This window comes from Drosophila tropicalis, unplaced genomic scaffold, assembly GCF_018151085.1.
Source record: "Drosophila tropicalis isolate 14030-0801.00 unplaced genomic scaffold, ASM1815108v1 contig_115, whole genome shotgun sequence".
Taxonomy (NCBI): Eukaryota; Metazoa; Arthropoda; class Insecta; order Diptera; family Drosophilidae; genus Drosophila; species Drosophila tropicalis.
Genome location: NW_027172519.1, coordinates 153,572 through 225,312, shown reverse-complemented (window position 1 = coordinate 225,312; position 71,741 = coordinate 153,572). Strand labels below are relative to the sequence as shown.

Here is a 71,741-nt window from a genome sequence, read left to right as displayed (position 1 = left end):
ACATTATTATATGTATATATTTCAAGGGGTACACTTTGAATGCCTTCGTTTTGATTGAGGAAATTCAGTGAAATTTGTGTTGTGTGAGTGTGTGTGTGTGTGTTTGTGTTTGTGTGTTAAAGGCCAATCGACACAACAACGGAAAAATGGTCATCATTTGTATGCGGCAAAGGTAGTGGCTTTTATGTGGCTATATGCTTTCCAGTTGGGCTTTACTTGAAATTGATTTTTGTGGATTTAAATGAAATCGAACGCCAATCGAGACTTAGTCAGACGTAAACTTGTTTCGATGTTTCAACTAAAAATATTTAGAGCAATCCGAATTGGATTGAGAAAAAGAAAAGAAAAGAAAAAAAAACAAAAGACTTAGGCAACGAACTTGTTTTCAAATATTGTTGATTGGCCTGTTTAGAGAGAGAGAGAGAGAGGAGATTTAGGGAAGGGGAGGGGAGCATGATGGGGGCCACTCTCAGTTGTAGCTTGATGATCCCGCCGAGATGTCTGTCAACATTGGGGCCATAAAAATTAGTTCCATTTTATGGCAGACTCTTCTTCTTCTTCTTCTTCTTGTTAGTATCCATGGATGGGTTGCGACTGCTGCGGCTGCTTCTTTTTCGTTTTTCTCTGTCGCTGACGTTGACTCTTTTGTGTAAGCGTTTCCTTGGACAATATTTTCAAATTAACAGCCAAGCGACCTTTTAATTAAGTTTCTCATCTCATGCGGGGCAGAGAGGTAGGTGCCGAGCAGTATGGACTTTATTGATTTGGAGACAAGCAGCATACATACATACATACATATGTACATATGTATGTACGTATGTGAAAGCTCTTTTTCTGTTACTAATCGACTAACATCCACCTGCCTAAATACACTTATATAGCTTTCGCTCGTTATCATTGTGTGACCTCTTCTTTTTCAGTTTTGTTGTTGTTGCTTTTTTCTTTATTTTTTGTATATTTTCGTTGATTGTTTTTACGTATATGTATGTGTGTGTGTGTGTGTTTTTTGTTTCTTGTTTTAATGGCCCAAAGTTGTTCCCATGATTGTCGCCAAAGTGTTTTCGTATCATACATCGAAACGAATGAACGCACCAACTACGTGCCTGCTTGTCGTCTAGTTTTATGTTGTCTCCCTTCCTCTCTCTCTCGCTCTCTCTCTTTCTTTTCGATGATACTCATCAAGTTATCCATCAAGTATAGCCCCCTCACTTATATATTGTATTATATAGGTATAGGTATAGGTAATATATATATATATATATATAGGAGATATCACTCTTTGTGGGTATGTGTGTCTTAGGCGCTTAAAGCTTTTTAAGGGTTTTTAAGATTTTTATCTAACAAACTCGCTGTGCATACTTAATTATATGTATTTTGAAATGTGAGACAGGTTCGCCAATGGTTTGAATGAATGGGGTTTGGGGTTTTGGGTTTTGGGTCTACAAAGCTACTGTCGTTGACAACTTTTGGGTTCAGTTTTCGTCTTTTTTTTTTTGTTTGTTTATTTTGTGGATAGCAGGTGCAGTACAGTTGTGAGATGGAGGCAAATTCGAATTTAGTTTTCGTTTGTTTTCTTGGGGAGATAAGAAGAAATACACGTGAAGTTGTTTTGAGATGACCTATAATGTTTTTTATCGACATGGCTATTTAAATCAATCTCAAATAATTTCAACATTTGACATTTTCAAAACAAAACCAAAGAAAAAACCACATTTAGAGAGAGCTGAAGCGTTAAAGACTATTTTATAATTGAATTATAACTAAATATATTTGCTTAAATATCATATTAATTGGTTGGTTCGTATTTCGTAGTCTAGTTTTGTGGGCTCGACATTAGCATATTCTTAATTAAGCGGACGCAAATCTTATATAAATTAATCGGACAGCATAAATTTTTGTTTTCACATTCGCACTATTCATATTTTTGAATAAACTGTTTTTATTATTCGTAGAAAATATCTTCGTCTTTTATATCAATGTGTATCGATATGATGTCACTTGTTATAATCTCATCAAAAAGCACTTTTAGCTTCAGAACTTTGAAATCCAATGATTGGAGATATCGAAGCATGAAGAGTACAGAAGAACATATTCTTCATAGCAATATTTCATATGCTATAAAATTACTTTCTTAACTATTGTATGATAGATTCTACGTTAGTGTCCTTAGGCAAGTAATGATGGCTGCCGAAGAGGAGCTTCCTTATTGTGGTGTACTTGGAACATTCTTTGAATATAATTCAAGTCAAATTCTTCTTTTAAATAGGATGTTATGAGTGAGAATATGTCATACAAGTCGGAGTCACTGTCTTTGTATTGACTTAACTTAATAGTCGATCTGATATTTTTGATTCTCACTTCACTTCTACATTATTTATTTGATCCTAATATTTTTTTGGGCTAAACAGTTTTTGAAAAAGATTTAGGTAGTTTACTGTTTATTCTATTCTTCATCGACATCCTATGGCTATTCATTCATTAAGATATAGACAAACTCAACTACCAAAAAATACAATTCTTTAAGCCATTCATCGAGTTGGCGAGACCAAAACCAAGTAAACCAAAAACAGTAAGGGAATTCAGAGGAAAACAAATATTTATATCCTACAAACAGTAACAGAAATTTTCAGCAAGGACGACAATTGAAATTTTTGAAATACCTCATCAACAAACCAAACAATGAACCAAAATGTGTGACAAAAAACTGGCTCAAATAATTCAATTTCATGTGGAATGAACTTGGAATCATTCCATCGAATTCAGAAGACAACTAAGAACAAGATTAGCTAGGAGAAGCTGAGAAATACCCTTTATCAACGAATTTAGACAAAAGCTGAGACGGAGATGTGCTACTCAGAGAACCCTATCTTTAAATCCTTGCAGGTTGGAGATATTATCTCCGATTATGTATATTCTTCATCAACATGATGCCAAAAGTGTTTGCTTCTATATGCTGCAAGCTCTTTATATCTTACAGCAGGATCGTACCACTATATCATACAGCTATCATAGGAACGATCGGCCAGAAATTGAATTTCAATTGAAATTAGTATTCCTCAATGTACCAAAATTTCGTCAAACTATTATAGATACGATAAGTAATTCCTAACTTAGTTTTGCTGGATCTACATCATCTTAAAAGAGTTCATTCCTTTATCAGTTGTAGTAAAGGGTTTGTTAAAAATGTTTTAATTTCTTCAGCCCAAAATTGGGCACAAATCAAAATCAATATCAAATTTTAATGAATCCATTAAAATTTATTTATTTTCATCGGAGAGTTTCACTTTGGATCACTCTTTCGAATATCCAATACAAAAAGTTTTCAGCTTCGGTTTTGATGAATGCATTCGAAACATATGCAAACCCATTCAACCCCTATTCATTTCGGTTGAATATTGTGTGACTGACTCATTAACTCATCCACTCAAAGTCGGTTTTCAAATTCATTCAATTTTTAAATTAACTTTTCTGCATATGTTTTCTCCAACATTTACAGTTGATTTTCTATTTCCATCTACATCACATTCAAAGACAGGATATTAAAGTTTTATTAAAGTTTATTATTTTATTCTTGATAGAGTTGTACTATTTTAAGAGACTTTTTAGAGAATAGAGTCAATAATTTACAATATCGATCAACCAATTCCTTATTTTATTTGATCTTTGAGAATTATAATTCTTTCGATAGGGAAATATGTCTAATTTCTTATTGAAAGCATTGAAATCTTTTGACATTTCCTATATCCAAAGAAAATAATGAAAATTGAATCATTGGCTTTGAAAATATGTCTAAATTTAGGGATTAGAGTCTTCATAATTTCCAGCAAACAGTTTCTCTTATTTTTAATTTCATTAAAGTCAAATGAATAGCTCCCTAAGAAACGATCGATCCAAATTTTGTTTGGAAAACTCTTTTGCCTCTTATGCGACTATTACCAAGTTAAGATTCTAACTTAGGGACATCAAAATTTAGAAATTCGAAGCGAAGTTGGGAAGTATGGGAAGTGAATGAAAAACTTAAAATTGTTGGAAATCAAAGAAGTTTTTGTAAATTTCTAAAATGTTATTTGCCCATATAATTGATTCATGACTTCCTTTTAGCGATAAACCATCTCCCTCCCTTCCAAGTTCAAAAAAAAAAAAATACCCACACATTCTGGCTCTAGCCATATAATTACTTTACGCCAGAGCCTTCCCATGTAGCCCTTTGCCATAGTTGCCATTTTATGAGGCATCATTAAAAAAACGAAACAAACGCAGAGAAAAGCATAAAGAAAAGAGGGGCTAAGACAGGCTCCCGACCAACCATTTTTTACGACACTTTATCAAGCTTACAGCATTTGATGCTGATTTCTTGATTAGGCCTAATTCAAACTGAGGCAGGAGCTGCAACAAATTAGGCCCCTTCGAGGGCCTAAACACAACTGGAAAGTGTTAATATAGAAAACAGACAATGTTAAAGGGGAATAATTGAATTTTTTGTAGACTCTTTTAGATTTTGAAGCGGAAGTGCCCTTGTCTTGCCCCGCCACCGCTAATCACTCTCTTTGTTTTACTTTCTTGGCGAATTTCAAACGTCCACGCCCTTGACAGACAACATTCCAGAGGCATAAATCAGAGACATTTGTTTCTTATGTTTTTTTTTCTACCACTAATAACAGCAATTGTTGTCAATTTGCCATAAAACAGGCGTGAAAAATGCACACACACACACACACAGATGACTGAACACACCCAGACAATGGCTGGAATTGAAATTGTTATATAAAAATAGAATTTGTCCCAAAACATGCCCAAGTTCGTGTCTTAAGTCTATTGTTGTGCTGCGTTTTGATGTTGAATCGAAAATAGCCATGAAAAGTAGTTGCAAACTGCAATTTGATCTCAAACCTTTGCCCCAAAAACACTCATTGAACAAGTTTCTTATCCACAAAAAGGATCGTTAATGACAAAGTCCTCATATAGACCAAATTCCGAGATGTTTCTTTTTAGTGGCAAAATGAAGACAACAGAAAGAAAAAAAAATGCATTTGCTTATATTTATTTTTTTGTTGTCTTTTTCTCAATTTATTTGTGTTGGCAATTATTTTCTTTTTTTTATTGTCGACAGAAATTTTTGGTGTTTTTTTTTTTTTTGCCATTTTGGCTTCTGTTTTGTTAATTTGCATGGTAATTTTGTAGTCAAAATATGTCCCTCAAAATATGATGTGACTTTGTTGCTACTCGTTGCGGTTTCGGTGTGGAGTGGAGTGCTACTGCAGGACGCTTTGGAGCAGGCACGTAGCTGGTTCAGGGCATAAAGTGGTCGCCCTGTTATGTAGTTTCTCTTGCCTCGAGCCAATGTTTATGGGTTTCTTTGCAATTCTGATCTAGCTGAGACATTTGCAACCATTGGAGACGCCTCCACAGCAGGCACGCCAAAGTGATCAGCCAAACAAATCGTGGCAACTGTCACCAAATAATGCCACACCACAAAGCCAAAAGCAACACCAACACCAACCACCAACAACCACCAACCATCACCAACAGCATTGCCTTCAACGTCAAAAAACAAAAAAAAGAAAAAAAAATAAAACAAAATAAACAAAACAAAAAAAAAATACTGACGAAAAAACGCATTTCAAATTCAAAACGCGACTTTTGCCGAGGTTAAACTATTTTATCATTGTCACAAACGGAATTTTTCACAAGCCCCAATCGCTTCAGCCGCCTACCGCCTCCTCCGATGCCACGCCTCCACGTGCGTGCGAAAACGCAGCAAAATTTTACGTTTTAGGGCGTTTTCTTTCGCTCTTTCTTTTTGACATTGTTTTTGTTTGCTGATTTCAAAGACAGTGGTGGGGAGCGGGAGGGGGAGGGCCAAACCAGGGACTTGGTCTTGGTTTATATCTCTTCATTTGACCAGACCATTGCCAGTTATTTATTGTATTTTATGTTGCTGCTGCTGTTGTTGTTGTTGCTGTTTTTTTTAATTGAAGGCCAAGAGCTGCCGCATTGCTGCATGCATGGCAAACATGTCCTGGTTGGATCCAAACGACAACTACAACAACAACAACAACAAAGACAACGTCATCGACGCACAGTTGACTTGGTCTTGATGGCCACTCTCTTGACCAGACATGCCCTTATTTGCGCTGCCAACCAGCCAAAACGGCCAAGTGCATAAATTATATATTGGATACAAAATGCAAAAATTTTTCATTGCTAAATACCCCTGAAAGTGAAAAATTATAATAATGACTAACTGCTTATGTTGGACATTTAATATACAAAATTCTTACAGCGAATTCTTTTAAGTTTAACATAACGAATTTCAAAAGAAAATCAACCTGTGGCTAAGAATTACATATATAAAACCAGAAGGCCAGGGCTAACTTCTTTTGTTACTCCTTCGTTTGTATGTTCGGACATGTTTCGTTCTATGCGTTGCACACTTCTGACCAAAATTAATATACCCTTTTTCTAGGGTTGAACTACCCCTAGCATTTAGAGGGATGAAAAATAAATAATGGCCGATTCTCATATATACCGGATAGGTACAAAAAATTTCATTAAAATCGGTCAAGCCGTTTCGGAGGAGTATGGCAACAAAAACTGTGACACGCGGATTTTTTATTTTAGAAATATAATTCAGAATACATATTCCTCGATTTTATAATTCAGAGTAATATATTTGGCTACCAGAGCGGTCAAACAACGCGCTAAACAAAACAGCAGACTGGCAACACCATAATTCATAAAAAATACCGTTTGCCAACACTGAAATCTAGCTTCAGCCCATTTTTCCGCTTTTGAACACTGTTAAGTAAATATTTACTTCAAAATCAATCAAGAGGTCGGCTTTTAATATTTCCTGAAAAGTTACTCATATTATCTTGGCTATAGAAGTAATAGATTTGGTGTCTGGATGTTCAGTGTTTCAGTTCCAACATTCAAATCGTTTCCCGTTGATTTCTACGTACTAGTTATCGATAGAAATGTCAATGTTGCACAGTACTGAATACTCCTATTACACAGCACTGTTTTCATTTTCATCAAGTAGGCATCGAGAAATTTCTATCGAAAACTGTATAAATACGGGGACGACTCACAGGTTTTCTCATTCAGTTACTTCCTTCTGCTTGGACAACAACTGAATCAGTTTTTCCTTATTCTTTAAAAGGTTTAAAATAAGCTTTTTTAAAATGAACTTTTCCTTATTTAAAAACTTCTCGCATAACATTTTACTTATTTTTAAAAAACTCAATTTGAATAGCATCATTTTCCTTATTCATAAATTATAATTACAATGTCGCCTTTCTTAAAGCGATTGTGTTTTATATTCCTTAATCTTAAATATCCCGCCCACCTGCAACTGCAATAGGAACTAACTAGCTATAATGGAAGTGTCTTCAATGAACGAAATGTGAAGAGTGGTTGATTTGGCCATTTCGCAGCCTTAAGATCGTCATCAGCGTTGTCTCATCGCCTTACAGGGTGGCTGCCTTGCCTCTTCTAATATAAAATAGCCACTGGCTAACTGGCTAATTGAGTCACTGTCCATATATGGTGGACATTTTGAAAAATCCGACTGCAGAGATCATTGTGCCACCCCTGCCACGCCCTGCCACTTCGACGTATTCTCACTCTTTTAGCTCCGCGTTTTATTGGGGCGGTCCAGAAAGTTAAATGTCATTTTCCTGGTGTTTTAAGCGAAAGCTTTGAAAAGTCTCACGCATTTACGATTGGGCACTTTAGCCTTCTCGGACAACTGTTTAAACTCATTTATGGACAAGACATACTAATGATAATAATGTTAACAAAATCTTTTAAAAGGATGAACATCTTTAAATTAAGTAGATTGAAAAGGGACAGACTCACAAATTTGTTTTTCCGATTCTCCTTTTCCCTAAACTGCTTGAAGGTAGTCGCTCAATTTACTATGATGAGTAGAAACATGGGACAAGTGCGGATACTCATAATGCTTATTGCTGACCCTTTCAACATGCCTTCCGTGAAGTAGTCTTTACTGTGGCTTTGACAAACAAAAGTCTGAGCAGGACAGTTGCCTCGGCCTTTTAGAGCAGTAATTTGTTGCATGTGCTGAGCTCAGATCTCCAGCCGAGATTTCCAAGTTTAACTGACAACGAGTTCTTACAATTTGTTGTTAGAGTGTATACATAGTTGACTCCCCAAACAAATTGTTGTCCCTTGCCATATTATTAGACTCTTGCTAAAAGATTAAGTTTTTCTGTCAGTAGACAATAATTTATTATAAATACAACAAATGTCACATAGAAATTTACATGAAAATGAAATCTATAAATCGCTATTGAAACACATTAAATTGTTAAATTGCACTGTGAAACTGAAACTCTGTTCAGAATACATACATATACAACACAACAGACTGGCAGCACCATAATTTATAAAAATACCCTTTGCCAACACTAAAATCTAGCTCCAGCTCATTTTCCCGCTTTTCAACACTGTTAAGTAAATATTTACTTCAAAATCAATTTTTTAAGAGGTCGGCTTTTAATATTTTCTGAAAAGTTACTCGTATTATTTGTTTATAAATGTCAGTGTTGCACAGTACTGAAAATTTGCATTTTCATAAAGTAGGCATCGAGAAATTTGTATCGAAAATGTTATAAATACGGGGACGACTCACAGGTTTTTCCATTCAGTCAGTTCCTTCTGCTTGGACAACAACTTAATCAATGCTCCAAGTTACATTGGAAATTTTATTTAAAGTATTTAAAGTGCAATTTCAGTTTTGCATTTCACAATGATAATTTATTTATTGATTAATTTAAGAAGTTAGATGTAATAGAATCTAACTCAAGATTAACTTAACATCATAAAAATATTTATAAAACCACCGAAAATTAGGCTTATCATTTTAATTGGGAAAATTGGCAGAATATTAACATTTTAGAATGCCTTTTTTGGTTTTTTTTTTTTTTTTTATTTCAAATTAAGCACTCAAGAGTAAAAAACTTTTGGTTTATCAAAAAAAAAAAAAAAAAAAAAAAAAACCAGCATACAGTAGTACCTTCCGTTAAAAGCCAAGTACTTTTTAAATGATTTATGAATTGTATAGTCCATTGGACACTTTATCCACCTTGAAGCTCATCCGAATCTCTTAGCCAATAATCCAGGCGTAGGCGAAAGCGTTTCAATTGAAGGACAGTTAATAGCTCTCATTATATTAATTTTAGTCGGGGAAAATGTGTTGTAGTTTGTGTAATTTGAAAATTAGCTTTGTTTGAAACGTACACAAAACCGCGTTGCAGAATTTGGCAAAGCTTTTCCTTGGAATGACCGATAAAGCCCACGCCAAAAGCACCTTCTCCCACATCACAATTTAAATTTAAACCAGACAAAAAAAAATACAAATGGAAATACTATCTGGGTATTTGACAATCCAGATGGAGAAAGTTACAAATAGGGAAGAGCGTTATGAAATCGCGTAGACTGCTGGGATGCATTGGCATTGGAAATGCCGCTTTTAATTAGGAAGGAGAGTTTTAATTAGAAGATCAATTGAGAAGTGTTTAGTTGTCATGTGACCATTGTAATGATGACTCAGATACACCCCAACAAAAGATATGTTCATATTGAACACCTTCAAAAGCCCAATTCCCACTGAGGACCATCCACTATCTCTTTGTGGGATAGTGCATGAGGTTTTACCGTGCCCAAATTTGACCATTTATTTCACCATCCTAACGAGACTTTCCTTTATGGACGGTTCGATTGACATTTGTCATTCACAGAAAAACATGTGCTATTCACAGCAAAAATGTAAACAATTAATAGCCAAAAAAAAAAGCAGAAAGAAACAAAATTGAAAAAATGTATGCAAAAGTTTACCTGCAGAGCTTAAATTTTGTCAAAGATTGCCTCTCAAAGCGCCTACCAACCTGCTGGAACCTGTACGTTTGTATGTCCAAGTAGACCACTCTGTACTGACAGTGGCCCTTCGAATTGTTAAACTTTATGCTGCGTTTTGAAAAATTTGATTTTAATTGATTGAAAGGTTAATTTGAAAGCTGATTGAGAAAACAAAACAAAAATATAGATAAATGATCAAAGAAATTAATAAATTTTTTTTTGCCAACGCGCAATTCTTTTCAAAGATTCGTAAAAAAAGATAGTAGTCGTTGATCCAAAGATTAATTTACATTTTTGTCAATTTTAATACAATTTCAAATGTAAGCAATGGGATTGTCAATTAAACAACTATATTCCGCGGGATATAATAATAAATAGTTTAGCGATTTCGCCAACTTTTTCTTGATCTTATGGAACATGCTTTATATATTTTTACTTACAAAAACGTAGAATCCAATAACGATTTATATATTTATGCATTGCGCAATCCTATTGTCTTTAGCAACCATCCAAATTGGTAATCATTTCTGCTAATTTGCCATTCGGTACCAGTGAGTCCAAAAAAGTTCCAAAAAAATCTGTGACACCACCATTTCGTTTGGAAATGAGAGGTTTCTGTGACACCCCAGCAGATAAATGAATGTATTATATAAGTTAGCACACGCGTTTCCATGCCCTGCACACCGACCAACTATGATGCAGCAAAACGAGACGCAATACCAGAAACTGTTGAAAGAGTTCCGGGTAGTGGTATACCCCTTTTCATTAAAAGTTATATTTAAGTCCCCGATCTCTGGAGTAGTTTTAGTCTTATTCTGGCCTCGGAACCAGAAGTACATTCAAGTGATCAATAAACAAATTATAACTTTAAATCGAAGCTCCTGTGTAATTAGTTTCATGGTATACTAGTGGTTAAAGAAAGAATCTCCCATGCGTATTTGAAGGATCATGGTAATGCCACACCACGACATAGAGACACGTATGATAGACTCGTAGCTGGCTCCCGAGTAGGGACCAGACTCGTATCCATGGACCAGACTCGTACTTAAGACGAAATTTTATTTTTGAAAAATAATGTTTTACGAGAAGTTTTTAAATGACGGGAAAAAATTTTACGTTGATTAAAAATTTTATAGGAATATTTTTCGGCTGTCGGAAAAGTAATGTGCAATTTCAGTTTTGCATTTCATAATGATAATTTATTTATTTATTTATTTAAGAAGTTAGATGTAATAGAATCTAACTCAATATTAACTTAACATCATAAAAATATTTATAAAACCAACGAAAATTAGGCTTATCATTTTAATTGGGAAAATTGTCAGAATATTAACATTTTAGAATGCGGTTTTTTTTTTTTTTTTTATTTCAAATTATGCACTAAAGAATAAAAAACTTTATATCTACCTTAGTCAAAGGATATTTAGCAAGAGAAGAAAATCGTTTTATATGGTGGGAGATGCTTCCTTCTATGCTTTGCACACTTCTGACCAAAATGAATATACTCTTTCATTATGAGAGAACCAACCCAATAGGATGTAGAGATAGCGGGACCTCGGCTAACGAACGCCCTACATTTGGATAACGAAAACCACAGGGAAAATCCCGAATATACCTTATAAAGCTGTCTAGTGTGACAGGCTGCTTCTTCCATCCCATACATACACTCCGCATCGCTTGAATAGGACAGCCTGCAAACTTTTTGTATTGTAAACGAAGTTATGATTAAGTTACAACATTAAAACAACTTTAAAATGTATTTTTGTTGAGCTGTCCTATTCAAGTGACATACAATTTGAGTTTCACAATTCGATGAACATATTTTGGTAAAAACAATTTTTTGTTATTAACTTATCAAACTTTTAATTAAAAAATAAAAAGTATATGGATCGCTAGCTTCATTTTTTGGGGAGCGCTGTAGAATGAAAAACATACGTTGGAAGTGTCCTAATCAAGTGATGAGATGTGTATTTGATTCCTTGAAAAGCATTATAAGTTTCATTTTACATGAACATGAACTGAAATTTGGAGTTCTTCAAAAGTTTTGATGCATTTTATGTTGTTTTCTTTCCTTCAACAAAAGTTCAAATTGAAACATGTAATAAATTTACTATTTTTTCGCATGGGAAAAGTCGTTTAAATGCTAAAACGAATTGTATTCGTTAATTCAGGAACCGACTGTATTTTTAATCAGCATCAATTGCCGATTAGAACCAGTCATGTCTCCCTCTCTCTCTCTCTCTCTCTCTCTCTAGGATTTGATGGAAGATGAAAGGATGAAAGAACTTCTTAAGTACATTGCAAACACGAAAGAAACGGAAAGGATATAAACTTAGTCAGAGACTTCTTTTTCTCTTCGATGTCGATAAAAGTTAACTTCGTCAAAATTCTTTACACAAAATTCTTGATTTCTTAAACAGTACAAATTTCAATTGTAAGCAATTTTATCTACATATTTTTTCCAGATTGAAATTTATTTAGCATTTTGTTAGATTTCAAGGGCACACCCCGTTGGGTTGCTGGCGACACCAAAGTAAGAAATACAATCAGTCATTCTCTCAATCCCAACCCCATCAGCACAACAATATGTGTGTGTGTGTATGTGTGTATACCCCACATGATTTTCATTTTGGCATTGGCAGTTTGATTTGAATTTGATTTGGGCCTGCTGATTGACGCATTTACTGTGGTTCCACTTACTCCCTCCTATCTATATATCTATATCATGTACATAGTTTGCGCAATGGCCGATCACTTAGAATATGTAGCAATGTGTGTAGTGAGTATTGTTGTTGCTGCTGGTGTTGTGTTGTGTTGTTGTTGTTGTTGTTGTTGTTGTTACTTTTGACATCCATAAAACATGGGTTCGATTGGCCTCTTTAGGCAAACGTAAGCTCTGCTCTAGTATATCAATGCAAAACTCATGCAAAAAAGCGAGAAAGATCAATTAAAATGCAACAGAAATAAAATAAGAAATGAGAAGAACAGAGAAACAACTTGGATTGCGGTTCCAAATAAAGTAACAGAATTGTTCCCCTCCCTTGGGATTGCTCGATAGAAGGCAGAGGTGAAGAGGCTACCTCGCTTGATAACAATCTCGGGTCTGGGTCTGAGTCTGAGTCTGAGTCTGAGTCTCAGTCTGACTGAAGAGACTGACTGACAGTTTATATAAGCAGTCAGTTCAGCATCCGTAGAATGCGATCAAAGTGACAGACATCGATCAACGAGAGGCGAGCGACCAACAAGCGACATTAACGCTGCATAAATTGTCATAAATTACATGGCACAAGATAGAAATACGAACTCTACGCATTGTGTGTATCCGTATCTGAGTATCTGTATCTTTTCTTCTTCGTCTATCCCCCTGAATATATGTATGTATGTGTGCGGGAGTGTATGTGTGTGTGTATGATTGAAGCAAAGATATAACCAAACAGCAGTTGTTGTTGTGGGTAAAACGATAAGCCAAAAAAAAAAAAAAAAAAGAAATTCAAGCGGCATTTAAACCATTGATGGAGACAGAAACACCCCAAAGACTGGCATCCACATCCACAAATTCATCCCAGACACACCGGGCATCCCAAAGCGCTGTTCCCAGTTGATACGCATCGTCGTTTGGCTAAATACTTGCCCACTTTAGTTGCCTCAACTCTCCCTCTCTCTCTCTCTCTCTGTGTCTCTCCATTTATCTATCCCTATCTTTCCCTCTTTATTTCGTTATTTCATTAGATCGATATGTTGAAAATTGCGATAAAATTGCGTTGGTGCGAACATTCCAACAAAAACTTTGATTGACGTGGTGGCCTTTCTTGAGGAAAATTAAACGAGAGTAACTAGAACCAAGGAAATAATTCTTTGGACATGCCGAGGCTACATTGACTGTCTGTCTGACAGGATCACTATATCAGTTTTCAGATAGGGAACACTGTACCCTTACCCTACCCTTAAAGTATGCAATAAGCAGCCCAGGAATGCGTCTTTTGAAGCATGCAAAGAACTTTTGGAATGCACTGTAACAAACATTGTTGATGGAGCGTCTTTGAATAGCAAAGCATACGAAAACAATGAATTTCATATTGCATATTGCATACTTAAAGGGGCAAATTTACTTCATTTTACAGCCCTAGATCCGCCTATGTATTTATGGAAGTTATCGCATGGGTTTTAGAGGAAGAAAAGGACCAAGAATATTATTCATAAGTCTTAGTGATTGTTTCTGTATTCTATATTATAATCTTAATCCAAGTTCTTAATCCAAGCCCTAAATGGATAAATCTAATCAAAATTTACATCCAAAATGATCGGGAATGAGCAGTTTCTACAGAATGTATATTAAGAACGAAGCTATGAAAATGAGAAGCAGATATGGTAAGAGGGAATACACTCAACATGCATAAAATTCGTGATACTAACAAATTTCATTAATGTACAACAGCGGCAACAAGTTGCAGCATCAGCAAAAATGTCGCTCGATGCCATCACCAGCATTCTCAACCTCATCTACATCCACAGCCACAGCCACAACCTCATCCTCATCCTCATCCTCATCCTCATCCTCATCCTCATCCTCATCCTCATCTTCATGCTGCTCAGTGCGATTCCATTCATAAAAGCAAAACGACGCGCACTCAGTAAGGCGCAGACTGAATTTGAACACTAAGCGCATTGCATGATTTTGCATAATTTTATGCAAATTTATCCTTCATTCCGTCTCTTTCTCTTGCTGGTAGCGTAGCGTTCGCTTGTCGTTGTCGGCGCGCAAGCGCACAAGGCGGGGGCGTTTAGTCTGGGCATCAGAGGCGTGGCAATTGTCTGTTGTTTTCATACTCGTTCTATGGTCTTAAGCTACGCCTCGTCGGACATGATATATGTCACATAATGACGACAACGTTGACCATGCGACAAACAGTAGCAATTGCTTTTGTTATACAAGGACACGATTATTATGCCCCAAAGGATTCAAGCATCGATTCGGGTTCCACCCGAATTTATGCAAAGTGCAAAACGTGAAAAACCAAAACAAAACCAAAATGCCACAAAGAGAGGCCCAAGCAAGTCCAGTGACTACTTTAAATAATTTTTGTTACTAACCAACAGACGAAGAAGAAGTAAACAAAAAAAAACAAACACAAAAACAGACAAACAAATGAATTCAAAATAAAGAAGGGAAACAACATATTATATGATGACAATGACTTGGAATTTATGTTCAGCAAAAATATTGATTCCTTTTTTTCATGATGTGGGGGGGTATAGAAGACAGTTTCCAAGTAAGAGATGTTGCCCATCCAAACCCAAAAACTCTACAATGAACAGTGTAATGGAATCAAGACACTTAAGACACCTAAGAGAGTTGATCAACCAGACCAAGGAATACACTACTTATGATTTCTGGTTAAGATACCTTAATGCCTTCCATACCTCGATTTCAGGCCTGATCAAAGAAAGTATTACCCAAATTTTCAAGAGACGATGCAAAAGATTGCCCAAAGGAAATACACATATGTAAGTATAGTAGGGGAACCTTTGCTCTAAGACCATTTGAGACCGTTAAAGTAACTTGAGATAAATTAAACCACGGTACAAGTGCTAACATGATAGGGATCGATCCACCCTAGTCTCTGACGATATTCTTGTGAATTGCATTGCTGTGGACTGTTGTGGATTGTTGTTGGAGGCTGTTGGAGGCTGTTGCACACACGTCAACGTCAAACCATGGACGACGAGTTGGCCCTCAAGAAGTTTTCTGTCTCCGGCTCCTAATCAGATTCAGATGTCGTCGAAAAATGCGCGACGCGCTGGCCATTTTAGCCTTGTTGGCGTAACACGGTAGTTGCTGCTACGTACCTGGCCAGCTTACCTTAGAGCTGAATGACGAAGTCATAGCCGCGATGCGTCAATTTTAGATTCAACAAAAATGATTGCAATGCCGAGCAGGCTGACTGGCTGACTGGCTGGCTGGCTGGCTGGCAGGCAACCAGAAGATGTGGCAGACAACTGGTTTGCTTCCTGCAGTTGCCTGTCTGTCAGAAGTAGCAGCAGCACCTTGTGAAATGCCAATTTATTCGTTAGCAAATATTGCATCTGATAGAACAACACAAGTTTCTCTCTGTGTGTGTGTGTGTGTGTGTGTGTGTGATGGAAGACTTGGAGCATTGATTTCAACATATGCAGAGACATAAGTTTCAGGACTTTTGCAACAGCTTCTTGCCACTGCTTGGGTGTCTCTGGGTCTGCTCTGTTCGGGTCTTCTCTGGTCTCTGGTCTGGTCTGCCCTGCTCTTTTGAATCATGTGTAAAAATCTTAAGTGCAAACAATTGTACGCGTTTATCGTCTCTCTAGGGCGACGACCACCACCATTGAAGACAGAGTTGCCAGGAGACAGGAAGACCCTGAGCGAGCGAGAGAGAAAGAGTGGCCAAGGAAAGGAATGGAAAGGAAAGGATTCCGTTTAATTAAGCTTCAGCGAGTTTTGAAATCTTTCAGTCTTTCGGTTAGCTGTTCTCTCAAATTGGTTTAAGCAGTTTTTGGAAAGCCCTTGAGGTAATGCTACATCCCATTTCATTTCATTCCATCCCCTATATATAAAAATCCATCAAATTCATTTTTGATCAATGCCTCATAAATCATCAAAATGCCAAAAAAAAAAAAAAAAAAAAAAAGTAAAAAAATGTTAAGCTCGCGCTCATTTTACTGGAAATTGCCCTCAAGAGGCCAGGCCAAGGCAAAGTATGTAGAGGCCTGTCTCAAATCGAACAGAAATTAGTTTCTGTCCGTTATGCAGACGAAGAAGATGACTTCCACATCGACCACGACGACGACGACGCACGCTGACCCAATAATTATGCCTTTTGCCTTATGCCAGAGATGCCTCCACCGCACACCTCCACCATCTTCTCCATCCGACTGCCAGAAATTGAGAGTGAAGGGATCAATCGAACCCAGCAGACTGAACGCTTTCAGAATCATTCTCTTTCTTTTTAGCCTTGGGCAAGAGACTTGGAAGTTTACCTTGGAAGTTTACCTTATCAGTTCAGAGTTTTCCAAGTCGAGGAAATGCTCTAACCAAAATCAAATCAGAAATAACAATATTATGCACTACGTCGAGCGATTTGTAAGCGACATTAAATAATTCTTAATTTAAATATTAAGTATAGCTGGATTTTTGTCTCCCAAGAGAGAAGTAAAGTAAATATTTTCGTATAGAATCCCAAGCTAATGTTAAAAGAGTTAGGCTATTAGTTTACAACTATGTAAATCCTGTACTAAATAATTATTATAATCTAAGTATTTGAAGTGAGATAACTTAAGTTTAAAAAAACGTTCCACTTACTTTAATCGAAGCTTATGTTAGGTTAATTTCCTATTTAGCTTTTAGTTAGTCAACCTTCTGCACAACTGGAAACAGCAAAAGGGACATCAGGGAAAACCCTTCTGAAAAATCGAAAGATAGAATCAAAAACTGAGAGATAATAATACCAACTACATACAGTGGCTGCAAAAAATTAAAGACATACTTTCTTTTTGACCTTAATGTTAGTGAAAAGTTTTTAAATGTTTGTTTTTAGCGTTGAGTTGGTCTACATATTGAGATGAGGTACCCTAAATTTTGTGGGCGGATCTCTAACTGTTAAGGGTTTTAAGCCCCAAAAGGACAAATTTTAAACGGACCCTTAGAAAAGGTCTACTAAAACTAAGATAAACTGTATAACTTTCAATTTGAATCCAAGTTGAAGCCAACTGAATGAGAATTAGTTAGAGATAATTCATTCTAAACTAAAGCTTGAATTTCCCGTCGAATCATCGAAAAGTCCGTTTTTGGAACTATCCAACACTAACATTCCAAAGTCCTATCGAAATGTGTATACTCTTCGTTAGGGTAATAGTTATTAGGTTTCTAAATTTCTTTATCGCCTTACGTTTTAACTAATATGTATACCAAAATCGTTGGGAGCTAAATAAACATAATTTTGTTTATTACCTTTGTTGTTCCTGTTGCTACTTCGCTGGTTGTTGTTGTTGTTGTTGTTGTTGCTGTTGTTGTTGTTTTTGTTTCGATAGCACGCGACACAGAGAAGAGATTGGTTGGCCCTGAGGGCAAATGTCACACCATATCATAGCGAAAGCCCAAGAGTCTAGACAACTTCTATTTACGTGTTGGAGGAGATTTGAAAAATTTTGGTTATTTTTATTTTCGTGTGTTCAAATTTTTGAGACTCGACTTGACCGGGCTAATCAATTTTAAATGTGTTTTTGCGTGTCAATAGCTTGTTTGCGTGTTGTGACGACTTTTATTGATATGTTTTGTTTTGGCCTCTTTGGAGAGGGAATCTTTCTTGATTTGTGTTTAGTTAATAATTGTTGTTGTTCGCCTTGAGTTTTCCGAATCGATTTGAGGTGAAATTCGTTTGATTTATTGCACAAATTATGGAGAGTTTCTCTGTCTCTGTCTCCGTTTCCGTCTCAGTCAGGCAAGGCATTATGCAACAGCAACTTAGATGGCTACTTTACACTTGTCACTGGCGCATTTACAAATTTGGCACGCTTGACCATATAAAATGGTTGCAAGCCATGGAAAAGTGTGAAACTGCAAATGGCGTCGCCTTGGTTGGACATGAGCCCAGCTCTCGGTGAGGGGTTCTTCTTGGCTCGGTTTGGTTTGGTTTCAGCATCGATTAGCATAGTTGTCACCCGACATGTTAGTGCATGCTTGTGCATGTTTGTGCATGTATGGACAAGGGCGTGTAACCTAATACTAATACTAATACTAATACTAATACTAATACTAATACTAATACTAATACTAATACTAATACTAATACTAATACTAATACTAATACTAATACTAATACTAATACTAATACTAATACTAATACTAATACTAATACTAATACTAATACTAATACTAATACTAATACTAATACTAATACTAATACTAATACTAATACTAATACTAATACTAATACTAATACTAATACTAATACTAATACTAATACTAATACTAATACTAATACTAATACTAATACTAATACTAATACTAATACTAATACTAATACTAATACTAATACTAATACTAATACTAATACTAATACTAATACTAATACTAATACTAATACTAATACTAATACTAATACTAATACTAATACTAATACTAATACTAATACTAATACTAATACTAATACTAATACTAATACTAATACTAATACTAATACTAATACTAATACTAATACTAATACTAATACTAATACTAATACTAATACTAATACTAATACTAATACTAATACTAATACTAATACTAATACTAATACTAATACTAATACTAATACTAATACTAATACTAATACTAATACTAATACTAATACTAATACTAATACTAATACTAATACTAATACTAATACTAATACTAATACTAATATTAATACTAATACTAATACTAATACTAATACTAATACTAATACTAATACTAATACTAATACTAATACTAATACTAATACTAATACTAATATTAACCCCCTTGACGCCCTAAGCCCTTTAGAAAGACACTTAATGTACATGTTTGAGTGTGTGTGTGTGTGTATGTATGTGTAGATATAACAACTGCATTAGTTAAAAAATAAAGGGGAGAGAGAACTCGGTGAGGGGCGTGGCATTGGCACACGTGCTACAGCGGAAGTTTAGCTCATTTGGCGAACAAAACGCTGGCTAACGGAAGGGATTTCTTTTTTTAAGAGCATCCTGTACGCACGTTCATCCCAAGCAGGACAACTTCATTGATATATACATATGTCTGTCTGTCTGTCTGTCTGTCTGTCTGTCTGTGAGTTTGCCCAGTCGAGAACAATAACAGCAACTATGTATGTTACTTTTCCTTGTTTTCCCCCCTTTTCTTTTTTGTTGTCTTTTATGGATCCCCTTCGACTTCCTGTGCGCAATGTGAAAATGTAATAAATTTCCCTTTATTTTTGTTGCTACATAATATACCATGAAGATTCAAAAAAAAAAAAAAAAAAAAAATAGATAAAAAGGGCTACCAGCTTTCATAACAAAAACCAAGCACAAAAAGACAATAAAACTGATATTTTCTTTTTTCAATAATTAAAAAATCATTGTCCATTAAATGTATCGAAAACCAGTCTGAAGAACCCCACGCAGCGCCACCCAATTTCAAATCCAAATCCAAGTCCAATACCAATCCCAAATCCAATCCAGCCATTGATTGGTTAATTTCTTTCATAGTTTTTTAGCATTTTTTATGGGGCCACAAAATGCTTGGGTTTTGGTTGTTTGTTGAATGGGAAATATGTTGACGACAATAAACTAATAACAACAAAAAAAGTCAAAAACTTTGCTCAACTGTTGAAAGCTTGATGAAGTAAGATTAACTATATTAGACGATGCGAGGGAACTATTAAATACAAATTTATAGACATCATAAAAATGTTTGTTTGAAAAAGAAAAGGCATGAAATCGTTCTATGTGTGTGTGTGTGTGATTTCATAATGATGATGATTTTGTTATGGAGAGACTTCCGCTAATTGGAAATGATTGTTATGAAGGAGTATCTCAAGAGATGGCATTCTCGCATCAAACATGGCTAACGGGAATCCGTCCCTATCACGACACGTTTGCTAGGTAACCCCTACGTGACAGCCCGGCCAAAAGTGCCACCCGTTTCGTCACTCGGTCACGTGCATCCTTACACCAATGTGAACCCTCTGTCCGATTCACACTTTGCCACATTTGCTTCCAGTGAAAACGGAAGTAAACTACCTGTCGATAACCAATTGCCACAATAGATAAATTACTTCACCTGTTCTACAGGCTTAGGTTCTTTTCAGGCTAATTGAGTTATGAGCCACAAACAAAGCCAAAGCCAAAGCCAAAACCAAACCCAAACCAAAAACACACAACTACCAAGGTCGAGGATTACGATCTACAATGGGAAATATTAATTTCCAAGAAAATTGCAAGTGCCAGTGTCAATGTCAGTGTCAGGAGTAAGCAGGAAAAATTCTCTAGAATTCTCTCCTACTGAAAACGTATGTTTTATTCCCGTAGAGAGAGGCAGAGAGAGAGTGAAAGTGTGACTGGGCTGGCTGATCCCTTATCCTAAGTGGCGCCTAACGGTACAAAAAGGCATAATATTCTCTGTTTTATTTATGGCGTGTAAAATGTGTTGCGATTAGATCGAAACCACAGTAAGGATATACAAATCCTTAACTCCCCTGCGAAACACTCGGTCCCAGGAAAATTCCCTATTTTAGGTGTTTTGTTTCTAACAAGTCAATTATATTGTTAACAACTGGAGGCGATTCTAGAGGTCATCCCATTTGGTAACCTGTTCCAACAAAGATGGAGAAAAGGATTCGAGGGGTTACTAAATTAACATCTAATAAGGCCATGTAAGAAAAACTTATTGCATTCGAGATAACTTAAGATCGATACTTGATCTATAATAAAGAAGAATGTGTCTCAGGCGCAATTCAGCTCTGCCCCTGTCCCTGTCCCAGTCCCTAATTTCATCCAAATTTAAGAATCAAAAACTAAAAAAATTTTAATCCCAATTCTTTCCCCGGTTTGGGATGGTAACTTCCATAGCGTGGGGACTCCGTGACAGAACGGGAGTTGTGCTTTCTCTTATTCGTTTTATCCGGTTGCAATTCTCAACTGGTTTTAACGATGAAGTAAATAGTTGTATGGCATCACAATGCTAAAGTCTGCTGATGAAAGAACTTGGTAGCAACTGAAATCGGGCTACATACATATATGTTTTTTCCAAAAAGAACCTCTAACCTGACTAGGTTTTAATGACTATTGAAATATGAAAATGAGTTTTCCTAATTATTTAGCGGACACTTTTTGAGCACACTACAGAGTTTTGTTGATGGCCAAAGAAAAGTGTTTGAAAATTGCTTGGAAAACATACGAAATGGTCATATTTCTATTAATGCCTCTAAAGTGTATGTAACAGGCAGAAGAAAGCTTTTTCGACACCATAAGATATATGTATATATATTCTTGATAAGCATCAACAATCGCGTCGATCAAGCTACTGCTAAATATCAGAGACTATTCCTAGCTCCTGCTAGGGTTATCAAGTTTATTAGAATCAAACTGCCACTCCCTAATCTCGCCAAAGTGGGCCGTTCCTTATGTGCTTAGGAGAGTGAGTGAGATGGCATATTCTTGTAAATGCAGCAAGAAAAGGCATCTAAATTTAAAGGATCACCTGGTGCATCGACAAGACGACTTACTAACATCATTTGAAACAAACATTCAATACTTTTAATAATAACTTGGAATATTGAAAATCGAAAATCTTTGCCCCATTAAACAAAACTCAAATAAATTGCAAAGTTAAGAAAATTGTATACAAGTAAAATTAATTGGCCAACAAACTTAAAAAACAACACACACACACAGACAGACCTGTACACGGATATACACAATATTCAATCAATAAGCTCGAAATGCTAGATAATCCATCATTGAAATTTATAGCCTTAAGGACTTTTGGAGTTTGGAGTTATCCAAAAGCCACGATGAGGTAATTTCACTTAGGGTCGCTTTCTCCCCCGCCAAAGAGCCAAAGAGCCAGAGCCAACCACCAAATAACAAGCCGAAGCGCACCCAAATTAAAATAAATATAACAATTTTTCTCTTAATGACAAGCCCCATACTACGTAAGTGTGTGTGTGTGTGTGTGTGTGTGTGTGTGTATAGTTTTAGATGTGTATTCCCACTCCATATAAGCAATGCAAAACACGCAAACATTCTTGTGTTTGGGTTTGCATGACTGAAATATGTATTTTATTATATTTCATTTTACTTTTTGGTGTTCTTCCTTTCGAGGAATATTATTGATAGCCAACATTCAGAGCATAAACGACTCTTTAACTCTCTGACAAATGGGCCCGGCAAATGAGGTAAGTGAAACCGTCAGACATTAGACATTGTAATGGCTCCTCCTCCTCCTCCTCTGACTCTGACTCTATGACTATATGATTTTGGGTTCTTCTACGTTTTCCTCTATGTGACACTCTCTAATTTGCATGGTGAGGTGAGTGTGGGGCGAGTGCTTAAAGTGTGTGTGTGTGTGGAGGTCATAGGGTCGGGATAACAGCAAATCGACCAGCTACACACACACACACACACAACATACCGTAGGCAAAGTGAATAACTTAAAGCAAATAGAAACTGAAATAAAAATAAAAACGCGATCGTCCGATCGTTGGACAACAACAATAACAACAATAACAACAACAACAACAACAATGGGAATGAGAATGAGAAATGAGTATGAACAATATAAAATGTCCGCCGCATCGGAATTGCTAATTTGCTATTGAGCTGTGCGGAGGGATGTATGATGTGTGTGTGTGTGTGTTGGTGTGTTGTAGGGCAACAATGCCAGGGGGTGGGGGTGGAATGAGGGAGGCTTTGCAGCTTTTGGATTTTGGTGCTGTGCGAGGCCCTCCACAACCAGCAAGAACCAAGTTCCTGGTACGTCTGACCCACAAGACTGCCCCTGCACCAGAGCCAGGCCTCAGACCTCAGACTACACGTTCCTTCCTTTCCCCCTACGACAACTTTTGAGTTGATTGGTTTTGATTTTTCGTACGACATTTTTGACATGCGAATGTTCTTTTTCTTTTCTTTTCTTTTCTGCTTTTTTTCATTCGATCCGATGTCAATGTTAACGAGAAGCTACAGACAACTAAGTACAGCTGCCACAACGAAACTGAGAGAATGAACAAAAAATAAATCCAAATTCGAATTCGAAACTTTATCGTATCCGTATCTTTATTTTTGGCATTTTACAATAAAATGAATTTGCCCAATGCTGTTGCGGTTTAGACCTGACCCCGTTCACCTCTCGCACCCCATTGCCCTGATGGTACTTACCCCTTGCTGGGCTTTTGCTGCCACTTGGAGCAATCAAAGTTGCAACCAAGCGAAATGCTTCAAAACCGCAGGAAATTCGTCGAATTTGCCATGCGGTAAGCTACCAAAAGGATTTTGGCCAGCATGTCCTTTGCTCTCACCCAAACTGGCAGGCATTGTCTCTAGTTGGCTTCCTGCCTGCTTCCCCCTTGCCTAGCTATTGTATTGGCCTCTTCTGCATTTCGGTTTTGCTGCCGAGTGCGTTGGCGTATGAATAATTGATGCGAATGTTTGCGGCAGTCCGCTGAGGACTTAGAAACCCCAACCCCTGAGTTCATAATTGAGTCCGAGAATCGAGTGAAAAAGTAGTTCTTGCCTCTGGCTACAGAAACTTAAACAAAATAGCCAGAAGGCTGTGGGCCAAGTTTCTAGACCCTTGCAAGTTGCTTATTACTCTTTCCTTACCCAAAGACGTAATCATCGATCCTAATGAAACTTGTCGGACAACTATTGATAAGAGAGAAGAAGCCCAGATCCCAAGAAGCCCAGATCCCAAATGGATCTCGTCTCGTCGAGCTGATCAAGAATATATGTATGTATATCGGAGATACTTCCAGTTGCACAGTTCTGATCCAAGTTTATATACTTCTTCAAATGATTAGATAGATGAAAATATCTCTTCATCTCATATATATATGATATGATAAACGTAAATTAAATCCCTTAAATAATGAAGTGTTAAATGATTTCCCTTAAAATTTGTAATTCAAATTGTTTTAAATACTTTCAGAATGAACTTAAGTACATGTCTAAAATAATAATAGGTTATTGTGCACTAAAGTAATATACTCTCTCCAGGGCAGTGACAGGAAAAGGTATTCTCTACTCTAACGAAAATGAAATGATTTTTTTTTGCTTTTGGTGAGGAAAATTAAATGCGGTCGAGTTGAGAGACCGCAATTCTTCAATTACATATTGAGAAAGTGCAGGGATTGCAAATACTTACTTAAGTACTTAAACTAGCATGTTAAAATTCAAATAAATTGCCTATTTCGTTTATTGTATAATTTTTATATTTTATTTCTTGATGGCGCCACAAAAATAAAACCAACTCATAAAAATGTATTTTATTGATTTTTTATGATCCCCTCCCTGAAGGAAAAGATCATTTAACTTTCCCTGCAATCTAGCAGCAACCGTAAATTCATCAATTTTCCGAGTTGTTATTTTCCCAAGAAAATTGCAGCTCACACCTACACACAAAACACACAAATCGAAAAGGAACGAAGAGGAAAAACGAAGGGCGAGAAAAATCTGTAAATGATTTGTTTGACACTAAGACAACATCACAACATGGGACAATCTTTCGCAGAAAGGTAGGCCAAATCGTAATCTGCACAAATGATCATCGAGGCAGGATTTGACCCACAGATTCTCAGATAATCGTCGCCAGCAACCGAAGACCTTCCAATGCATTTACGAAAGTGTTTTGGTGTGTGTGTGTGAATGTGTGTGTGTGGGCAGGGCGTCATTAACCTATAACAAATGCCAAATGGTTAGAGGAGAGAGACCTCTACAAATGTCAAATGTCATGGCACTTATTGATGTTTGACTTTTTGGCTAAGCCTACGCGTCGTTCCCTCTCTCCCGGACTGCAGCCGTGTGTGCGATCTTATTGGGATACAAAAGGGGTACAAAAGGGACACACACAATTATCACCCTGACTGGACGATAAAGGCAAATGTCATTGTTGACATGCCGAGTCATTGTCCAACTTAGCTATCCAGTTAATGAATAAGCAAAACAATAAAAGGGATGTCCATACTCGACATTGTCTCGCTGACCCTCCATGCTCTTCAACGAAAAACTTTGTTACGCATTCATTTCCGATCAGATTGAATTGACACTGAGATGGGGGAGAGAAAATTACATGCATTTGATAATGATATTGAAGGTAATTAAATGCCACGCTCCGTTTAAAGACAATACTTAAGGCGGTTCTGAAAACAAAATTGATATTTGGCATTCAATGAATAGGCTGGAATTTCCTTCGAAGAAGAACTCGCCAGTCATACTTTTAATCAAAGTCGAAGAAAAGAGAAATTTTATAGATTAAAGTCTCTAAAATCCAGAAAAACAATCAACACAATACAAAAAACCAGTACAAGAAGACGAAGACCAACTACATACTGTGGCGGACACGAATTTATGGCGTTTTATACCCTTGCAAAAAGGGTATTTAATACCTATTTATCTTCTCTTGTTAAATATCCTTTGACTAAGGTAGATATAGGAAAAGAAAAGGAAACCTATAGAGGCATAAAATAGATTAATGCAAATTGTCAATATTATACTTTTCAATGTATTTAATTGTTCCAACAGAATTAGGATTCAAACAGGATCTCTTTGGGTTCCATTCCATGCTTAAGCAAGGAGTTACGGTCGTCTGACGGTATTGAGATCTCTTCTGTGGCAAATTAGTAACCTTTTTTGGATTAAGGTTCAGACAGGTCCTCAAATCCAGTAGGAGCGCTTGCAGAGCACCTCGTCTGATGGACCCATGGTGGAGGCATGCTGGATAAGATGCTGTACCAGACCGCTCCCTGTGGAATCAAAATTTGAAATGGAACCCAATTAGGAAAATGGACTGCAGCCCACTTACGTAGACATTCCACCAGAGAACAGGCCGTTTGTGTTGGTAGTTTCGTCTTCAAAATGTGTGAAAGACTATCTTCCTGCAGGAAGATCTCTTTGGCAACTTTCAGGACCTTAGAAGAGTTGATTGCTTAAAATTTAATGAAGTGGCTCCGGTGGCCAAGTACAATTCGTTGCAGCCGCTAACGAGACCATGGAATGGGCAGAGATCCACATTTGTTCCACGAGACAATATGAGGCCATAACTCTTAATCAGTTCCTACGTTTAACAGCTGCTAGAGTTAGGTGGCCGAAGGTCAAGTATAGTCTGATGCTCCTAGAACGCCAATGTCTGAAGAGAACATCACAGATATTTGCATAAATGAACAGGTGGAATGTAATGTGCAATTTCAGTTTCGCATTTCCTAATTCATGTATTAGGAACATTGTGTGATTTAACGCCGAATGGCCGGACCATCTCGAACGAACTATTTTATATTAGAAGAGGCAAGGCAGCCACGATGTAACGAAGAGCCACCCTGTAAGGCGATGAGACAACGCTGATGACGATCTTACATTTTCACATTACAGGTGATTATGGTTTAAGGCTGCGAAATGGACAAATCAACCACTCTTCACATTTCGTTCATTGAAGACACTTCCATTATAGCTAGTTAGTTCCTATTGCATTTGCAGGTGGGCGGGATATTTAAGATTAAGGAATATAAAACACAATCGCTTTAAGAAAGGCGACATTGTAATTATAATTTATGAATAAGGAAAATGATGCTATTCAAAGGTAGTAACTGTTGGAACTTCCCTTTTAGGAAATTGAGAAATAGTTAATAACACCATGGAATGGGCAGAGATCCACGATTAGAGCAGACGTTTACAATTTAGTTTGAGTTCGAGCATTGTCCTAGAAGAGAAAACTTGAGAAAAATAAATTAAATCCTTTCTATTGTTCTTACTTACATGATTGGTCTTGGGGTTTTGGGTTTATTTTTAATTTAATTTTGTTTTCTTTACTCTATTTTACCAAACATTTTAGATGTGTTCACTTTGAGCTGTTATTTGTTACTGAAATGAATCCGAAACGGATCTGGGATATTGAAAATGGAAATGACAGAAGAAACACAAGGCCTACTTTTCGTTTCAATAGAACTTATGTTTTTGTCGATTCTAATACCCTTCCAAAAAAGGGTATATTACTTTTAGTCAGAAGTGTGGAACGCACAGAAGGAAGCATCTTCGACCACATCAAGTATATAAACCCTTCAATTAGGTAGATTTTGATTTATTTTTTGTCATATGAATACATTGCATTTTTCAGATACATATATATTTTTGAATTGGGATCCCAAAAATATCAAGAGATTTCTGATTAGACTAGCCATAAATTAAAGTTTTACCCAAAAACACTCTGTTTAAACGCTTTGTTAGTGTGCCGCGAAACCAGAAGTTCCCTTTAATTTGAATTGCAAGCAGTGCACACTGCTTGCCCGCAGAGAGCTGCCACATCGAACGAAAAACTATTTAAACTCAAGCAGGTGTTACAAGAAGTTTGGCAAGCAGGCCTGACACTTGCGAAGAAAATTTATTCCAGGTAAAAAGAAAATCTTGTATACCAATGCAACAGTTCGTTGAATGAAAATTGTAAATACGGAATTGAATGTATGTAGATACTTTCTACATCTGAATGAAAATCGAAAGACATATTGAAAAGGACAATTCATAAGTCTCAACTACCGCTTAAGACCCTTTGGAATTATTATTTTGCTGATTTAGAATGACGAAAGGAGCAAAATATACATAGTCTTAGAGTCTAAAACTTAGTGGTAAAGAGCTTCTAATTAAATTCTCATTTATTTGAAGTGAAATTTCTCTATCTCTCTATCTAAGAACAGTGGGGAAGAGAGACCTACGTAAATAGGAAAGTTGTAAGGCGATTGGATATATATCAATTGGATATTTCTTTGGGCGGGCCCACTCACTACGTCATTAAGGCTCACTTTACTTCCCACGCCATTTGACTGCCTTGCGAAGGCAACATAAAAATAGATATCTCACTTTAAGGAGCCTACAGTATAGAATAGGAGCTTGAATAAGTTATAAGCCGCTTGGTAGGAAAGTTGGCAGGCAACTGGTAGAAATCCTTCAACACACTCAATACTGTTAATATAATAAGCAAATATTGTGTTTTCTGATTGAATGATAAGTATACGAAGTTCGATTGGCATTGGCTCATCCCCACACAGCAACAGTTTAACAATGCCGCCAATAAATTTCCATGGCAACTGAAGAAATTCCCTCGTTGTTGTTTATTTTGGATACAAATTTTCCAAGCGCCATACAAAAACAAGAAAAATTCTCAAAAATAAAACCCAAAATTTAAGTCAAATACTAACAAAAATAGTAATTACAAATCTAAGAAGGCTGAGAAAATGTGACATTTCGTTAAAATGTGTGTGTGTCTATTTATGTTTTTTTTTTTTTTGACTCCATTGTATTCCCGACAAAAATTCAGCCACTATCAGACATATCTAACAATATTCAATCTATATATATATATATATATGTGTATATATTTTTGTTTTTGAAAATTATTAAAAAAGTAGTGCAAACAACAAGAACAACAACAACTCACAACATGCCAACGATACCCAAACGCGATTATAAGCCGACCAAGGGCACAGGAATGGACTTCCTTAGCTCTGGCATTACGCGTACCGAAGTCACAGAAATGCAACTCAAATGGCAGGATAATCCCTGCCCAGCACCGCCCTGCAAACAGGCCTTCTGGTGGGCCAGTCAACCAAAGCCGATCAAAATCAAAGGATGTCCCAAGTAAGATTTTACCATTTGTCATTCCAATACAATTTCCTTTCCATGTACACCCAAGAGTTGCGAGTTGGGGTTTGGGGATTAGTTGTGTAGTAGGAGAAGCGTTATCATCCAGAGGTCAATGAATTCGTACCGGCCGGTCAAAGTGAAAGTTGTTGGTATAGAAAATTGCGTAAATGAATTATTAAAAGGCGGGGGTCTGGTCAGAGATAGGTGGCCAACTTTTGTCGAAGGCACGCAACCTGAGTAAGCTAAAAAATAAAATGAAACCAGAAGGCCGAGGCCAATTACCAGGCCCTGCCGAAGTTTCTATACCCTTGCAAGATCTGCTCTAACTCTTTCCCTATCTCCAAGTGTCATAAGAGCTTTCGACGATCTTAGGCTGCAGCCATGCGTCTTAAAGACTATATAGTTATCCGATTTTGATGTACTAACAACCTATCTTTCGTGATAATCGTATAAGAAGCAAAACAGTTCTCGACCAATCGTTCGTTTAAGATCTATAAAGAATAGTAGACAAATATTAATTGTGACAAAAGTCAGTGACTTGTTTGATTCTCTGGTTTCTGATACAGTTGTCCAAACCGACTACGTCCTAAGCTGTATGAACTCATCTCGTCCATGTATATACTCTATGTGGTCGGAGTTGCTTCCTTTTGTATGTTGCACAATTTTGAGCAAAATCAATATACCCTTTATGCAAGGGTATAGAAAAATAGACACTAAAGGAACATGTGTATATGGGAGACTGTCGTGTCCACACAAATGGAACAATAAAGAGCTGCTCTATGGATACACATTTCGTTTTGTTGTTTTCGTTTTTCATTACCCATTTTTGTCGGTGTAGGTCATTTAAGTCCTTAAAACTGAAATTGACGCACAATCGAAATCAAAAACGAACAAAAAACAAGTAAATATCCATCAATAATATCGATGGGAAGATAAAAATCATGAAACTTTCGGGCAGATTAAGGTCAAATATATGTGCAAATGGAATTTGAATATATGTATGTAATTTACTGGATATTTAGACCACACAAGAAATGTTCGTTCGTTATCCTGCCAATGATCAAAGGCTCACCAAGTTCTATTTGACGACTTGATATGGCCGATTGCTTGTTTCTCCGAATCCTGTTGGAGCTATTCTTATAATATATATAATCAAATTTGTAACCTTGAAGTCAAAAACTAAGTTCTGGGTGATTCATTTTTTGGTCTTATCAGGCAGGCCAGGCACATGTCAACAATTGACCTTGGACATTGACATTTGTTGAATTCCAAGTAAGACCAATTGCCCACCCAAACCAAATTCAATGTCAACATTAGAAATGCGTGAAGTCATCCCGGCCAGGAAATGTGCAGAACTTGACACAACACAATCGACTCCAAGGACGCCAAACAGTCAAGAAACAAAGAATGAGGAACAGGAAGGCTTTTTTAATTGAAACACACAAAAACCCCCCACACACACACACAACCCAACAGTGGGTGTTGTGGAAACGTACTTATGCAAAATACTTTCTAAGAACGTTTTTGATTTAACGCCATTTGAACGTTCGCATTATTATTGCAAGCAAACTATAGGCGGGCCGTGCTCCCACCACCCGCTAGTACCCCCGGCTTTTATCAAACCCCCAGCAGCAACCCTATGACAGCAGCAACTGCTGGTGCTGGTGCTGGTGCTGCTGCTGCTTCTGGCTGACCCAAAGGCATGCGAGTCAAACGGCACTGCGGTCATTTGGCTTTCGCCTCTCGAACCCTGCGGTACGACAGCAACGACAGCAACTACGCGAGCCCCAAAACGGACGCCATTGGACAAAAGGACCAAACATAGTAAAAATATTGATTAACTTTTTGTTCGTGTGTGTGTGTGTGTGTGTCAGCGTGAGTGTGAGTGTGTGCGAGTCGGTGTATGTTGGTCGCGAGGAGTGAGTGGAGTAGAAACTATATTTATAAAGTCCACTAAAATGACCGGGTGATTAAGACGTGGAAATACCATGCCAGAGACGACGACGAGAACGGCAACGAATCCAAACCATGTGAATCCAGATAACTTCCCAGACAATAGAACCGAATCGGAGCAACAGAGTCGAGCACAGAACTTCTCATTTTCAAGCAACTATCCCTATGCACCAGGAAGGAGCTCCAATATCAATAATATCAACAACTACACCACTTCTAATAACTCGCAAACCAACTACCACGTGCAGCGCTATCAGAGTCCTTATAACTTTCAGCATATTGTGAGCAACGCATTTTCGATATTGCATCATCCCTCGGTGGAACTGTTTGACTACTCCGCCTCCACCTCGACGAGCAATCCCAGCAAGCCCAATCAAGCCATAGTGCGTCCTCTACCACGAACCGAAACAGCTCAGCCGCAAGAGCAACAGCCAGTGCAAACGGAGCGGCAACAGAATGTAAATCGAGAGCCACCGAACACAAGATCCTTCTTCTCGCGCAGCACTCAAGAGGTACGAAGTTTCGCCGATGAGTTGAGGCAAAAGTTACGATTCCTGGCGCCGGAGGAGAACTTTGCTGGTTCTGGCAATTCCGGCGCCTGGCTACCCAATCGACACTACGCCCTCGACATGCCGCAACGTCCACGCTTCGAGACTACAGTGCCTACGGGCATTTTCCTGCCACCACCGCACGAACTACAGTCGCTGCCAGCGTCGATGCTGCGGCGTCATGTCTATGCCTATTCCTCGTACCCCATGATCTTGCAGAGTTACTATCAAAACAAGGAGCCCACTACCGAAAAGGACACAAAAACCCGTCTAAACGGCTTTCGAGCAACTGCTGCAATCGGTGCAGCAGCGCCATTGACGACCTCCAAGACCTCCGCTTCTGCTGCTGCTGCTGCTGGTGCACCGTCCGCAGAGCAGGCCAATCTAGCGGGGGGTCTTCATATAACCAAGGCACAATTCCAACAGCAATTGCAACAACGTCAACGCGACAAAAGGTAATAAAAAGCAACAAAAATGAGTATAAATTGGGCGAACAATTATTACCTTTCCCTGTCCCTTGCTACCACCACCATCCTGCCACGTCAATTTATCGATTTGTGCGTTAACAATTCAATTAAAGATATAATTTTCAATTCAATTGGAATTCTTTAAAATAGAAACAAAACCTCTGGAAATGCTGATTAATTTATTTAGCGCAAGCCGAAGGACATGCGAACGTGTCTGAACGTCGTGTCCATTTGACGTGTGTCATGCAATGTCCTGAGCGTAACCCATTCTACTTGAATTATTCAAAACGAAAAGACAGCTAAAAGAAGTATACCTTCAAATTTATTTACTAGGGTCAAAGAGAAAATTCCATTCCCTCATTAAGTATGTGAGTATAGTAAATGAAGTGCTGAAGCGCTAATATATAGTAGTCCGATCCAGATGGAATCGTCACATAGTATATGGTTTAGGTTACATCAAATACCAAAATTTAAATAATTGGAATTGGACAAGGAAAAGACCAATTCCATTCAGATTGATTATAGGTATTTATAAAGCGATTTTTGTTCATTTGTGTCAATTAAGTAATAATTGAATGACTAATTGAAAGTATTTCATCTGTCCCATCCTTATGACATCCTTTGGTCTGTTATTTATAGACTTGATAGTTTATGCATTCCTACACTTCGAGAAAAACTCGAGAATCGAGCAAAACCTCACAAGAATACGTATTTGAGGAGCTTGCTTTTGAAAAGTTCATATTATGCATAGGTTTTTCGAGTATCCATGACTTTGTTTAGCCCAGTTAAGAAGCTGATCCTCCGAGTTTTCCAAGTGTACTACGTGCAAATACATACATACATTGAAACAAATCAGAAAGATTGGAGCACCGCACGGTTTCGCAGTGTTCCGTTTGTTTCAACATTAGTTGATTGCTTTGTACTTCAGACCCAGACCCAGAGAGAAAGAGGAGGCCTCCATTTGGTACGTAGGAAGAGAGGGCCTTCTTCTTTTTTTCTACTTTTAGTATAACAGACATTTGCGGTCGATGCAAGAACTTCAATGTGACTTCCTGTACAAACACAAGAAATTTGCATAGGTCACGAGTTCAGGTTCCTTTCGAAGGAGTACAATGTCTGACAGCATTTTATATGTGTGTTGAATCAAACGACCATCCAACCATCCAACCGACCGACGAATCGGAAAAAGAGGTTGAGCCAATGCATGCAGCAGGGAAACTAGCAAGTCATAAATAACTGACCAACAAATTAATGTTAAAACTTAAAGCCTTAACTTTAGCCAGGTGTTGGATTGACCCAAAAGTGTAGTGAACTTAAAAGAAATTGATTTGAATCGGAGATGACTTGACAAGGGGGCCGTTGCATTAACATTCTTGATGCTTATCGCCTTGAAAGTGCAACAGATTTGGGTCTTAGAACAAAATCAACTTATTTATGTATGTATGTGTTGTGTAGGGGTTCATCCACAGTAGCCGAGTTTCATGAACTCCTTTTAAACTGGCAAGTGGCAACTGGTAACTGGGTCGAGGTTTGCTAATTGAAGGACTTTAATTTTTTCAGACCCGTCGTACCGCCTCCGGAGCCCTACAAGAATGTCATGTACGACCGACGTGTGATAAAGGGCAGCAACTTTGGTAACCCCTCCATAGTGGTAAGTGTTTAATATGCATCTGATTTGCTTCCATTTTGAATACTTATACATATGTACGTACAATTCCTTGTTCCTTAGGCGGATGTTGATCCCTTTGACAAGGCTGCCGAATTGAGACGACGCAATATGCTAAGGAAACGTTCGATACAGTGCAGAAACCAGAGAAATGTTTTGGGTACACCTCCTCCAGTCAAGGGACGAAAACATGAGACCATACAAACAGAGAAATACTTAGAGAAATTGGTCCAAAGGCCACCAGAGTTTTCAGTTGATACGCAAACGGATTTGTATCTGGAGAAACCGCCAACGCCACCATTCATCCCAGCCAAAGTTGGCGTCGATGTTGGCACTGAGATCGCTGACGGGGAGCTGTTTCACTTTGATGCTGAAGCTCAGCCGATCATTGATGTCCTGGTGGACGCCTGCATTGAGCAGAGTATGCTGGAAGTTGCCCATGAAATGGAGCTGGATAGCTTGAGACGCAAGCAAGAAGAGTATGCTGAGCGAGAAGCCCAAACTGTATGGCATCCTTTTTTTAATTTTTGTGTGTTTTTGTCAATAGATTCCTGGCTCATCGCGAGGCGGAGTTGGCCGAGCTGCGTCGTTTGGAGGCCGAGGAATTGCGTTTGCAGGCCGAAAAGGAGCGTCGTCTGCGTCAAGATGCCATTGCCAAGGAGTTGGATGAAGAAATGCAAAAGAGTGTGACAGCGGCCAAGTTGCTCCAGGGACACATTGCCAGCCTGGTGCCCGAAGTGCTTGAAAACATTGAACCAGCCAGCGATGCGGTGAAGAAGGAGCAACTAACAAAGAGCATTTGCCCCTGGCTCTCTGCTGAAGTGGCCGAGGAAGTCGGTCACATTGTCGACTCTCGCGAAATTCTCACGGCCATCATTCAGGAGATAATCAAACAGCGCGCCGAGGTCTACGTAGGCTATAAGGAAGCCGAAGTGGAACCAACACCACAGCCGACAGATGACGGCGAAGAAGAATGCTGCATGGAGGAAATGGAGGGGACATGCCTAAGCGAATCCGAGCTGCTCGAGTGTCCTGAATCACCGCCCGGGTCGCAGCGAATGTGAGCTGCTATCGAGTGAGAGAGCGCCAGAGTTTCGTTCTAGTTAAGTTTTGTTTAAATGAGCCCATTTTTAGGTCCGCAATCCTTGAGAAGCTCAAGCCCGCCATCTTTCTGCTTGTGCTTGGCAGCTGGGTTTGGTAGCACGGTTTCCCCCTCCTGCCAAGCACAAACAAAAAGCTATGCGCCAACAAAGTTCTCAATATTGTTACAAGGTTTTTGTGTTTTAAAAAGCGCTGAAAATTTTAAGAAATAAAAAAGTTAAATCAGATCAAACCCATTTCTATGATATATTCTCTTAGATAGTTATATTGGTAACAATAATCAGTGCTGGATTCAGGGCTAAAAGTTGTTTTGGTAATATTTGAATCTATAAAAAAGGGCGCCCTTGCCGAGTTTTACGTTAAATCCTGTCCCTATACTTTGCTGATATCTTAGAAGCAGGCGATTTTTCCAACAATCAAATTCTGGCTAGGCATGCCCATATATTTTATTTAAATTAAATTTCGAAACTACTGTAGTATACTATAGTACTATACTATACTAAATAATATATACTTTCATAAATTCGCTGTTTACTCTTCATAACCCACTTTTTCAAAAAGCCCGCGTAGTTTTTATTCAACTGTTATCGGACCTAAACGTTAGTTATCGCAAATCGAATTTGTGTCTTTGGGGGATATCTTTCGTTCCCTGGTATTTTGGCTGGGAAATTTTCTGTCTTATTTTTCCCAAATTGTGAATCATCTTGAAAATTTGTTTTTAATTGTTTAATTGTTATCACGACCAGCCAATGCAGGAGTAACCATGTTCAGCAGCGGACCAAACTACAACAAACTGAAGACCAATCTTCGGCTGGCCTTGAACCGGCTGAAATTGCTGGAGAAAAAGAAGTCGGAACTAACGCAAAAGTCACGCAAGGAAATCGCAGACTACCTGTCTACAGGGAAAACGGAACGGGCTCGCATACGTGTTGAGCATATTATCAGGTATGAGATAGATCACCGATATACATATGTATCTATATAGATCACACCTACTTTTAATATATATACATATAATCTGATTAAAAATCTAGAGAGGATTACCTGGTGGAGGCAATGGAAATAGTGGAAATGTACTGCGACCTGTTGCTGGCCCGCTTTGGACTCATTACCCAAATGAAGGAACTAGATGCAGGCATAGCCGAGCCAGTCTCTAGCTTGGTATGGGTGTGTCCCCGTCTGCAGAGCGACATAGCCGAATTGAAAGTAATCTCGGACATTTTCATCCATAAATATGGACCGCAATTTGCGGAACACTCTCGGACAGCCACTGGGGAGCATTTCGTATCGGAGAAGCTGATGCATAAGCTAACATTGCAAGCTCCACCCAAATTGCTGGTGGAGAAGTATTTGATAGCCATTGCCAAGAATTATAATATTGAATACGAACCAGATCCGCAAGTAATGCAGGAGGAACAGAAACCAGATCAACAGCCGCAGGCACATTTGATTGATCTATCAGATAGGAATAATCTCAGTGGAGGTAGTGGTGGCGCAGCTCCACCACAGATGGGTTTTATTGGTTATCCGGCAGTTCCGCCATTGCCCTCCATGCCAGAGCCCCCGACCAGCAAACCATTCAACTATCCGCCCTTTGGCGGAGGTGGAGGAGGTGGTGCAGCCGCCATGAATCCCATGCAGCCGCCACCGCCGTTTGCCTACAATATACCGCCCAATCAGCCGCCAGCTCCAGCTGTGTTGCCCAGCAAGTGTTCAGGAGGTGTTCCGGAGGAAAAGGATTTAAATACAAATTTCATAAATGTAAATATATCTACATATATAGGATCTAGTTTTTAGCATAGTTTTTGGCATGATTGGTATTTTTTGCATGTTTTTGGCTTTTGTAGCAGGAAACTAAAGAGGCTGAAGCAAGTGGTAGCGGTGGCTCTTGTAGTCCCGATGAAAATATTTTGGTAGGTGTCTTGTTTTAATTCCACAACTAGACTAACTCACGAATGAACTATACTAACTTGCTATTCGTTTTCGCTCTCTCTCTCTCTCTCTCTCTCTCTTGCTCGCTCGTTCGTTCCATATCGTTTTGTCCTTGTCTGTATGACGCATTCCTGGTCAACGTGTAAGTTTAGTCATCCCCATAGACCGATCTTACCAACATCCCTCCCCCGCACACAAACACTCGCCCGCTTATCATCTCATTATGAATCATACGATTTTGCTTTCCTTTAAACATCTTATTGATAATTGAATGTTTGTATGGGTTTTGCGATTTATTATTATTTTTATTTGGTATAATTTTCATTTTGTTTTGTTTTTTGATTTGCTTCTGACAGCGCCCCAAGCCTGATTATGATCCACCGCCCCGATATACTTCCATTAACCCCGTTAATCTGCAGGTCAGACAATTGAGACATGGAATGATATTTCATTAATACACTGAACATTCCGATACAACATCAAAATCATATTATTCATACATACATAAATGCCCAATCTCTGTAAATTCCGAAAACTTATACATTTATTTTTTAATATTTTTAGAATGCAAACAAACCCAAACCACAACCACGTTCAAAGCTCCCGCCTGGCGGACCAGCTCAACCCAGTGCTCCGCCAGACATAGACTTGCCATCGCTGCCAAATGTTCCACAGGATTTGCCCGATGTGCCCTCTCCTTCGTCAGGCGGTGGGAAAAAAGACGACGACGATGAAATTGATTTTGATGACCTTTCACGACGGTTTGAGAATTTAAAAAAGCGGAAATGAGCATCCAGCATTATTATTATTCTTATCCCCTACTTATACCCACATACCATTATATATATATACCTATGTATGTTATCTGCTACAAAATTAAATCAACGAACAACAATGAAGGAGAGCTTTAGAACTTGATTTAATCATTCACTTTATAACTCTAGAAGATTTCCTCATTTTCAACTACTTCCTTGAGTTCGAGCAGTTCGAGGAGACCTTTGCCCTTGGTTTCATTCCTCACCAGTTCATCGATGACACGATACTGCCCAGGATCGATGAGTAGTGTCAAATGTAGGGTGGATTCCTCCCACTCCTCGTGCTCCACTGAGTTGGCCAACTTGACGACCGATTCTTTTAGTTTTCCGCCGCCCTCTTTGCCTGCAAAACTGACGCGCAACTTCATGCGTGATCTTTCAATAGGTAACTGGTGTTCTTTCAATAATTTAATAGCCTCCAGGGTGTTCTGTTTAATATTTTTGTTCATCTTCACCGAAAAATGGGCATCCTTTAGCGATTTCTCTATAATGGTGGCGGAATAGGGGCGACGGGTCTCGGGATTAACACACAAGGCGGCCACACTGTTTATTATGCCATTGATTTGCGTGTCTAGCACACTCTGGCGCTCCTTCTCGGAGACCTGTAGCTCCCCTTTGCTAAGGATTTCCTTGCAAATCTCTGTTTCATCTGATTTTCCAAATGCCTTTTGCAGCTCATCCTTCTTGGCTGCTTGACCCTTGGACACATTTGTAAACACTGTGTGTGTTTGCAGAACCTCGTCGATATCCTTTTCGCTGTCAAAAGACAAAGAGATTAGTTATAGTCATGGACAGACATTTAAAACGGCCAGAGATTTCCACCTGTTGTTGCGCCAGGATAACACCTTATTTTTATAGCAGGCAATTTCAAAACGTTTGCCAGCCTTTTTTAAGTCTCACAATGGCCACATTTGTGAGACGAATTTGATTTGTGGGCGTGAATATTTTTGACATTACTATTTCTATTTTTGATGAAATAAATAAAAACAAATGTGCACAAATCGAGTCGAGTTAGTGTGGCCAGAGTTTTAAAATAAGGTCAAATAAACACCATAGTGGGAGCCGGAAACATAGGGGGAATCGGAATAATAGTGGGAGCTTGACTCCCAGTTTGAAAGACTCTCTTTTTGATTCACTATTAAAAATAGTGGGAATTGGACTAAAGATCAAATAGAGGGTAGTTGAATAGGCAAAATTTTAATTGACACTTGTAAGTCAGTTACAATTTTTAGAGCTGTTTGAATCTGCGTCTGGTGGCAGGAGAAGGTCGTCTTCAGGCTCTTCTGGTCGCAGACAGAGTTCGAATCGCTGGCTTGGTTTACTTGAGATGACCCGTCTGGATGCACGTCCAGCAAAGTAAGGTCACAAAATTCGCACTATTTTGTTTTCGCGCTCTCCTATGTTGTATCGCTTATCGATTCAATTTATACGCATATCGACATAATTGATCAATTTATCGGTGTCGCGATAATTAAATCAAGTACTTGTTGATAGAAAGGTTTATCTATGTTGCGCGGCGAACCAAAGACCCGTTATAAAAAGCAACAGATTGTCATCTAATAATTAATTGGCATTCGTAATAGATAAGACCAGTCAAAAGACTGAATTAAAAAGTCTTTAGTAATTTAGCTACTTGCATAAAAAGTTGCATTCTTCGATTAGCAGTTTCTTTAATTAATTTTTGGAAACAAGATGTTTTCTTGGCTAACTAAAGTTTAAACACAATGAAAAAAATTTAATTGATGATCCACCAATCAATAGAGAAATTCAAATTATTAAGCCAAGAATTTCTTGGCAAGAAATGTAAAATGGTCTTGAAACTCTCACCTAAAAAGTTCTCGAAAAGAATAGTAGCATTCGGATAAAATTAGTGTCATCACCAATTCGATAATGTATCCCTTAATACAGGGCTGCTATCCGCTAATACCGGGGACAATATCCGAGTTTGTTTCTGGTTATTGTTGTTGTTGCTAATTCGCAAGAGCGGCGCGCTCCCCCTCTGTAAAATCCGTTAAGAGTCAAATTAAGTAAACGCGTTAAATTATGAAAAATTAAATAAAATCCATATAACATACCCCAAAAACATTCATCAAAAATGTGTCGAAATCAATTAAACAGTGTAATTCGAATTGGCAACCAGCATATTAATCAAACTCCAGTGATTCCCAAATTTAGTGGTCCCACAATATTACGTACATGCCAAACTGGGGTACCACTAAACATTAGACGAAAATGTTGTAAAACAAGAGAATCGATAAATCAGTATGCAAAAGAGACGAAAAAAAAAACAGCTGTGAGAGCGGCCAGCGGCTAACTGGTTGCCAAAACAAGCCGCCCAGATGGCGCTGCGTTGAGCGCTAACTCCAGGCATTGCCACACCGACACAGATATTGTTGTATGGGAACGCCATATTTGATTCTGCTGTCAGCAAAAAGGGGAAAAGCAAAGAAAATTTTTTTTTTTTTAGCAAATTTAGTTAAATACCTGCGTAGGTCTAAGCGAAAAGTGTGCAAAGCAAAGGTGAACATGATCGCAAGGAAATTAAATTAAAGGAGTATATACAGTTAGCAAGCCAATTAAGGTGAGAATGAAACGTGTTTTTGTATGCCCTAACACTCTCTCCCTCTCTCTGTGTGTGTGTGCGAATATTTATGTGTGCGTGTGTTTGTACATACAACAAAAATGTACATATAATACATATGTACTTGCCATTGCCTTGCAATGCTAGAAAATTGTATAAGAAATCTAAATTGAGTTTATTTTGTTAAACCTCTGTCACCCTTTGCCAGATGGAACCATATATATTAAAGGAACCAGTCTATTCGGATTTGCAAGTGGTCCAAGTCCCTCAAGAAGAGGTAAGTAATGATACAAAAAAAAAAAATTAAATGAAAAATTAAAAAAAAAAAAAACAAATTCAAAATAATTATGTATCATATGATTTTCTCCCTTTTAGCTGGTCTTGCAGGATGACGGGGCACCGCAATTGCTGTTCAATGATCAGCAGCAAGTTGTCTATCAGACAGCTCAATATCAACAAGCACCTCAACAGGCAGCGGCTGCTGCTCCCTCGCATTATATCATAAACTCCAATACAGCAGATGAACTTGTCCAGCAGCAACAGCAACAACAGCAGCAGCAGCAACAAGTCATGCATCATCCCCATTATCAACAACAGCAGGAGCATCATCTTGACCAGCAGCCACAATATGTTCAGCAACCAGTTCAGCATGCCCAGCAAATATATTACACATCAGAGCAGGTCCTCCAGCCGAATGCTATTGTACAACATGCCTCTATGCAGCAGTTGCAACAGCAACAACAGCAGCAGCAGCAACAACAGCAAAAGAAGCAGCAACAACAAGTACTGCAACAACAGCAATATGCTCCGCATGCCACCTATGTCCAGACTAGTCCGCAGCAGCAACAGCAGCCAACCCAACTACTTCAAACGCCCGGGCAGCAGCAGGCACAGCAGCAGCAACAAACACAAACGCTTCAATTGCAAACTGCTGGTGGACAGCAACAACAACAACAGACGCAACATCATCAAATTGTATACCGCATGGCAGCTAATCCCCAGCAACAGCAGCGACCGATCAGTGTAAGTTCGCATTATCCCAAAGTATTTTTGGAATTTCGGATAGTTATAGCCATTGCACGAACAATTAATCATTAGCTACAACCTAACTCGTAGCTTATCAAAAGTTGTTCAACTCGACAATAAATATCCGAATGGCGAATATGGTATGATATATACATTGTATTCCTGGCTCTTCATGTAATTTACTATGGCTCCTAGGAACTACATTTAGAGGAATATATACACTTATTTAGGTTCTCACTCGAAACATATAGCGAGTGGTGGCAGCATCTTTGGAACCAGAGATGTTGATATAGATAATAGAGTTTTTATTGAATTAGTTTACTATTTATTGAATACATTTTGCCTTCTGCAGATGTTGAACAATGCCCATGTCATTGTGCAGCAACCCAGTGGACAATCTGTGCTCATCCAGGCGCCCCAGGGCCACCAGGAACTGATAATGCGCCAGCAGGGTATCAATATTCATGCCTACAACAATCGTGTGGTGTACACGACATCGCCACAACAGCAACAGTTGCAGCATCAGCAGCTGCAGCAACAGCAGCAGCAACTGCAACTCCAGGCACAGACTGCGCATCTGGTGCAGACGCGAGTGGTTCCGCAGCAGGCCCCCAACCAGGTGGTTTATCAGCAAGTTCAGATGCAAAAGACGCCATCCCCGCAACAGCAACAGCAGCAGCAAGCACAGCAGCAACCGCAGTTGGTGGCCACCGCGCAGCCACAAGCGGGTGGAGCACCTGGTACGCCACAGTTGGTGAGAACTGGCTTCCGGGGGAAGTCACCAAGAGGAGGAGTAGGAGGAGCTGCGGCGGCAGGAGGCACAATTGTGCGTCATGCGAGCGGAACACTAATTGCAACCCGTCCCACATTAGCACCCACCATAGTGCGGCATGTACGTCCTCGTGGAGGAGGAACGGCTGGTGTAGCCAGTGGATTGGTGCGTAATATGCGACCAGCTGGAATTCGACCCGCTACACGAACCCAACTAGTCGTCCAGACAACCTCAACGGGATCCGAAATGCAGTTGGTGGCCCAGAATCAGCCTGCGAAACAGATTACCATAACCAATATAGGACAGCAACAGGATCAGACTATGGCCATGCAACCGCGTCATGTTTATCGCACTCAAATGTTGGGAGAATCCCAGGTGAATCCACAGCAGCAGCAACAACAACAACATCAGATGCTAATGATGCGGCAAGGACCTATTAGATATCGTGCTCAGGCACCATCGTCTGTCGCTTCCTCACCAGGTGCAGGTGGAGCAGGACCAACTGCAGTGGTTGGGCCACTTCCTCCCATGGCCACTCAAACAACGCCTGTAGGCGGTGTTAACCACAATACTATGGATCTGGAAGAGCGCATTCACGCGGCTGTATTGCCAAAGAAAGAGCAACAGAAACCTCCTACTCCATCCGGCGTACCCAATGCAATGCAATTGCAGGGAACGAGTACCACATTAACGACATATTATGCTGGCGCCGGAGGAGCACCAGTGGCGACTAATAACAACAGCGAGGAGGAACAACAACAACAGCACCAGCAGCAACAACAACAACAGCAGCATCTACCTCCACAAGCAGTACGCCCAGTGGGTGGACCCAGTATGAGTTTGGCTGAGTTCAAGAAGCGTCAAACAACACTCACCAACACCACAAGTAGTACCGCCTCTGCCTCTGGCGCCACCACCTCACCGCTGCCGCCCACAGCCAGGCCACCTTTGGTGCGTCCTAAAATGCCCCCTACACCTGGAATACTGCCGGCCGGCATTCGAATTATACATCCTCCAAGGATTCAGCCTACCATTCAACCGGCACCCAATCCAACACCACCTGCCCCTGCCCCTCCCCAACCAATTGTTGCCTCTTCGGTGCAGCAGACCTCGCACAATAACTACGAAATCCATTCCCAGCATGTACTCAACAATCGTGCTGGCCAGGACATCGCCGATCGAGATCGGAATAGTGCCAAAATGCTGGTTATCCTCGCATCCGGCGAGCAACGTTTGATCACCTTTACTCTCCCCCGGGAATCCTGCACTGTGCAAGATCTTTTAGAGCAAGTTGGTGTCCAATTTGACAATACGACAACCATACAATGTGTGGAGCATCGTGGAGCAAACGTAGACTTTGTTGTCACTGTGGGATTTTCTGTGAATGAATCGGCTAGTGAGCTTATATCTCGAGCAGAGGAAAGCCTTCAAATGAATAGACAGCAAGAGCAACAGCAGCAGCAACAACAACAACAGCAACAGCAGCAAAGTGCAGGAACTACGTCTTCCTCGGCTGGTGTATCCACCTCCACACCCAATGCTAGTACCACCAACGCTGCTCCATCCTCCAGCACTACGAATTATAATCAAGCGAATGCCGCAGCAGAGCAAGCAAAACGGGAGGCAGCCGCCACATCATCACCCTCATCATCCTCATCTTCGGTGGTCACTGCAGGTGAAGGACGCAAACTCATCGATGGCTACTATGCCGTCTGCCAATTGTGCGGTTTCACAGGCATGGATCATGCTAAATGTGAACGCTGTAAGCGTGTCTTTCAGGAGCCACCGAAGCGAAAGTCTTACATGACCAAATCGATTGCCGCCTCCTCACCAGCCTCGGCCAGCTCATCGAACTCCTCGAACTCGGCTAGTGATCCGCCAGTTGCGGGCGATAAGAAACGCGAATTGGCCACAACCGGTGGCCAGGTGGCACGTTTCGGCAAGGTTCTCGGTGTAAACTATCCCGGTGGTGCTACAACTGGAACTGTTGGTGTCAGGGGACGTGGTGGTTTAGCAATGCGTGGCAATCGGACGAGGGGAGGACGGCGAGTAGCTGCTGTGGCAGAAGTTGATCCTGTCGTTCTCCTAAGCAGCGAAGATGAGGCAGATAACGAGGATGCAGCAACTAATGAATCCGAAACAGTAAATTTAATTGATAAAATCCCAAGGACTGAATATTAGATTTATAATTATTTGCATTTCTCTCCATCTTTCTTGCCCAGCTATGCGCCAATCAAAGTAAACGCATCTCAAGTGCCAGCGAATGGCCCGCATCCTTTGGCTGTGATTCCATGTTGCCTGAAATTGATGAGGAATCCCTGTATAAAGGTAAGATTAACATAAAAAAGAGTATTCCTCCAGCGACCCGACATAGTTTGCTTATTGCTTTTATTGTGTTTCTTTGTGTATGTGGGTGGGTGTGTGTGTTGCAGTTCTATGCTGGCAATGCCGCAACATTTACCACACGCTTAATAGTTTGAAAATATTACAACAGATGGCGCTTCATTGTTCAACACACGCCATATTGAGCGAGAAGAAGAAGAACCAATGGCATAGGTAGAAAGAGAAGTGCAAAGCAAAGACGTGAAAATATTTTTAGCAAGAGAATTTTTAATATTTTAATTTAAAAAAAAAAAAAAAAAAAATAGCACTCGCGGCAAAAAATTGATACATCCTTTTTTAAAGATTACATTTTAAAAGACACACGACATGATTAATGATGGTAAGAGAAGAGAAAGACCAAGAACAATAAAGTGAGGGCACGCAAACCACATGTGTAAAGCAAGCGCTGCGTGAAGAGGGTAGACAGGTAACGCAGCAGTATCGGAAAATGAGAGCGGCAGGAAAGAAGAGTGTGATAAAAATATGAAATATTTTCAAAATCAATTCTCTCCCAAGCCTTTAACATTGCCGGCTCCAAGTCTAAAAATAAAAACGATATGTTTCTAAATTCCTTTCGTCGCCGATGCATTTCGGACTTCCTCGGAGACCGCTCTCCGAGGCTACAAATAAAATTATATAAATTAACACACAAACAAACAATAACAACTAAATTAAAGCGTGTATAAAGGTGATTCAAGTTCTCTGTGCACGTTTCAACATTAAGTTCATTAGTGTGTTATTGCCACATACATATAAACATATGTCCAAAGTAGAACGTTCAATGTATAAATACAGCCAGCCTCTCCACACAAGATGAATAGTTATCAATAGTGAGTCGTATTTTACTTGGTGTATATCTTTCCATTTGTTTTCTTAGTGTATAATTTGCGGCCAAGTTGTAGTTTTTTTTTTTTTTTTTTGGGTCGACGTGTCCTTTACGGCTCTAAACATACTCTGTCTCGTCTTTGCGTCAGATGAGACAAACATAGGGAAAGCAATAAAAGAGACAACAAGGAAAGCTTCAACCTCAGGACATTAAGAAACGAAAGAAAATGAATCAGCCCACAAATAGAAAAGGGGACACTCGGCACTTTTCGGCTATAATTAACACACAAGACATAGTAAAATTCTTTTATAATTGTAGTAATAAATTATATATGTATATACACGGCGGTGGGCCTTTGTCGATTCACAAGATTCATATTATTTTTTGGTTTTAACGCAGATTTTGTTCGTGGTGATGTGACGGATTTGACGGATATAGACGAACCAGAACAATTTTCCACCTCTTTGACATGCAGTTGTGTGCGATTTATGTCCATGCGATTCGAGGTTCTTGAGCCGGTAAGTAAGCAGCAGCAACCGCAAGAAGATGATGGGAATAGAAGGATAACTTAGTCCATATTGTATATCCGTAGATCACGTTTACGTCAAAGGGTTTGCATATTGTGGGCATAGTATCTGATAAGGATCGTGATCAAAAATTCACATTGAACATTTACAAACACGAGGTGATCAAGGTGATAGCACATTTGTCCAGCAATGAGCAAGCGCAGCCATTGGTCACGCTCTTTTTGCTACGCAATTGTGCACAATATGTGAAAACTCAATTGCAAATAACTGACGACCAGCAGCAACAACAACAAAATGAACGTAAGTAGGCAAAAATAACAAACTCAGACGCTCTGGATTTTTAATTCGAACGATTTTAATGAGAGATTTGTATACTTCCCTACAGAGACTGAATTTAAATCGAAAAACTCGGTGCATGCTCGTCGTCTAATTTTACTTTTTGATGGTTCCATCTCAACAAGTGATAGAGAGATGATTAAATCAATGTTTAACTGTGTGGATGACATCTCATCACTGGATGCCGCACAAATATTTAAGGGCATAGCCGAATCCGATCGCAAGGCAGCCGCCGAGAAGCTAAACAGTCGCCAATTGAGACAAAATGAGCAAATCAATTTGCTCATGTATCCACCCAAGGGAACGGGCAGTCTATGCATACGTATGGAGGATTATATGTGCCTAACGAAGGAGTCTTATTTGAATGATATAATCATTGATTTCTATCTACTCTGGCTGCGGAATACCCAATTCAGCGAACAGCAACGCGAAAGGACCCACATTTTCAGCACATTCTTTTACAAGCGTCTGACGACTCTGACCCGACCAACCGATGTGAAACAAACAGCGGCCCAAAAGCGTCATGCCCGTGTTCAAAAGTGGACCAAAGTGGTCGATATATTCGATAAGGATTTTATAATTGTTCCCATTAATGAACAATCTCATTGGTTTTTGGCCATCATTTGTTTTCCCTGTCTGAAGGGGCCAGTCACCTATGACACCAATCAGCCGGTGGAGCCACAACAATTGAAACGAGGCAATAGAGGGAAGAAGACTTCGGCAGGAGGGGCTGGTAGTGGTTCTGCTCCCGGAGGGGCTGCTTCTTCATTGCAAATTGGTAATACCACCATTACTCCCTTATCCAAGAGAGGAGATGGCGGACTAACGGCCACACCGGGCACGGAGATATGTTGCATTCCCGGCGACGACGAGAGCGAGCGGGATGAGGCTGAAGGCGATGAAAGCGATATGGCCAGCGATGAAAGTGAAAATTCACAACCGGCGAAAGAGATGCCCAATCCTATAGCAGCAACGCCAACAACAACAACTAGTACAACCAATACTATTACTAGCACGACTTCAACTCCATGTTCCATGGGACCAGCTCGCAGCAGGGGGACTATGAGTGGCGGCGGAGACGAGATTCCAGCGGTTAAGCAGCCGCTTATATTAATTTTTGACTCCCTGGCCGGCGCGTCGCGCAGTCGTGTGGTGGCCACCCTGAGGGATTATCTCACCTGCGAGTATCGGGTGAAGAAGCCGGATGCGCAGGCGCATATCTTCAACAAGGATAATATGCCAGGGCATTGTGTCAAGGTGCCGCAGCAGCAGAATTTCACTGATTGCGGATTATATCTGCTGCAGTATGTTGAGCAATTCTTCTCCCAGCCGATTACGGATTACCGTTTGCCAATTAAACAACTCACCAATTGGTTTGATTTTCTCACGGTGACGAAAAAGCGCGAAGATATTGCACAACTGATTCAGAAGCTAATGGACGAATCCAATAAGCAACAGAAGCAACGCCTTATCTTGCCGCTCATCGAATTTCCCACTCTCAATGGACAACTGGTGGAATATCCTGATGATACGGAGAGTGCTGAATTTGAAGAGGAGGAGGCTTTGGGTGGAAGTGGTGAACTAGAGCCAAACGAAGACCCCGGCAGTGAAGTGGTAAGAGAAACCAGCAGAAAAGCCCAGCATTGTCGCATTATACTAAATATATGTCTTTTTATTCGTTCCAGCATAACGAGAATAATTCGGAAGCCATGGATGTGGACCCAACACCAGTCCTTGAGGAAGCTTCATTGGCAAAAACAGGAAGCAATTCTTCGATTACTACAACGGCAACGAGGCCAAGGGTTGTATTGAAGCGTCGTCTCCAAAATGGAGCTGCAGCGGCAGCAGCAGCAGTCACAGCAACCCCAACCCCGTCGGCAGCAGGAACAGTCGCCATAATAAGCAGTAATGGCAACACATCCGAATCGCAGGCATCCCAGCAACAACTGACGACATCACCATCAGTGACGGCAAATCAATCGCCTCACCAAGTAGTCACCACTGGATTAACCCCATCCGCTGTAGTGGCAACGGCAGCGGCCGTCTCTTCACGGAGTCCTAGCAGCAGTCTTAAAATACGTAAAATTGATCCATAGCTGGACCATTATCAGCCTCAGCGACACAATCTTCATAATCAACATCCCAGCATAAACACACCCCATCCGTCGCTTTATGGGCTGCATCGATCGCCTACCCAGCCGCCGCCACCATTAGAGATGCTGCAGCTCCATCCAGCACAACCTGCTTGTGGTCTAATGCAGCTACATCCAGCTCCTACACCGCCGCCGCCGCCACCACCACCGTTGCAGCTGCTGCAGATGCATCCGGTTCCCCCACCCCCGTTGGAGTTGTTGCAGATCCACCCAACACCTCCCACGCCACGTGCAATGCATCTACATCCACCTCCTCCAACGCAGCCACCGCCGCCGCTGCAACTGCTGCAGCTACATCATCCAACACATCCTTCGCCTGCATCACTCCAAATTCACTCACATCCACCAGCATCGCCGCCGTTGCAACTCTATCCACCTCCCTCTCCACCGTTGCAGCTGATGCAGCTGCTTCGCAAGTTGTAAATAAACACCATGATAACTCAAGAAAATTGAAATCTAATTATAATAAATTCTACATATTTGTGTATAAAATACCGAAAGAAACTATATAATTTCGAAATTTGAGGGACTTCCATTAACGTATATCCACTGCATCGATATGTCGATCACATACCGAAAAGAATAGCTGATCGTAAAATACAATTTATTTGACATACATATGGGAGTTACGAAAAACGAAGACTGTATAGAGAAAGGGTGTACAAACATGATAAGAATCGGATCATAGACTTTTGACTCATTTTCAAATATTTACTTAGTTTTCGAAATTCGTCATATTCTATTAACTTTTTGGTACGGCTTTTCTTCGCCTCTTCCTTTCTTCTCCTTGCCATTTTCCTTTATCTTCCCTTTCCCTTGTCTATCCTTGGCGCAAACCAGTTTCGACTATTTACCTCATACGTTTATTCGCTGACTTTTACCATGTAGCGTAAGAATCGTGTCATGTATTTCACTGTTTTGGGATATACATGGTGAGACTTCTATGGGGTCAAGAAAGAGGACCCAACATTGGTTAAGTTTTTTTTTTATGCGACCTGGAGGTTTGATTCTTAATTAGATATTTAGAGACTTTCATTATAGCGTGTAGTTTAGTTCAAGAACTATTTCGCGTTCTCTGGACAATTTATGTTCTTTACATATGGCCTTTACCATGTAGATTTAGTTTGGAATATACATGGGAACACCAACAGAGCTACATGGCACGATATACACACCTACCCGTGTGGCACAAAAACACATATGCGGCACGCACACATACACACCTAACCGAAAAGTGAGGTTATGCTAACGCCGGAGCGAGGGTGGTGAGCGGCATGGCATACGTTACGAAGTAGCGGGCAAAACAGAATTGTGATAGCGGAATAGAAAACCAAAAGAAAATAAGAAATTATCCGAGTTGGCAGCTCTATCTAACGATAATATGCAAAAAAAAAAACAACAATTTGCACGCAGATTTTGCCAACAAAAGCTGTAATTTTGAATACAAATACCGGTTACAACGGTAAAAAGTTTAAATGAAAATTTCAGAGAATACAAGCAGAAGAGAACGATAATTAAATTCCAATTAAGTTCTCCTTTTGACTAATTTGCTCTCTTTCAGATGGATTTATAATTTTCAGTAAACGCAATGAAATTTTTAAAAACAATTACATTATAATAATTACATTTAATTTGAACATATTTAAAATATTGTTGGATATCCTTGAAAGGACTTTCCCTAAATCTATTTATTTGTTATGTTTGTTGTATTGTAAATTTAAATTCAAACATAATTTTGTTCACTTTTGCTGCATTTGTAGCAATTTGGGAAAACTCTTCACATTTATTTACCCCATTCGACAATGTCTCCTCCTAAACCACGCAGCTCTTCAAATGGAAAATATTTTCTAAGCCTGACCTCCAATTGGTTATTATTTCTCCCTCAAATTCATTTCATTTCTGATCAAATTACTTGATTGTTGATCAAGAATATATGTACATATGTACATACATACATACATATGTACGTGTACGTACATACATATGTATGTATGTATGTACATATAAAATTTATGAGGTCCGAAAAACTTCGTTCTACCTCTTACATTTGTAAGTATGTGTGTACATTTTGGCAACTTTAATAAACCGTTTCATTCAATGAATTCATGGTATAAAAAGGTATTATGTATTCATACTGAGAGATTCGGACATGAATATCACCAATAAAGGGAAATATCTTTATAGAATCTTTGTCTTCATAATTATTTGTTATAATATTAACTTTCCCCCCAACTTTCCGACGCAATCGATAAGAATCGTAGGCGCTAAAAGATAAGAAATCGATAGTGGTGACACATATCGATAATTTGTCGAAAATATAAACCATCGACTTTATCGGCTTCTTGTCCAGTACTAATCGCTGAATTTGTTTCGCTCGGTAAGGCTGGCTCTCTGCTTTCTATTTAATTAATGAAAAAAATACGTAGAGTATAAAAAACTAAAAAACGTTCAAGAAAATTGTACGGAGCCGCTGATTCGTGTGTGTTTTTGTATGTGTGTGTCCGTGCGATAACGGAATGTGGAATGCCAATGTGCCTGTCCCATGTGTGTGTGTGTGTTTGTGTTGCGTTGTTGTTGTGAAATAATTAACAATATTTTTAATGCCGCGGCTTGATGAAAACGGGGAAGCAGCAGGCAGGCAGTCAGGCAATGTGACGTCGAATTAAACAACGAAAATCAAATGCAAAGAGAAATTGGAAAAATTTCCGCAATAGCAAATGGGCGTCTTTTGCTCTCCCAAAAGTTAAATGACATTTTCGCACGTAACGTGAAAAATATATATACACATGTATTAATAAAAATAAATACACACAGGGCATAGAGAGAGGCGCAGAGCAGCAGCAGGCCGAAGCAGAAGAAGAAAAGACAAAAAAAAAAGAAACGAAAAAAGGTGAACGAAAAAGGCGCATCTCTGCGCGCATGCCCCAAAGCAAAAAAAGTGATAAATTTCTTTTCAATCCAAGCGCAAATTGCATATTGGTTCTAACAAATTTAATCAACAAATAAGAAAAAACAATAAATACTCAAACAAACGTCGTATACTATTTGTAAAATGGAAATTATAAATTAATTGAAAAGAGCGTAGGCAACAACAGCAACAATGTGAAATGTGAAAAACCGACAGAGACAGCTGATGATAATGACACTATAGTGTTGTCTCGCTCTCCCTTGGGCAAATGCTGCCCACTTGGTTGTCTGTTTTGATTTTCTCTTCTTCGGGCAAAATAAGCGCGCGAAAGGGTGCTCGTGTACTTTCTACCGTCCCCCCCCAATCCCACTTCCCCTTTACATCAACATCGCAACCTTTCTCTCTTTAAACCGCCCATTTACTACCACCACCACCCCCACCCACAAACCTATCTGCCCAACGTTACAGTCGCCGTTTGCCGCTGCTTCTGTTTTTGTGCATTGCAATGCGTTTGATAAGTGATAAAAGCAAATGCCAAATGGCAAATCAGTGCTAAAAACCGCCGAATAATTTAACAACACAAAGCACTAATATCGACACAAATTCACTCAACATGCATACATGTGTACTTGTGTAAACACACACACATGTTGCACACATTTAATTTGATTGCCTTTTTTTTTTCTTCTGTAATTTGACACTAATTTGTCCTTTCCCTCCTTCTCTGTACTTTCTTTAGGCCTGTTACAAAAAAAAAAAAAAACAAAAAGTAAAGATAACTTAATAAATAACATAATATTAAAAAAAAGTAACCAAACAGCCGAAGGAATTGTGCCTGTGTGCGTGCGTGCGTGCCTGTGTGTTGTTTGTGTGTTGTTTTCATCTCGCAGAGGAGCAACGTTTCCAATCAGCAAGCAAATATAAATGGTTTCTACTTTCATTGGCCTATTGGGTGAGTTTCTGCGATCAATGCTCATAAACACAAAGAGAGAATGAGAACGAACGAGAGACGGAGTAAATGGTAAAAAGGAGAGCAGAACGATGGCAATGTTTAAATGGAAATTTAAGTCTAGTTTGCAGTAAGGGGCTAACAATTGCCCACTTTAAGAAATAAAAGAAAAAATGAATGCCCCTAATAGTTATACTAGCCAAAAATTTGCTCAGTTTACAGAGGGAGAGAGAGAAAGCAACTCTGTTAGTTAAACCAGATCGGCATATACATACATACATATATGAAAATACATGCTTATACTAATCTAAAATCACTGGCAACTTTGATTAAATAGAATTTAGTAGGCAATGATAAAACAATTTAGGCACTGAGCTGTTCTATTCGACCAAACTCTGACCTTCAGTCTCTTTTGAGAATAATTCTCCTTTTTGTTTTGTTTATAATGTGCATGCTTCTTTACTTAGGGTTTGCAAAATAAATTTAAGGATTTTACTATCTCGATAATATGTCTCAATAGTCTTGACCCCGAACCCCGGTTATCCGGGCACCCATTAATCCCTATTATCCGAAACGAAGTTGAGTTTCTTCCTATTTTCCTGTTCATGAAATTACCTCTATTATCCGGGATATCCAGGGTATTACACTTTTAGTCAGATGTTTCTAACACAGAGAAGAAGACGTTTTCGACCTACAAACTACAAAGTAGACTTAAAAACATATAAACTTCGAACCAGCCAATATATGTATATTTATTTCATACTTAAAAAAAAATTGAATAAAATAATGTATTAAACAAAATTCCATGAATTCCGTCTTAAATTGACTGAATTCATATGAAGAAGTATAGGTTTTCAATCCTGACATTCCAGGCTTCAAATTTAAATGGATAAGAGTTCAGCACTCGAACTCAATAGAATAGAAACTCGAATCAATTGAATAAGATGAATTTGTAGTTTTGGTCTTCCAGTCTGTATATTAACGATCTTCTATACAGGCTCATTCATTCGATTTAATTTGCTTATAGTTTCTCAGTAAGTACTTTTAAGTACAAAGGGTACTTAGATAACTAAAATTTGTCGTATTCGAATATGAATTCTTATAAACAAACAAATTCTCAGGGTAACCGTATGTATTCATGTAACCCTTTACAGATTACAAGATGTAGAGTCCACAAAGTCCATCACACTTCGAATAACAAAAATTATGATAGAGAGCGAGAAAATATACGGTGAATTTACCAATAACTTAGCTATGGATTTAATAAATTGAATATATACATATATTAAACTTTGAAGAAACATTTACAGTAAAAATTAAAATTTAATAATCTACTTTCTTGCTCCTTAGATATTCAATCATGGTGGGAGATACCGTGTATTTCGCATTTTTGTTCATTGTTTAGTTCCGCATTTGATCTACCCGATATAGACATTGAGGTAAGTGTGTGCGATATTCATTTGTCCCATTTGTTTGAAATGTTTGTTGACGTTCTGCTTTTGTAGGACCTTGAATCGGCGCTGCTTTCCGATGGTACCAGCGATGAAGATCAAGTTGCCCTAGTGCCCGAATTAATTGTGCGCCTGCTCAAGGGCTGCGATGCGCTGCAATCGGTAGCCAAGGAAATTACACATAGCAACTATCAGATGTTCTTGCGTCGCTTTCTGCGCCAACAGTGTCGCCTGCATCAGACTGAGAATCACTTTGATACGGATATTGATTTTCAATCCCTGCCAGTGCGCAAACGATTGCACATTCTGCACGATTTGTGTCACTTTCGGTTGGACTCTGTCGATGTGCAGGTCATCCTTAGTAATCTAGAGGCGGATAGCCTGCGTGTTGAGCCATTGGGCTACGATTCGAAGAATTCTGGCTACTGGTATTTCTATGGGACTCGATTGTATCGCGAGGATAAAGTAACAACTGCTGCAAGTGGAGGAGGTGGAGCAGCAGCCATAGCTGCAGGAGCAGCATCAGCAGCTACCTCATCGTTGGCCTCAATTCGTGGCAGTAGTGGCTATATAGGCAGCAACGGTACCATCTGGCAAGTCATTTGCTTCACCGAGGAGGATTGGCAGAATTTGGCTGCTAAATTCAAGACCTCAACAAATGCCAAAGAGCGTGAACTTTTCCAGATACTCGATGAGAATTTTTTACCCAAATTGCCGCAGTTATTTCGCGAACGGGAACGTCTAAGGCGAAGAAAGTGAGTTCTATTATTTTATATCCATCAATTGATCTCAATAATATCGAGGCTATCCCATACAGATTACTGCAAGTGCGTAACTCAAGTCGCATTCGCAATCTTGTCGAGCTCAAGGCTCGACAGGAGGAGGAGCGTCAACAGCGCGAACGTGAGCACGAGCGGGAACGCCAGCGACGCGAACGCGAACATCATCATCAGCAACAACAGCAACGTACTCGCAGACGGTTAGAACGCCCAGTATTATAAAACAAATCAAACTAAATACAAAAAACGGAGGCAAACAATAATATAAACAAAACAAAGATATATTCACTCACGTTCAGCACATTGTTTTGTTCTGTTTTGTTGTCATATTTCTTTTCCGTTTATTCGTTAAGTTCGATTTGAGTTTCGATTATCCGATTATTTGCTCAAACCAAAAAGAAAACGAAAAAAGAAAAGAAGAACAAAACAAATCTTATTCACTTTTCATTGACAAATTAAAAAAGCAAAAAAGAAAAACAAACAATTACAATTAACCATCGACGAGCAGGATAATATCAGCAAATGCTGTGTTCCCAGAATCAAAAGCAACTGTAGCAACGGAGATCAGCAACACTACTCCCTTCTCCTACTCCTAATCCTCCATACAACACAACAGAGACAGGATCGATTGATCTATTGATTTGAGATCAACGCGCGTGACAACTCCCCGCACTTTGATTTGAGTTTTGACCATAAGATTTAATTTTGTATATGGATGAGAAATTGATTGGATTTCGTTTTGCAAAAAATCAACTCTGTAAGCATGCTTTTTTCAAATATCTTATTAATATGATTATCTTACAACATACGTATTTATACCATATACATATATCTATATGTATACGTATATATATGTATGTTTATATTTTTCATTTATAATAAGTTTAGTTTTAACTTTCATCCATAAACATCACCCACCACCTATTCATACCCATTCATTCACATAAATTCCTCAGGGGTCATTCATCAAAATACTTTTACACATAATATTACTTTTAAATGGGATTGACGATCTAAACTAAACGATCGACAATCCTTTTAAAAAGCCTTAATGTTGGTCAGAAGGCGAGTGAGTGAGACGAAACGCTTCTATTTGAAGTAAGGTGAATCCATTACTGCACACTATTAATTGTCCCAATTTCCTTCTTTCTGTGTTTTTTTTTTGGTTTTTTGTATTTTTCCCTCTTTCTGTTTTCTTCGACTTTACCTCTTCACCATCTCATGATCTGCAGTTCCCAATCAACATCAACTGCTAGCGGTATATCAACTTACGCAAGCTCCCTTCGACGTACAACAACAACTAATTCGAGCGAATTTCTGTGCCACAGGGAAACGTTTTGTCTATCACCAGAAGACGACGATTTGAATGAAGAAGAAGACCAACATCATCATCATCAGCAACAACAACAACATCAACAACATCGTCCACTTTTATCACCACCGCCGCCGCAACAGCAACAATTAATCGCTGCCTCAGCATCAGCAACACCATCGGCAACAGCAACAACAACAACAGCACCACCAACAACAACGTCAGCAGCAATAACAACAACATCAACTTCGGCGGAGATTAACAACAAATTTCGATCGCCTCAAACTCCTCCGAAATCGCAAACGCCAGCAGAATTTAAGAGCAAGAATCATCATCATCATCATCACCACCATCACCACCATCATCATCACAAGAAAAAAAGTCGGGCAAAAAGCAAAAGAAACGTAGAGATCGAGAACGAGATCGTGATCGTGAACGTGAACGTGATCATCATCATCGTAGGAGACATAAGCATGCTAACTCTGAAGCAGTTCAAATTTGCGAAGATAATAATAACAATACCAATACAACAACAACAGGAGCAGCAGGAGCAGGAGCAAGTGCATCAGCAGCACTAGCAGACGAAGAGTCCTCTTCATCCTCACCAGGTCCAATACATTCTTCTCATGCCACTTCACTAAGTCCAGAGGATAAAGAAAACTTTTGCCGTCAACTACAATTGTTAGATACCAATTCAGCAGCAATTGCAGTGGCCACCAGCATAGCGAACTTAAGCTTGCCCTCACCAGTGCCGACACAAGACGAAGAGGAGTTTGACTCCGGATCAGCAGCAGTAACGGAAACAAACAGAATAAATAGCGTTCACGTGGTAACCAAGTGTGAAGATATCCAGCAACAGCAGCAGCAGCAGATGGCGCCAGCGGCAAATGTGAAATTGCCCGGACGGCAGACAAATAATTCCCTCAGTTCCCTAACGGGCAATATATTTATACCAGGCGGCAGTACAACGGGCAATGGCAATGGATCCTCTACAACATCCTCCATTTCCAATCAGCAACAAAGTGGCAACACAGCATCGGGTTCGGGTCGTTCCAAAAAGCAAAGTAAAGCTGACAAGGCAGACCGTAGTTCAGGCAACAATAACAACAATAACAGCAGCAGCAGCAACAGCAATAGCAACAAATCGACTGGAGGAGATGGTGTTTCTGCAGCAAGAACTAAAAAGTCCACAACAATGTCATCAGCGTCCTCATCCTCCTCACCGTTTAGCAAAGCGGAAAGGCATAGCAGCATTGCCTATTCAGACAAAAGTGCCGATGAGTAAGTTTGATTTTTGATATTAACATTTTGTACTTTTATTCTCCATTCACAACGTTCATTATCAATCGTAAAACACGATCTAACACATATTTTATAAAGTAATCAAGTGTATACTATGCTTTTTGTAGAGATTTTAAGTTTTTCCCTGATGATTTTCAATTATTCAATTGTATGAGCCATAAATAGCGACTATCCCCCCACTCTAAAGTTCTATGAGAGTCAAACTTTTGCAGGGACTTAATAATACTCTTCTTCCCTTTGGAATTAAAAATCGTGGAGAGATGACAGAGAGAAATTTTGCGTTAAGATTAGAAAGATGCATAGGTTATACTGCTTCTCAAGTGGACAATGACAATGTGTTTAGTGGCACGAAAGGACAGAAGCCAGTCGACAGAAAGGAAAGTTGATTTAGAAAGAGATAGCACTAGATAGAGTAAGACAACGAATTAGAAAGAATCGAACAACATTAAATTCAAAGATTTGAAGAAATTATTTAATAAATATTTCAAAAATATGTAAGGGAGACTTGAAAACGTTTCGGGGAACTCTTTTAAAACTTTATGAAGAAATACGATTTGAAAATTGATTCATTTTTAGATGTGGCTCATCTCTTGGTCAACCACTTGCCAATCAATTCTCCTATATTTGTCTAACCCAAAGCAGTTTATGCCAAATATTAATTCATTTTCTGTTACACGAGTTCAAGTATTATGTAATGCGATTTGAAAATATTTCGAAGGCAACATTGCGTTTCATAATACTTGAATGGGGCCCCTTAAATTACGTATCTATGTACATATGTATATTCGTTGCATGATTCCTTGATCTACTCCCACATATCCACCTCCTTTAGCTTTCTTTCTACCATTACCATCTCTTCATTAAATCTGTATATAATAAACAAAACAAAAAATTTGATTAACATATATTTATCATTGTCTGTTGTATAAACTCTTATACCCATCACCCCAAAAAAAAAAAAAAAAAAAATTATAATAAATAAAAAACCCAACAACAATAAATCGAAAAAAAAAAAATGTAGCCATGTAAATAGTAGCAACCACCGTAGCACCACCATCACAACCACCACTACCAACAACAGCAGCCTTAACAACAACAACAACAACAACAACCATAAGCACAACAATAACAATAATAATAATAATAATTCAACGACGGCTGCCCCAACAACTATATCATCAACAACAACAACAACAACAACGCCGCATGGAGTCGTCCAAAATTATAGTCACCATTCAAATCATAATCACTATCGCCCAGCATCCAGTACTTCCACCTCCCATCATCATCATTATCATCATCATAATTCCCACTCTCACAGCAATACTCACCATTCCCATTATCATCACAAACATAAAACTAAAACGCATAATTCCATAACAACAACAACAACAACATCAAATATAAATCCAAATACAAATACAACATCATCAACAACAACAACAACAACAAAATCAATCAACAACTCCTCCTCCAATCATGCAAATATTCTTAGTTTCACCGAAACGGAGGAAGTTCTACAAATTGGAATGCACAAGGTTCTGGTCTATGTAAAAAATCACCGTGATGCCTGGCCCTTTATGGATCCCGTCGAAGAGGATATAGCGCCGCGATATTATTCAATTATAAGGCGGTATGTTACCAATAAATATTTGTACTAATCAAAAATCCATTAACTTATTATTTATATTTTCCATCGTCCTAGACCCATGGACCTGCTGAAAATGGAAGATAAACTAGACAGCGGCGAATATCATAAATTCAGTGAATTTCGTAACGATTTTCGTCTGATTGTCAACAATTGCAGACTGTACAATGGGCACAATAATGGTTATTATATGCACAGTTGTTAATAATACTTATATATACGTGTGTGAGAACCTTCCATATGAATGGCCTCTGGTTTAGTTCTAATTTTTCATTTATGAAGCTTTGACTTTGTTTGAGGTATTATAAAATTCATCGATTCTTTGTCTCTGAGAAAAATGCGCTTGCGGAAACATAATTTTGTACAAAGTTTTTTTTGATCAGAAAAAGAAAAGAAACTCTAATTAATGTCCTGATAACTAAGAAACTATTAAAGTGAACAATTAGCCAATGTCATAGAATGTTTATATATAGAATATTTAAGAGATCAAGTTTTGTGCTGTTTATAAGGAAAAGCTATAGGAAGATAGGAAGATCTTTTTGCCTTTATTAATAAATATTGTGTTATAAAACATCATTAAAGTCAAAGTACTAGGCATACATAAGTAATAGGAACTAGACAAAATTGTAAATGTTATTACTATTTCATCACATAAACCTAACGAAGATTGAGTTTTAGCTGTGAAAGAACTTTTCAAGGCTTAGTGAAACCTTTCTTTGTGAGATTTCCATACTTATATGTGAAATCAACATTCATTGATTATAATTCATGTCTTTGAAGTAAAACCTTTTAATAATTAAAAACATTTTACTTTCTTGAAATTTTGAAAAACCATTAAAAAATGATTTTGACTTTTTTTAAATTATGAAATTATTCACTAGACTAAATGTTATAAACTTGGAATATTTTCACACACATGTATATATGTATATATATATATTTGTATACAAATTGATCAATTAACATACTCTCTGTTACAGAATATACGGAAATGGTGAATAATCTGCAGGATGCCTTTGAGAAGGCAACTAAAAAATATTTCGATAACCTTTCCGATGATGAAGATGACGATCCTAATTTAAGTTATCCAGCTGCCGATTCAAAAATGAATGTTTTTCGAGAAAAATATTTTAGTAAGAAGGAAACCAAGGACAAAGATGAGGCGGTGTCGTCATTGACAGCATTAGCGGCAGTCGAAGAACATCAACAACTTAAATCAAAGGACACGAGCGGAGTGGAAGAAGACCAAAGCGACTTGGAGGATCAGCAACGTACACAGAAACGTAAGCGTAAAGAGAAGGATAAACGACGCAAAAAGAAAACAAAAAGCAAAGCTGTCACAGAACGCGAAGATGAAGTCGACACGGATGATGAACCGCAGCTGGTAGAAGAAGAGCAAGATCAAGTGCCACTTTCTCCTCCGCTACCAATTAGCAAAAAAATGAAAGCTTGCAAAGCGGCAGCTGCCATGAAGGAAAAAGAGAAAGAAAAGGATAAAGATAAGGACAGAGATAGAGATACGGATAAGGTGAAGGAACCGTCGAAGCGTGGACGCAAGGCCAAGGCCGAAAAATCAAGGACCTTTAAAACGGCACAACAAAAAACCAAAAAATCAAGCAAGAAATCTGAATCGGAACCAAGTGAGCTAAGTGAAGAAGAGGAGATAAGTCCGCCAGCTGACGTCCGAATCGATTCCAGTAACGATGATGATGATATCAGTAGGACGAATAATGCTAAGGCCAAGGTTAAGCCTCCAACTGCGCGGACGATTGCGGCCCAAAAGAAGAAATCAGTGCTAGCTGAATCCAGAGTCAAAACTACCACGCCCACTAAAAGAGGCAGGAAACCGGGACGGAAGCCCAAGGAAGAACAAGATTTGGCCGAAGAGGAGACTGAGAGTGAGCCATTTGATTTGCAGCTGCCACCGACAGCAGCAGCAGCTTTGGCTGAATCCGAAGATGACCACGAGGATGACAAAAATGATGCCGAGGAAGACGATGAACACGGTGGCAATGACGACGACTACGATGAGCGTAGCATGTCACCATTTAAGGTTGATCTCCATAAGAAATACTCGAAAAGTGCCCTTAACGATGATCTCTCTGAGTTATTGACTACAGTTAAAAAGGTAACTACAGCGGAAACTAATAAATTGACCGCCAGACATGAAGACGAAGACGAAGACGATGACGACGACGTCGAAGACGCTGATGAGGAAGTGCTATCTGTCGAGGAGCGGACGTTGAAGTCTTCCAATAATAGTAGTAGAGGCCGTGGCAGAGCCTCGAAGGCCGAATCTAAAAAGGAAAAAGTGAAAAAAAACAAAGACAAAAAGGATAAATCAAAATCAAAATCTTCCTCCTCCTCCAAGCACCATCACAAGAAAAGCAAAGAAGATTTAGCAGCAGCTGCAGCCGCTGCCGAATTGGAAATGCTTTTGCCATTCATGGACAAATATGATGTGATAAAATATCGACGCAGTCGAGGCGCAGCCCAAAGTGGCCAGTCCAGTGCCTCCAATTCCGTTGCGCCTTCCGAGGCCAGCACTAAGAGTAGCAGTCGTGAAGGTAAACAAAAGTCAAACGCTTCAAGGAGAGATAAAACACCAGAGTCTAAAGCGACACCTCCACCACCGCCACCTCCAGCGCAGGAGCAGCATAAGCGTGGTAGGAAAGGCAAAGATCAGAAGCGAGCAAAGGATACAGCAGCGGTAGCAGTGACCACTGCAACAGCCGCAACAGATAAAGTGGAAAAGCTAGAAAAGCCAATCAAAGTGGAGAATAAATCGCAAACGTCGGAGAAGTCCAGAGAGAAGCGAGTGGAAATGCCAAAAAATGTGGAGAAATCCAAGGAAGAAAAGACAAGTCAACAAACTCTGGCTTCCTCAGTGCCAGCGGAGGTATCCTCGATTGTCAAAATGGAGGAATTGACGACGACAACGACGACGACGTTATCTAGCAAAGTCAAGGAACCCTCAAAGAAACGTCTAGATAAACAAATGCCTCCCCCACCCGCCAAGCCAGCGAAAACAAATACAGCAAATGCTGCCAAATCAACAGCAGAGAAGTCAGCACATAAGAAACTAAACCACAAGAAAGGTGGTCAAAAAGGAGCTGCTGCATTAGCAGCTAGTTCGCAGAACAACACGACCAATCTGGAGGCGCTGGATGTGGAAACAGAACAGACTTTGAAGGACATCAATAGGTGGCTGGAACATACGCCACGGTTTTCCGAATTTAGTTCAGCCAGCAATTCCCCGTCGCGGTACAATCTGCTGGACGACTTCGATTCTGGCATTAGCAGCAAAATGGATTCCGCGGATTTCCGGAGACCAGCAACCAAGTCCTCTGAACTAGTGCCCACCAAGTTGGCCGAGGCGCTAAATGAGCTGGTCGGCAGCGATGTTGCGAATCCTAAAACCGAAGCCAATCGCAGTGTTGTTAACAGCAGTGCGTGTGGCACTCCCCCGCATTCCATACATTCAGGCAATTCCATTGGTAGCACTTCGGCTACAGCGGCTAGTAGTGTCAATTCGCCATGTTCCATTAACTCAGCTCCCGCCACAACAGCTTCTGCACCTGTGATGCCCGCAACAGCGCCATTGCCTGCTCCAGCAGCAGCAGCAGCAGCAGCAACAGCAGCAACAGCGACAGCACCAGTTACGCCTGCGAAACCAAAGGAACCAAGCACCACTCAGTTAATACTTAATCCTCCGCCGCCCCCGCATATCAAGCAACAGATGGCTAAAGAAGCCAAAAGGAAATCGCTTAAGGAGAAACAGACGGCAGCTGCCACGGCCCTGGCGCAAATGCAACAGGCCAAGGTGAAGGCGAATTCTGTAATGCGGACCATTGAGCGTCTTCAGCCCGGCAAGGCCAAAGGCAATCTAATTCAAAATGTAACAAATTCTGTGAACAACATCAAGGCAGAGTCTGATCACGAACTAACAACCAGCAGTCATGGGGACCGGCTCACCGGTGGTCAAACGACGAGGAGTGAAGTGAAGAACGCTCTTATCACAGAGAGCACCGAAGGAGCGCCTAAGCTTAGTTTGGGAACGGTCATAAAGACACAAGATTTTGCTTTGGGGAAAACTCTGGAAGAGTTGGCGGGCAAAAAGAGTCTGGAAGATGATGAAACTCCCATCGAAGATAACAAATCCGAGGAGGACACTAATCTGACGGCCACGTCGGCAAAGGAGGCACCATTCGAAGCTCTTCTAGAGCTAAGCAAAGTGGTTAAATCCAATGCGGGCGCAGATCAGCTACGTACGGAAGCTGGTCAAAAAGAGAAACCCAATTTGAGTGCCTGGCTAAAGGCTTTCGGTGGGCCCAAAGTGCAAAACAAAAAGTCCGAGGAGGAGGCCGAGAAAGAAAAGCATCAACAACAGCAGGTTATCCGACTGGCAGCTCCCTCGCCTCATTCACCCGTTGGGGCTGGTTCTTCTGGTGGAGAAAACAATAGTTTCTCTTTGCCGCCCATGATACGGCCAAGGAAACCCAGTACTGGTAGCACCACATCCGAGCGCAGTTCATTTAGCCAAGATCCAGACTCTCCGCGAATTGCCATCGATGAGCGATATGGTTCTTATGCTGCAGGCTCTTATACATCACCCATAGGGGCCTCTCCAATTGGCGCTTCACCCATAATGGTGTCCCCTAAGCCCAATGATGAAATGACTGGCGCCAGCAAACCCGACGCTTCGCCCTATCCCCTCAATGGAGCCATCAAAGTGGGTTTCTATCAGGATACAACTACAAAGAGTAGCCCCGACAAGAGCTGCAGTCCCAGAGAAATGCAGAATTCACCGTATCCGCAGTATTCTCAGCATATTTACTCGACATCGACCGCCTCATCGCCGAATATCTCGACGCCAGAGTTAAGCGGAACGTCGCCCTATGGAGGAGGAAACAGCTATAATCCATCGGGCTCTGAGGCCTCCAAGACACCTGCCTACTCATCAACTTCCCCGTTGCCCATTTACGATCATCAGTATAAGCAGCCGCGTTCCCAGGAATCAGATTACAACTCATCGATGAGTCCGAGTACCCCAAATCCCCATTCACCATACAGTCAGCAGCCACAGGCGCAACCCTCTCCCTATCACGGCCAGTCGCCGTATCATCAGCCCCAACATTCGCCATATCAACAACCCACGCAGCAGCAACAGCAACCCTCGCACAGCCCTGCAGCGGCGCCCCATAGTCCTATGCCCAGTAGTGTAGATTCACCGGCTTCATCGGCGGCCACACAACCTCCCACACCATTAGCTCAGTCCCCGGCAGAGCAGCAACACTCGCCCTATCAGCAACCAGTGCTTTCACCTTACCAGCAGCAGGCTCCCACAGTTGGCCAACCCGTGCAATCAACGGCAACTGCTGTAGGAGCAGGCACAACAACAGGTAAGTCTGCAATCGACGCATGTACATAGACAGCGTTCTTGACTCATTCCTCTTTCATTTGCTTTCAGCATTGGGCAGTAATGGATATGCATCCACGAGTCACGAGAACAACACGTATCAGCAACAACAGCGATCCTTGTATAATCCAGCCACACTAATTAACCCTTTGCCTACTCCTACGGCTACAGCTGTCCCCACAGCGGCAATTGCCTCTAAAGCGGTTAACAACGATTGGAGCTTGAATCGCAGCATATTGCCGCCAAGCATTACGAATGCCACAGCAAGTAGCCAGGCAGCCAGCCAACATCAACATCTGCAGCAGCAACAGCAACAGGCACCCAAATATCCAACATATGCGCAATATCAGTCGACAAATGCAGCGGCCAATGCAGCAGCAGCTGCTGATGCCGTAGACAGCAACCAGCAGCAGCAGCAGCAACAGATTGTTCCACCAAGTTATGGTAGTGATATGGCCAGCTTTATGCAACATCAAATGCAGCAGCCACCAAAGACAGAAACATTGATCAATCCACTGAAGCGCACGGCAGAAGAGCTGGGTATGGATTATAGTGGTAATGCTACAGTGGCGGCAGCTGCCAGCAGCAAAATACCCAAACTGGAGGAACAACAGAATCAGCAGACTCTGTTTAATAAGCAACAGCAAATGTTTAATAGTTTTTTGGGCTCGATGGCCTTTGCCAAGCCTTTGGGTAATATTGCACCAGATAAAGCCTTTGAGATGTATAATCGTGCAGCAGCTATGGGTTTCTCTAAAGAGGCACAGCAGCCGCAACAGCAGCAGCAACAGGCCAATGCTAAATCTGCTCAGCAGCAGCAGCAACAAACTCCTCATATTACCCAGTTGCAATCGGCTCATAATCAAAACTATCAGCAACAACAAAAGTTGCCACTGTCATTGCCACAACAACAGCAACAGCAGCAACAACAGCAACATCAGCAACACAATTCCTACCAGCAACAGCAGCAATCGCAGCTAAATCATAGTTATACAGCAGCACAACAACAACAACAACAAGGGTCAACTGTTGATAAGCCAGCAGCAGTAACAGAATCCTCGGCGCCATCATCGGCATCTTCTGGGCCTGCAAGTGATGCCGCCTCCATGGTACATCCATCAACAGCACATCAGCAACATCATTTGAGTCAAACGCACCATCTGTCCGCCTACAATAAGCCGACGCCTCCGCCACCGCCGCAAACATACAACAATCCGTTGATGCATTCGCTCACCGAATCAATGCTGGGTTATTCTGGGAATTACTTTGACAAAACCATGCCGCCAGCGGCCCATATGTATAGTGCATCAAGCAGTGCAGCCGCAGCGGCATCGGCGGCGGCCGCGTACGGAAATCCGGCACAGCAGCTACCTGGCAACTATGTACCCGGCAGCAACACAACACCGCAGCAAGCCGCAGCGGTCGTACCGCCACCTGAGGTGAAAGTCCCAGCAAAGCGTGGAAGAAAGAAAAAACCATCCACCATAGCAGCAGAGACGGCCAAAGCTCAACAACAGCAGCAGCAGCAGCAACAACAACAACAGCAGCAGCAACAACATGCTGTTGCGCAGCAGCAACAGGTCGTCGCCACCCAACAGCAGCAGCAGCAGCAACATCAACAACAACAGCAGCAGCAGCAACATTATAACAGCTCATCATCTGTTGGCTCGACCAACAATCAGTTACAGGCCCATGCTCAGGCACTTCATCAAGGTTTCCAGCTTTATGCAGGCCTTAAGTCCGGAGGCGTATCTGCCTCAGTACCATCGGCTGGTGCAGTGTCAGGAGCAACACCTTCCGGTTCCGGAAGTCAACAGCAATCCTCGGCAGATGCCGCCGCCATCTCGTTGAAAACGTCGGCAGCTGGGGGTGGGATGGTACCGGGCAGTGCCTTTAATTTTGCACACACCACTCCGGGCGCATTGGGACTTTATGGCGATCAGACGACTGCAAGCAGTTATTTGGATCAGTTTCGGGAAGCTCCGAATCCATATTATTTGCCACCAGCGCCGGCGCATAGTGGGGCAACAGCTGTCAATCCATCGGGTGCCGGTGTCAATGGTGCAGCCGATAAAAGCCAACAAAATCCCCTCAATACAGCCGCCGGATCGTACCCCTCTTTCCTCGCAGCTGCCGCTCATCCATCGACCCGAGCAGCAGCCGCTGTGGCTGCCGCTGGTTATCCATTCGATCCCAACTCGCAGCTATATCAGCAATACTTGCGACGCGATGACTTTCATACGCGGATGATCTTTAACCAGAGTCTGCTAAGTGGGCCGGCAGCGGCGGCGGCAGCAGCAAGCTATCACACAGGTCACCATCAAGCTCCGCCACCGCCGCCGCCTGCTGCATATCGCCCATCAGCCTTGGGTATGCCAAAGCCATACGATATCAATCGTCAGTCATGGTTTTAGCAGTACGCCAGTGCCGCTAACGTGGATCTCCAGGGAGACGATCTGACGGGGGCGGCAACTGGTCAAGCAGCAGCAGCAGTTGCCGCAGCGGCAGTAGCAGCAGCAGCAGCAGCTTCTTCATCATCAGCCACAGCGACAGCCACTGCGGCGGCATCAGCAGCACCACCAGGAACACAGCGATGATTGGATTCGAAAGTTAGAACAGCCACGGTTTCAAATGGAAGACAATGGGAAAGGGGATTGTGTGATAGACAAGATTCGATTTCGATTTTATTCAAATGAATTCTGAATGGTATGGGATTCAATTCAATTTAATTAGAACTGCCATTTTAATAAAACTTGCAACTCTTGGAGCCCTTTCAATGCAATCTTCAAAAGAACATGGGTGGCTCTTCCCACCAGAGACAGTGTTCTGGATTAGGGATGGGCTGAATAGAGGGAACATTGCAATTTCACTCCATTTAGTTTATTATTATTATTATTTTTTTCTGTTTGTACTGATCTTTAAAGCTAGCACTCGAATTCTATTTTAAGATTATCATTTTTTAAGCCTTAAACTTTTTATTGCTCTCCAACTCCTTCTATTTGCAAGTTTTGTAGCTGTTCTATCTAATCAAGCGTATTGTTTAATGACAATTAATTTGTAAACATAGTAGCTAAAATCTAAATCTTTAATTTAATTTAATTGAACTCAGAAATATAAAGTGAAACAGCAAGCAAAGCCAACTTAGAGAAGTAAAATTAAAAAGGACAACAAAAAACAAGAAAATAAATGAAGCAAAGATACAGAGAAAAATTCAAAGAATTTTAGCCGACTATAATTAGATTTTAGTTTTGATCTTCTGCAGAGTTTAGTTTGTAATTATTTTAGTGTATCTCTAATTACAATCATAATTATGTTTACGATTACCATTATGCTTATTATAACTATTAGTTCTTATTGTTGAAAGTATAAACAATTTATTTTTATTTATACAGTATGTAGAAAGCCAAGCAAATTCATAATGTATAAACTTTAATTTGTTAATTATTATGCTAAGTCGAAACTCTAGAAAATAAATCATTAAAAAATAAACCATAAATTCACACACACCCACAAACACACACACGCAGCCAAACATGTATAGGTATGAGACATTCCTTTTTCCTTTTCCCCCAAAAATTTTAGTACTACATACACAAATGTACACACTGTTGCTGATACACAACCACACCCACACCTCACACACACACACCTCACACACACACACCCCACACACACACACACACACACACACATATACATCTCAAAATGTAGCTTTAAAAGGTGTAATAAACAAAAAAAAAAAAAACGATAGAGAGAAGAGAAGATATAGCTAAAGTAAAGGAGGGATGGAAAAGAAGAAAACAAGTTCAGATTTATTAAAAAGTGTCTTAGTCTTATAAAACAAAAAACGAAAACGAAAAACAAAACACAAACAGAAACAAGAAATGCAAAAGAAACCCTTAACTAAGTAGTATACAACAAAAAAAAAAAAAAAAAGACAAAAAGTATAAAATTAACAGATGGAAAAAAACCAAGAAACACTAAATTAAGTTGTTAATGCTTATGTTTTTAGAATTTGATAAACTAAAATGAAAGATAACAAAAAAAAGAAAACAAAATAATCAGTACCTAGAGCATAAAGAGAAATGGTAAAACAAAAGTAACAAAAAAAAAAAAAAAAAAAACATAACAAGTAAAAGTTAAAGGGAGGACAAAAAACAAAAACAAATGAAAACAGCAACAAGAAACATATTGAAAGGAATAAAGAAATGAACCACAATGCTAATTATATTATATTAATAATGATGATTATTATATATATACATAATGAAATATAAATAAAAATCGATATATACATATACATATATGTATAAAAATATATATATATTATATACATATATACATACATATATTATATTGTATGCTGTATGTGCAGCCCCCCCCCACTCCTGCACAGTAAATAAACATCAAACTAAATTACAATAAAGAATTACATTGCATATTGTCATAATTTTTAGTTCTTACATTGATTATTATGCAATTTGTATTATTAAATGGAATTTACATACAATCGGGCCCCCCATACCCTCCAGACCCCCTTACCCCCATACCCTCCAGATGAGATTTCACCGTTGCCCTTCACCAAGCTCCAACTATAAACGCGATGGCTTAGCTGATGATAATGATGACTATGGCGATAGCTGCACGCGCCAAAGCTTACTTCACCTGTCAGTCGGTCTATCTAACTATCCATCTATCTATCTATCTCTCTGCCCTCTGTCCCTCTGTCTCTCTGCTGGCTATCCTCTAGAACCCGAGTCTTATTAATTGAAATGCTTTCAAAACGCCTGTTACCTGTTGTTCAAAACCAACCTGGCAGCAATTGATCAGTAATAATTATCAACCAAACAGTATACTACACGACGACTAACAATCTACATACAAAACACACTTGATTCAGTTGAACCAAGCTTGAAAGTCAACGCTCTACTAGAGTCTAGAATATGTCAGGAATCTTTGGCATGCCCCCTCCACGATCCATTCGGGCCAATTGCAATTTGAGGCAATTGCATTGAAATGTGCCAAGTATCTGAAATCATTAAGTTCAGATATGAAATATGTATTTTGAAAGTGCTACTTGCATCGTGTGTACATAGGTTAATACCTGATACCTTTAATGAATGCATGGCTCAGAGTAGAGCGTCTGGCCTAAGTCACACAAATATATTGCAAGAAATCTGCTCTTATGTTCATGATTTGCCGCCTATACGTACATGTATTGTTGGTGAACCCATAAACGATTCAAATGGAAGATCAACGATCAGATCTTAGACAACCTCAATCCAGCATTGAGTACATCTTCTGCTTAATGAATGAGAATGAAACATATAACTAATATTTCTTTTCCAACCGGCAAACAATGAGTTCAAAAAAAGAAACAATGTCTTCACTTGGCGTCATTCAATGACCCAACTAACCGAGAACTAAACCGAGAAGATCTTAGAAAAGTTACAAATGTGAAAATCTGTTTCTTTGTATTCGGGTTCTTTTATATGTCCTATTCATAAGTGGCGCAAAAAATTGAATCAAAATTCTTGTTGCCTCTTCAGGTGGGTGGGTTGTGTACATCCCTTAAGTTGATTTTATCTTGGAGATATAGAAAAATGATAAATATAAGTGAATTAAGGAGAAGAACGAAACTTTGACTGCGACAAAGTTCACATTTTGCAATAAATCTCCCTGAACTTAAAGTGTCGTTTTTCAAATATTTTCTCTCACTAAACATACTTTCATAATATTTTTCAATTTCTTAATCGATGGTGTTAATGGAAGCTATTTGTTATAGTGGGCCGATTCGATTAATTGCTAAACTTGATCTAAATTGGGCAATAAAAAGTTTAATTACCAAGTTTTATTCCATTCGCTTTCTAGTTGAGCTCGTGACTTGATACATACAAACAGACTGGCGGACATGTCTATATCATAGGCGGATCAAGGGCTGTAAAATGGGGTAAATTTGGCCCTTAAAGTATGCAATAAGCAGCAGAGGAATATGTATTTTGAAGCATTCAAAGAACTTTTGAAATGTAATGTGCGTAACAACAATCTTCGAATCAAAAATTGTTGATACCGTCTTTTTTAATTGCAAGGTGTAAGAAAATTCATAAATTAATGGAAAACAATGAATATCACATTGCATATTGCATACTTTAAGGGGCAAATTTCTCCCAGTTTACAGTCCTAGATTCGCCCATGTCTATATCCATGGTTTATGTAGTCGGAAACGCCTCCTTCTGACTAAATCAAAATAACTAAGATTTATTGTTAATTAAAAACTTTTGTTAACCGAATAAAATTTTGAAGTTTTATGTATTTAGTTAACATTTTTGAAATTTGAATAAAAGACTGAATTCAAATTTGTTTTTATAGTTATTTTGTGAGTTTTAATCCGCTTCGGTTGGCAAATTAGCTTCCCTAAACCGATTTTAGATCAGTAAAATATATTTAGATGATTTTAAGTATTATTAACTAGACTTACGAGTTTATTTTTGTAATTGTCAATTTCCAATTTGTTTTTTAGTTTTTTTAGATTTATTTATTTATTTTTAAAAATTTAAATGGACTGGCGTGAGTTCTTGACTCGGATTGACCTATTGATAAACAGTCCAGACATCCAAATTTTTATAATCTGCTCAGAGAAGAATGATTCAGGTCGTCATTTTTGTTTGGAAAAAAGTTTTTCAAAATTTTGCTTTGGAGTATTGAGAATATCGTTTATAAAACTACAAAACACAGACCAACAAAATGGTTTAAATTTGTAAATGAAGTTACGACGAGAATTACTTTCATGACGAATCTAAAAAGTCGGCTTAAACTTCAATTTTTACTATCCTGGATCGAGTGATCCATCCCATTTTCCTTCCATATTCGATAGAGAAAAGATAATTCCAATAACTGGTTAAAGATTTCAAGTAGTTTGAGATTCTCAAGTTATATTCCATCTGACATCTTTGACTTTGAATGAAATTTGGATTTCAGTTAACTATTTTATAATTATTTGGTTATTTCCTTCATTTGGGTAATCAATTAGTCGGAATGCAAATGACGTAAATAAATAAGGCAACCGAAATATATGTATTGACATTTAAGTCTTAATGAGATGTTAATCATTTTCGTAAAACAGAGGTAAACAGAGGTATTAACTCCTCTTGAAAATTAACAGAAATTAAGGATAAACCCAGCATGATTCAAAATCTGTTGTTCGGCAGGTGGTCCCCCAATCCATCGAGCAGTCTTTTCACACTTTTCAATTATAACTAATCGAAGTCTAGAACCATGGATCAAAGAACTATTGAATCTCTGAGTCATTGTTAAATTCAGTTCCCATTTCAGATTCAGGAATGATTAATGACCTTTCTCTGTGTAGATTGGTAGATTGAAATCAAAATTTCATCCGGTTAGCATTTAAATTCATTTCAATTTGTTGTTGTTGGTGTTGTTGTTGCTGCATGTTAATTAGTTTATTCACTTCAAAACGATAACAAATACATATTTATATTGAAATTTATTCAATCAACTGAAAACCGGCAAGTGAAATTATTTAAATTCAAATGTTAATCATAAATTTGTGAATTGTTAATTGATAATTGAAATGCCGGCAGTTGCGTAATGTTGTGAGTTGGATTCTGATTGGATTCT

At 39.5% G+C, this 71,741-nt stretch overlaps 5 protein-coding genes and 2 long non-coding RNA genes across 20 annotated transcripts; 4 read left to right on the top strand and 3 right to left on the bottom strand.

Moving 5' to 3' along the window:
• Window positions 1-26,102: 26,102 nt before the first annotated feature.
• Window positions 26,103-27,472, bottom strand: LOC137574890 (uncharacterized). Its single transcript, XR_011032061.1, has 3 exons — window positions 27,373-27,472; window positions 26,426-27,316; window positions 26,103-26,366 (listed from the first exon to the last, which is right to left on the bottom strand). It is a non-coding gene; the product is annotated as an uncharacterized lncRNA (long non-coding RNA).
• A 1,423-nt stretch (window positions 27,473-28,895) lies between these two features.
• On the top strand, window positions 28,896-35,217 carry Rsph3 (Radial spoke head protein 3). 2 transcript variants are annotated; one of them, XM_068287098.1, is made up of 5 exons: window positions 31,025-32,206; window positions 33,779-33,869; window positions 33,948-34,363; window positions 34,432-34,959; window positions 35,019-35,217. In XM_068287098.1, the coding sequence occupies exons 1-4, from the start codon at window positions 31,239-31,241 to the stop codon at window positions 34,946-34,948; spliced, it is 1,992 nt and encodes a 663-aa protein (XP_068143199.1). In that variant the 5' UTR covers window positions 31,025-31,238; the 3' UTR covers window positions 34,949-34,959; window positions 35,019-35,217. The 2 variants fall into 2 exon arrangements, with proteins under 2 accessions (XP_068143206.1, XP_068143199.1); XM_068287105.1 differs by lacking the exon at window positions 31,025-32,206 and adding an exon at window positions 28,896-29,244 and having other exon boundaries at window positions 34,432-35,217.
• Window positions 35,218-35,620: 403 nt separating this feature from the next.
• On the top strand, window positions 35,621-37,816 carry Ist1 (IST1-like protein). Of its 12 annotated transcripts, none has more exons than XM_068287297.1 (5): window positions 35,621-35,930; window positions 36,020-36,746; window positions 36,836-36,898; window positions 37,065-37,190; window positions 37,274-37,336. In XM_068287297.1, exons 1-4 carry the CDS (start codon window positions 35,749-35,751, stop codon window positions 37,167-37,169), a joined length of 1,077 nt encoding a protein of 358 aa, XP_068143398.1. In that variant the 5' UTR covers window positions 35,621-35,748; the 3' UTR covers window positions 37,170-37,190; window positions 37,274-37,336. The 12 variants fall into 12 exon arrangements, 10 of the variants coding, with proteins under 10 accessions (XP_068143398.1, XP_068143390.1, XP_068143357.1 ...); XM_068287289.1 differs by having other exon boundaries at window positions 35,624-35,930; window positions 36,833-36,898; window positions 37,065-37,194; window positions 37,274-37,334; XM_068287282.1 differs by having other exon boundaries at window positions 35,625-35,930; window positions 36,833-36,898.
• Window positions 37,813-38,728, bottom strand: Sbds (SBDS ribosome maturation factor). The gene is given in 3 exon segments (XM_068287318.1): window positions 37,813-38,488; window positions 38,555-38,613; window positions 38,615-38,728. Coding segments are annotated over 3 exon segments (762 nt in total). The 5' UTR covers window positions 38,687-38,728; the 3' UTR covers window positions 37,813-37,857.
• Window positions 38,729-39,704: 976 nt separating this feature from the next.
• Window positions 39,705-48,839, top strand: velo (veloren). 2 transcript variants are annotated; one of them, XM_068287359.1, is made up of 9 exons: window positions 39,705-40,313; window positions 40,522-40,590; window positions 40,689-41,336; window positions 41,692-44,253; window positions 44,334-44,439; window positions 45,719-45,837; window positions 45,912-46,146; window positions 46,232-47,796; window positions 47,868-48,839. In XM_068287359.1, the coding sequence occupies exons 2-9, from the start codon at window positions 40,522-40,524 to the stop codon at window positions 48,276-48,278; spliced, it is 5,715 nt and encodes a 1,904-aa protein (XP_068143460.1). In that variant the 5' UTR covers window positions 39,705-40,313; the 3' UTR covers window positions 48,279-48,839. The 2 variants fall into 2 exon arrangements, with proteins under 2 accessions (XP_068143460.1, XP_068143462.1); XM_068287361.1 differs by lacking the exons at window positions 39,705-40,313; window positions 40,522-40,590; window positions 40,689-41,336; window positions 41,692-44,253; window positions 44,334-44,439 and adding an exon at window positions 44,675-44,833.
• LOC137574929 (uncharacterized) lies at window positions 48,776-49,237 on the bottom strand. Its single transcript, XR_011032074.1, has 2 exons — window positions 49,051-49,237; window positions 48,776-48,977 (listed from the first exon to the last, which is right to left on the bottom strand). It is a non-coding gene; the product is annotated as an uncharacterized lncRNA (long non-coding RNA).
• Window positions 49,238-51,970: 2,733 nt separating this feature from the next.
• On the top strand, window positions 51,971-68,503 carry dikar. The gene is given in 10 exon segments (XM_068287347.1): window positions 51,971-52,195; window positions 53,543-53,631; window positions 53,698-54,398; window positions 54,461-54,622; window positions 55,751-56,102; window positions 56,105-57,015; window positions 58,532-58,669; window positions 58,742-58,866; window positions 59,665-64,086; window positions 64,155-68,503. Coding segments are annotated over 10 exon segments (9,474 nt in total). The 5' UTR covers window positions 51,971-52,167; the 3' UTR covers window positions 66,701-68,503.
• The last annotated feature ends 3,238 nt before the right edge of the window (window positions 68,504-71,741 follow it).

Bases quoted from the DNA above. Each gene is read 5' to 3' on its own strand.
- Rsph3 (XM_068287098.1), top strand. From the start codon at position 31,239: ATGCCAGAGACGACGACGAGAACGGCAACGAATCCAAACCATGTGAAT. The intron at 32,207-33,778 runs GTAATAAAAAGC...TAATTTTTTCAG, and splicing joins CAACGTCAACGCGACAAAAG to ACCCGTCGTACCGCCTCCGG. The intron at 33,870-33,947 runs GTAAGTGTTTAA...CTTGTTCCTTAG, and splicing joins TTGGTAACCCCTCCATAGTG to GCGGATGTTGATCCCTTTGA.
- Ist1 (XM_068287222.1), top strand. From the start codon at position 35,749: ATGTTCAGCAGCGGACCAAACTACAACAAACTGAAGACCAATCTTCGG. The intron at 35,931-36,019 runs GTATGAGATAGA...TTAAAAATCTAG, and splicing joins CGTGTTGAGCATATTATCAG to AGAGGATTACCTGGTGGAGG. The intron at 37,337-37,481 runs GTCAGACAATTG...TAATATTTTTAG, and splicing joins TTAACCCCGTTAATCTGCAG to AATGCAAACAAACCCAAACC.
- velo (XM_068287359.1), top strand. From the start codon at position 40,522: ATGGAACCATATATATTAAAGGAACCAGTCTATTCGGATTTGCAAGTG. The intron at 44,440-45,718 runs GTAAGATTAACA...GTTTTAACGCAG, and splicing joins TGAGGAATCCCTGTATAAAG to ATTTTGTTCGTGGTGATGTG. The intron at 45,838-45,911 runs GTAAGTAAGCAG...GTATATCCGTAG, and splicing joins GATTCGAGGTTCTTGAGCCG to ATCACGTTTACGTCAAAGGG.